We start from the raw sequence: 69,029 nt of genomic DNA on the forward strand, positions 1-69,029 counted from the left end.
AAAATATTAAGAAACAGAGAAGTCTGATGCAGAAGGCTATATCTTCTGAAAGTTGTGTTAGGAACTTTCATAAAAAAATACAACTAGGGCCCGTTCACATCTGTGTGATATGCAATAGATGTTTGTATCGAAGGTCTGTAAAAGTTTATAATGACTGCCAAAATCTTCACCTCAAAAAGATAAATACTAACGTAGTCAGTTCTGATGGTAAAAAGTACATATGTATGACATATGCTTTGAAGATAGCAAAAAATTCCTTGTCAGGCAGTTTTCAACAAGTTGGCAGTTGTTGATATCCCTGAAGAATTGTTTCGGTTAAACAAATTAGAAACAGCTTTGATTTGTAAACGACTGCTTTTCAAAAAAGTTGTTATCATGTCAAAAGGTCAGATGCCAATTCATGTAATTCTCTACCTCGTCCTTCTAGTAATTCCGGTTTAATTCTTATCAAGCTAAAGAAGAAGCGTATTTTTAATGGTCATGTTTATTTTGAGGCTGTTTCACCGGAGCGTGTTAAAGAGGCTTTGTTATATTTAAAAATTAACAATAATCTTTACAGTGACATTGAAATAAACTTGGATAATATTTCAATGGAGCTCATGAACCTTGCGTATGAAGACGCCATACCTATTGAAGTTGAAAGTGATTCGAGTGATTCTGTAACCGATACAGTGACTGAAAATACACGTCAAGCAACCTTGCAAGTTTTTGTTTTGCCTTCTGAAATGAATAGTGAGCTATTAGAAATTGCACCAGGTAAGGGGAAAAAAACAAGCATTTTACTTGACAATTTCTGCGAGGAATTACCTTTTCCCAACCTTTTGCCACAGGGTACCTATAGGTACAATGTTGAAAGAGATGTAAAGTTAACCCCAGCATAGTATTTTATTCAACGCGTACTAAATTATAAGCAAATATTTGCAGCCAATTCAGACTATATTTTTCTTGCGCAATTTGTACTGCAGCAATTGAGCTTGTCTAGTCAAATAAATATTGCCATGAAAAAAACATTAATTGATGTAACTGCTGGAACGCTGTCTTCAAACCTTAGTCAAACAGTTCAATCAATGATTGCATCTGACTCAGCATTTATGTTCATGAATACAATCAAAGGAAGTCCAGCATACTGGAAGAAATTTCAACTAGAAGTGCTTGCGATGACCAGATAACTTGGTTGTCCTACATTTTTTCTTACACTTTCTGCTGCTGATCTTCATTGGAATGAACTCATTGCTATCATTACGAAGATACAAAATAGACCCATGTCAGAGGAACAAGTTGAAAAATTATCTTACATGGAACGCTGTAATATTCTCAACAGCAATCCAGTTTTTGTCGCTAGGCACTTCCAATAACGAATGGAAACTTTATTTGCTGAGGTGCTCTTTGGCTGTGATGCTATTGGAAATATAAAGAATTATGCCATTAGAGTTGAATTTCAGTTTCACATACGCACTCTACTATTTGGATATTGAATTCCCCTCAACTAACCAAATCAAATATTACCGAGTTCACATCTTTTATTGATTCTGTAATCAAAGCTCAAATCCCAGATAAAAGCCACGATGAGGATTTACATCATTTAGTGAAAACATATCAAATACACAAGCATAGTAGGTCATGTCAGAAGTATGAAAATAAGACGTGTCGTTATAACTTTGGCCGCTTTTTCACAGAACGAACTATAATTGCGCAGCCCTTAGCAGATGGTATTGTATTGAAGCCGAGAGTGAAGTTATTGCACATTAAAATTCAAGTGAAAATGTTCATTGATGAATACTTAGACTCCAATAAATCCACCTTTTGTGACAGAACCATCTCTGAAATACTCGATTTACTTGATATTGATTCTGACGACCTTTAGGTATTTTATCTGGTCCTGATTATGAAATACACTACCAAAGAAACCCTGATTCATGCTTTGTGAACAATTACAATTCTATCATACTTAAAGCTTGGAGGGCTAACATGGATCTGCAATCAGTTTTCATTTATTATAAGGCTGCTTGTTACATGACAGCATATTTTTCCAAGTCTGAAACAGAGTCATCTCAAGCTCTTAAGCAAGCAGCGAAAGAGGTTAATTTACTAAATTTGAGTGCAACAGAGTCAATGTAAAAAATAGCTTCTGCTTTTGCTACCTCACGTCAAGTATCTATTCAAGAAGCTGTTTACTATAGCCTACCAGAGCTTTGGGTTCGTAGGTGTTTTCCTAAAGTTATGTATATAAATAGTAACATTCCATCCGAACGAATACGAATCTGCAAGTCACCTGAACAAATAGATGAGCTTGGTCCTGACAGCACTGATATATTTAAGCGTAATATTGTTGATAGGTACATGGATAGGCCTGATACTAAATTTAAAAAAGGTGCCTATTCTGTAGTAGATAATATGTGCCTTGCAATATTTGCTTCATATTACTATGTTGATTACAGTATGGAGACTAACGATTCACAACCAGAATTATTAACAGATGATGTAAGTTCTGTTCATCATGAGGTTCATGGCTTTCCGAAGACTCTACCTCTCATGAACTATTCTGACAAAATGAAATGCCGCTCCGTGCAACAAGTTTTAAGATATCACATTCCAAATAAAGACTTGCATCCTGAAAAATATGCTCATTATTTGCTTTTTTTATTTTATCCCTTTCGTGACGGATTTGTTGAAAGTGCAGTCAGACAATGTTATGGACATTATAAGAAGAAACCGTAAAAAATTTAAACCTTATGCTGAACAATTAAATGCTGCGTTTGCTCGGCTTAGTATTATAACAGATCAAAACAGCCACTTTGATGATTCAGAACAGACATCCCAGAGATGGGAAAATGTGCGTTCCAGCGCAGTCGACGACGGCAAGGGAAATTCCCTAAATTCCCAAAATTCGAAATCCCAACTCCGATATAATCCGACAATTCCGGGAAATCCGATAAAATCCAACGCATGCGCAACAGCGACTAACGAGAATAATGCTGACATCAACAAAAATAGAGATTGCGCAATTGAGTAGGGAAATTCCCTTACATCAACAAAAATAGAGATTGCGCAATTGAGTAGGGAAATTCCCTTACTCAAAATACGAGTGCGCTAGAAATTTTGTTGATTGAAATCAAAAATCTATAGGGACTGGCTGCTTAAGTTCGTTTCGGACTGGTTCATGACTCGGGAAATGCAAAGGGATAACATTTATCCCCAATTGCTTGATGCCTTCAGGGGCGAATCTAGGATTTTTTTTCTGGTTATGCAAAATTTGACAGATCTTTTGGCAAAGTAATATCAAGGGTTGTGGTGTTGTACAAGGTAAAGCGGGCGTTTTGTGTTTTTTTTATAAAAGGAGCTAAAAACGTTCCAAAAGTGAGGTTTTTAGTTATTAAAAATCCTTCCTAGATTAGAAACGAAAGTCTCTTTATAGCCCAATAAATAAAAGTAACCTCCGTAGTTTAACACTGGTATCCTCGCTAAAACATGCGGATGGAAAACTCCGTTTGGTAAATTAGACTCGAAACAGGGTTAGCGTTGCCATAGTTCCTTTGAATGACATACCACACTGGTATCATCTAAGCATCTTTTTTACGTTTTACGCATTTAATACGAGTACAAGTAATCGCCAAGTTACAAATTTGGGGAGTTACTTTATTTCAAAATATGCAATAAGTCTAATAGCTAATAATACAACAAAAAATTACATTACAAGACAATTTTAGGAATAGATAGTCAACAGCAGTGCAACGTAGAATTATTGTTTGGAAAATTACAGCCTGTGTTAACAACCTGCAAATGCCCCTGTCAACTATGTTTAAAAGTATTTTAATAATTTGAAATCTTTAAAAAAGTTTTAGTAACTAGGTCAATTCTGAAGATTCTCATATAAAAAGCAACATATATACACATTCTACTCATATGCATAAGTTAACATGACATTTTCATTGGTTTGCAGTCTGTAGCAGAACCTCCTTTAACATGCAATTCTTATTTCGATCTGTATCATTTTACGTGAAAATCATTTCTATCAGTACAAGTTATATTGATATCATATTCATCCATTTGATATATAGATATATATCCATTGTTTACAGTTTTCCAATATTATAAGGATTCATAATGAATCTCCTGTGTTCTTTAATTGATGGTGATTTTCATTGTCAGAAGAATATTCATCATAGCTGACATCAATATATCTATTCCTAAAACAAAATTATATATGTTGTATTGGTCAACAAAAAAGAAGAAATATTATACAACAAACTTGGACTATTCTTAGATTAGGTATTGTTTATTCTTTTGTTTTTAGCAATTTTATCACAATTAAAAGCAGCATGGGAAAGTTAAGGATCTCCTTGTGTTCTTAACAGTTTTTAAAATGAGCAGTGGGATGTTATATATAAAATCTACTGTTTAAAAGTTCGAACAAAGTCAAAGTTCTTAGTGACACTCACAATCGAAAAGTATATGCTAAACATAAATTTGCATTGGGACGAGGTAGAATCCTTTGACGTTCAAGTATATCTCATACTGTAAACATCGATTTTTAGACAACAGAAAGTATTTTGAACTTGTTGTCGTCTACCTGCTTAACAGGAGCACATATCCGAGTGCATATGATTTCAAGGACTGACAACATTCGAATATTACCTAAATAAGCTGTCCCTTAGCTATCTTACAAGAATTATTCCTGTAGTGCAACCGTCTCGCTACTTCATCAAGCGATGGAGCATCCCCATTTTCTCGATACCTGAGCGGCACCTTGTGATCAATGTGCCACTCTTCATGGTCATCCCATGTCATACCCTAAACAAATTGAGCTTCGATGTGAGCTCGCAGCGTGGCCATTTCGCACCCGATATACTCCCGGGAACTGAACTCCTTGTTTCCCTCAGGGCGCTGCGGGTTCGGCCGCGTACAACGGAAGCGAGATGGCCGGCAGGATCATGAATTTTACAGGTGGATCTCAGTTTTCCATGGTCGCAGATACTTCCACCCTTACAGTCTTTGCAGGTGGATCTCACCCTTTCATGCTTGCAGATGCCTCCGCCTCCACCTCCACAGTCCTTACAGTAGGATCTCACCCTTTCATGCTTGCAGATGCCTCCACCTCCACAATCTTTGCATTGGGATCTCTGTCTATCATGTGGGGATATACTTTCACCTCCACAATCTTTGCAGTAGGATCTTTGCCTACCATATTCGCTGCATTTGTTTCGTTCATATGACGCCTTCTTACTATCGATGCATTTAATGCACATTTTCGTCCGTTGTCCATTGTTGATCTTGAAATTGTCCAAAGATAAAAAGCGATTGCAGTTTGAACATTTCTTGCTCTCTTCCATCATTTTTTGGTAAACCTCTGGCTTACCAAAACTAGCTTCGTTGGACTCTTCTAGTATTCCACACTGTGAAATCTGCCATCCAAAATATTCAGCTGCACATCTTGGAGCAAGTACACGTAGCACTTGATATCCCCAGTTCCGTCTGCTTTCTTGGTCTTATGCAAGGTGATCCCATCGCTAAGTCCTTGCAAAGGCCTGCCAGAACCATGTAGGCTGTGATCTGGTGTCGCTCTGAAGTCGACAAATAACGCGTATCTTTCACTGAAGAACTGCCCAATGGTCATTTTGCTATTCACATCCTTGACTTGTTCGAGATGATCTTTCGGCAACACCGCGTGCGAATAAAGTTCATTCGGCTCACCCTCGACAGTGATCGTGATTTTCTCGATCTTGGGGTTGTAGAACTGTTCGTTGGCACCGGCGTAAGCCTTGACTTTCCCCGGATCTACAAAGAGTAGCAAGACACCCTTCAGAGACTTGGCAGGAGTATCGATCTGGAGGTTGTAGGAGGTATCGTTTTTTTCATGGTCACCACGATATCATGACATCATAGCACTGCTAAGCCCCTCATTTGTCACTTTATCAAACTTGAGCGCGATATTGGTAATTTTATAACCAGTATCAGCTGCCTTAGCTGCCGTGCTTCCAGAAGCCGCCGTACCAGCATCTTTGATGACTTGGTCATAGGGTGCGAAGTGCAGTAGGAACTGCAGCCTATCGTGTAAGCCTGCTTGATAGAAGGGCAAGTCTCTAGTGAGTTCAAAAAATTTGCCGATAGGGATGGCAAAAGTATTACCATACGCTGCCACGATCGCCTTTTCTTCATCATTTCCTACATGGTCACTAGCTTTTACTTGCAGAGCTCTGATGGTACCATTGTTGGGATTTATGCCCTCAAGAATCAAGTTGTTGTCGCGCTCAAACTTTGGGATCCACAGGTCCCGATAAACTGCGAGAACATTAAAATCGCTGATGTTCTGGATTTCATTCCCGTTGAGTGTTATACGAAGGTTCTTAACTAGGGCCTTCCGATATTCGAAACGATCGTGCGTTTCGTGTTAGTCCCCGTTAGCTCCAGGTCAAAGAGGAGTTTTAGGGAACTGGGGAAAATTAAATCATTCTGTCCCAAATTGGGTATGTCTATGTACAAGTCTTCCTCTTGGTTGATCGTACTGGGGTTGTGTCAGACCTTGACACGCTGTTTCTTCCCCTTCATTGCCAGCATAGTCTTTAGTTCCTTCGTTCCGTACATTTATTAGTAGGCAATTACGGCTTGAATAAATAAGGAGCCGAAGCTAGATGCGATACCATACGACTGGCTGGTTATTGTCCAGCTTTTTTTCGATGATATAAGACTCACAAGGGAAGATAATGGTGAATTTAGAATTATTGGATCGACGCTGCTGAGGATGCTACGCCCCAAGAATCGCTTGGGGCTTATGGGGTTCGAAGACTATATTACACCTATCGCGCCAACGGCCGGGAGGCTTTTGAACGATGTGGAGCTGATCATGGCAAATGATGACACTATCGAGATTGAACCGCTGCTTGGGAAAGTACTCGACGATACGGAGAGTTTGATGAATACTTCGTTTGGAGGAGGCGAGATCTTCACGGATCGCGAGAGAAGGGGACTCGACCAAGGGATTCGAACGATCCGCGGCCAGCTGAGGATGTTGCAAAGTAAGATACTTGTTAGAGATGAGCAAATCAAAAGTCTCGAGGACAAAAAGAAGACAAACCCTGGTGCAACCAAGGAACAAATAGACATTTGGAACAAAGAGTTAAAGAAACTGCGGGATGAGAAGAAAGCCCTACGAGAGCAACAAAGCCTATTTTCCTCCGAGATTCGGAGCCAGCTGAAGATTATCAAAGAGACTCTAATGAAGATCACTGGGGATGATAAAATCTTGGTCGAAAAGCTCAAGATCTTGTTCAAGGAACAAGGCTTGACTATCGCGAGCATCGTTTCTGCTGTTGGTCTACTGGTTTCCACCATCGTGCTCGCTGTCACTGGAGGAAGTGCAGGCGCCCTAGGAAGTACAGGAGGAAGTGCTGATGACAAGGGGTTTGTGCGGAAGCAGCTTGAAAGACTCGGAAAATTCCTGAAGTACCTAGCAGGCAAAGCAGGTGCAGCTCATCCTGGCATCATTGGCAGCGTGGTCTTGTTCTTATTCAGAGTTGCAGCGAGAGTCGTCGAGTTCGCGGCAAGGCACTTGTACATGGCCATGGCTGCTGCTGTAGGTATTATTGTTGCGTATGTGGGTAACAGGAGGAGTAAGGGAAAGAATTGATGAAGAGTCTAGTATGTTGATAAAACACATTAGACCTATTTCTTCATCCAGATGAAAGCGAGGATTAGCCCTACTCCTACCGTAACCAGCGTGGCTTTGGTATCCTCATGCTGCCCGTGGGCTTCCTTGAGAAGGGGTGCGTCGGACGCATGGCCCGTGATATCACTGCGAGGTGTGGTTTTCTTCGTCTTGATGGTCTGCCTAGGAGGTGTGGTGAAGGCTGCCTCATGCTTGACAGCATGGCCCATGGCTTTGGTGTTCAGATCTAACTCCAGACCTACACCTATGTTAGAGGGCGCGATTAGAACGTTGTTGTTATACCCCACAATCTTTCCAATGCGAAGGTCCATGTTGGAGGGTAGCATGTACACGCTGGACATCACGGCGATTATTACTGGAGTCCGTGCATACTGGAGCACCTTTTGAAACTCGGTGATGTCTTGACATACGTTTTCCTCACGTTGAACCATGGCCTTGAATATCTGCAGGAGGATCTGTCTAGCCGTGAAGTTATCGGCGTTAGAGCCTAGGATTGAGGCATTGGCACTCGCTTGGGATCCTAGTAGAAAGACCACGTAAACGCGAATACTCTCGCTAAGCTTCATCTGGCCCTCCGATGTCAGACCCTGGCTAGCGGGGAAGATAAACTTGGCCCAATCCCCATCAACCTGCGGCCACCATCTACCATTTGTCAACGATGACACCAGGGCTTTGAATTTATACAAAGCGTTGGGGTCCGCGCCATACTCACAACATAATTGCGCATACCCCGAGGTGGAGTAGGGGTTCTCGTACTGGGAAAAGCCTCCTTCGTATGGCATAGGTACCTTCATTCTCGCGAGAATACGTCTCATGTGGTAGTACACCTGGAATTTGAAAATGGATTAAACGAGTGGTACGGAGCCACTCATGTGATTGGCAGAGATCCCCAACGCCGTTGTCGCGCAATGACAAGCAAAATTCACCTGGATGTTCCAATAGTCCAAGCCTTGCCCCTCCCAATTTACACTCACAGGATCGTTCAACAGGTGAACTGTGGGAAGGCCACGGAAATGTGCTGAGTCGTAGACACGTAGAGGTCCTGATGCTCCAAGTTAGTTACACCGAGAGGCCACTCACCTCTGTTGGACTTGTACTTTGCCTTTGGGTTATACGAGTAAATGCTCATCTTTTCTTTAAAGAAACAAGAGACAACTGTATGTCACTGATATCGAAAAGCCTACAATATTTGAGGACTACCTAGGGCAGGACACGAGGATCGCCCTAAAGTCGATCAGCATTCGACCTACATGGTTGAACCTCTACCAAGACTGCGATTTTACCATCCGTAAGGTAGGACCTGATCAGACGGTTACTCAAATTGAAATAATGAATGTGTTGTACAAGATCGAGAATTTAGCGAGTATCGTCAACAGTCAGGCAGAGGACAAGATTAAGCTGTTTGTTCTGAAAAATGGACTCTGCAGGATCCGTGTCAATGACGGGTACACGGTGGTGATTCATCAACAACTGCAAGAGCTCTTGGGTCTACCCTACGATCCCAGTAAAAAATACTATATGAAGGGTGACTACGATTCATTATATAGGACTGACGTATACCAAAGGTTACGATTTGTTTGCCCTCAGTTAGATGAGGATGACTGCTTGCTGGATGGTAAAAAATCCAAGATACTGGCTATGCTTCCCACCAAAGAACTAAGTGCATGGGGAGTCATGTTGACGTGGAGTTTTGACACTCCTACATACCTTCCTTTGAAAGGTTCAACAGACAGACTGGAGTTCATGCTGACGGATGAACATCACCACGATAAGAACGTTTCGTTCGTTGGAATTACTATATATTTCCTCATAGAAAAAATGACTGACATTACAAAGCTTTACCCGAGCTTACCTTCTGCACCTCCGGGGAGGTACGGAGGAGGACAGTTCACAAGCCTACAGGCTCGGCAAAGTTGATGAAGTGGAACAATACCTGCGGGCTGAGATTAAAGAGCGTGACAAGCTCGCTAAAAAGTTCAAAATCCATGATACGTGGGTTAGATACATGGATCACGGGTTACTAGCGGTAAGTGTGATAACTTCCGGCGTTGGTATCGGTAGCATGCTATCTGGGATCGGTGTACCATTAGCCGTTGCAGTTGCTTTGGTACACATCTCTTGGGTTTTGAATTTGTCCGGAATATCCTCGAGCACCCAGGGATCCCTTCGAATTGCCTCGGTGCACATTTCTCGGGTCTTGAAATGATCCGGTACATACTGGAGCTGCCATAGGTACCTCTGAACGACCATGCTGCACATCTCTTGGGTCTTGAAATGATCTGCTCTTGGAGTCTCCAGTAAAGCTACGATGTCGGTCTTTCTAAGTCTTGAGTATACACGCTCCCTAGCATATAATGCTTTTACTGTGTCCCTATCCATTTATTATATAGATTTTTGATTTCAATCAACAAAATTTCTAGTGCAGTCGTATTTTGAGTAAGGGGATTTCCCTACTCAATTGCGCAATCTCTATTTTTGTTGATGGCAGCATTATTCTCGTTAGTCGCTATTGCGCATGCGTTGGATTTTATCGGTTTTCCCGAAATTGTCGGATTATATCGGAATCAGGATTTCGGGAATTTAGGTAATTTCCCTTGTGTCGTCCGTCGTCGTCGACTGCGCTAGAACGCACATTTTCCCATCTCTATTCCCAGAATACAATGATGAACATGAAGATAAATGTGATAAGCAACAGCCAGTGGTTTTCGCTAGTTGCAGTCAAACTTCAATTATTTTGCCAGCAGATCATGAAATTAGCAGTATGATTCATAGTTTAAATAAACAACAACGAGACATTTTTGACATGGTCTATGCTTGGGGTAAGAACTATATTAAATATGCTTATAGTGAAAGTGAGAAAGTAATCAAACCATTAAATATCTTATCTAAGCGGAGGAGCTGACTTTGGAAAAACGTATTTGATCAATACTATATATCTATCTGTTTCTAAGTGCCTCTGTTTTCATAGTAGTGCTCCTGAAAAAAACAAAGTTTTGCAAATTGCTCCTACTGGCATAGCAGCGATCAATATTGATGGAACAACCATTAATACCGCATTAGGGATTCCTTTTCAAGCCACCACTCCAGACATAAAAAAACTTAGTGATCAGTTAAAATGCAAGTTAAGAAAAAAATATTCAGAACTACGTCTTATCATAATCGATGAAATATCCATGGTATGTAATAATAGGCTATACCATATTCACAAGCCTTTGTGTGATATATTTGGTGTAGCACTTGACAAATTATTTGCTGGCGTGTCTGTTGTCGTTGTTGTTGGTTTATATCAATTACCACCCATTCAGCAATCTACTGTTTTCAGTCCGTTCAAGAATGACTTACTCAACTTTTGGCACCCCTGCAAAAAATTTAATTTTTATGAATTGACTGAAACTATGCGTCAGCAAGGCGATGAGCGGTTTGTGAATTTACTGAATAATGAAGGAATGGAACTTTGGCTGAAGATGATCTAGCATTGCTGAAAAAGCGACAGAAAGATGACTGTGAGCTCCCATCAGGCACTGTATTCATTTATGTTTAAAATTCCCTAAAAGATGATTTAAATTCTTCTAAGCTTGCTGAAAAATCACATTCCGAAATTCGAATACTACTATTGATAAAATTCCTACAGGTATTCCACAAAGTAAATTGGATAAATTGCTGAACTTAATCAAAGTCAAACTGGTGGTCTTGCACAATGTTTATTCATAAAAAAAGATGCTAGTGATGTTAACGAATAATATCGACATAGATGATCGTTTGATTAATGGTCAATTAGGTAAAATTTTCTGCGTTAAGTATGATAAAAGTTGTTCTGTTCAGGTTATTTATGTAAAATTTTTAAATCCCACTGCTGGTACGAAAATGAGAAGAACTGATCAATATGGTTACGAAAATGCAGTTGTCCCTATCAAAATGATCGAAGCTAGTGTCCCCCTCAGTAACAATCCATCACCATCCATTATGCGTACACAGTTCCCTTTGATGTTAGCATGGGCCTGTACAGTGCATAAGGTGTAGGGCTCGACTCTTCCTAATGCTGTAATATCATTTGAATTAAAATGGCAACGTCAATTCAACCATGGTCAAATTTATGTTGCCTTGAGCCGAGTAAGAAGTCTCGAGAATCTTTTCATTGCTTGTGAAGTAACTCCAGAAGCTGTCACTTGCAATCAGAATGTGTCTTTGGACTATAATAGACTAAGATCTGAAGCAGCTGTAGCGAATAGATGTTTCCCTCCTGTTTCCATAACTCTAGCTAATATCAGATCATTTACTAAACATGCACCAGATTTAGTGGGGCATTCTATTTTAATGCAATCCAATGTTGTTTGCTTAACAGAAACTCAATTGTTGCCTGATTACAACACTAGTGAATTCCAAGCATTATTTTCTTCACCTATAACCTATCTTTCAATAATCATCAGGAGAAGTACAAGAGTATACCCATTATAAATAATCGTTTCACTTCATTGAAAGCACTTGAACACTATGATGCGTATCTTTTGCAGAAATCAAATTTAAAAATTCTGCCCAATGCAACCCTATAAAAATGCTACTTCTTTACAAAAGTCATGGAGTCTCCACAGACGAATTTGCTGAACTATTATCATATTTAACTCTTTCTAAGTCACCGCATGTCATTCTTGGTGACTTCAATCTCGATTACTTAGATCAACCAGTCAATACTATGATTGAGCAATGTGGCTACATGCAACTTGTACGCGACCCAACTCATATATCTGGTGGTGTCATTGATCATGTCCATGTCATGAAACATTATTTTAGTAATCCTTTTATCAACATTATACCATTATACTATTCTGACCACGATGCTGTTTTGGTTTCCTTGTTGTGAATTCTTTAATTTAATTTCTTTTTTCTTTACTTCAGAATTTCAAACATTCACCTGACTATTTCATGGATTCTGAAATATTTAACTGTAAAAAACTTTGTATTATCATTAAACAGTTGGGACATGCACACCATGTGCAGAGTCACACTCACAGACAAAATGGATCATGGAGCCTGTTCATGTACTTAACAGATTGTTTAACAACCATGTTCTCAAAGCTCCTCACATTGTACTATTCTGATGCTACTGTGCATCTTATATATTAATTCCCTTGCGTGAGTAAAACTGTGAGTCCACGACACGGAAATCACGGGTCACTTTCTTATGACGTGGCTGTACGCTAAAATTTAACTAAAAAGATTAGAAATGTACTTCATAGAAATCGCACATAAGCTGTAAATATATAACCCGCTGCTAATAACGATATAAATATATATACCTTTATGCCAAAAAACTCTATGTTAGCATATATATATAGGTATCGCTACATATGAAACGGTATTAGATATTCACAAAGCATACGGACTGTTAAATGAAGTTCCCAGCATAAAACAGAAGTTGTGTTTACGAAAAAGATGGCTGTTCTTTTTGAGTATTCTCTGCTCTTTCATTCAAAATAAATCTTTAAAAAACATTTAAAGAAGAGCATGGTTTTATAAATTAATCATAGCAAGGTTCTGTAAGGTTATTTCATGTTTTATTTTCAGTTTTGATTATATTATTGTTGCCAGACATGTTTTATAGCTAGCATCATAAAAAGCCAAATATATATATATATATATATATATATATATATTCCAATGTGGAGAGCAATTGTGAGTGCATATCATATTAACAGGATACCATTACAAAGTTGCAGGATAGTTGCGAAATCCCTTTGCCTCGGCAGCCCAGGGACTCGAACCCGGGATCGTCGCATCAGATGCACCGCGGGCTCTTATCCACTGAGCCACGTCGTCGGCAAAAGGATTCGTGAGAATCCAGACAACTTTGGTATTTCGGCTAACAAGCCTTCGTCAGCGGATACCAGAGCCAGTATTGAGCACTGCAGGAACTCTGGGGCAGCTCGAGCTATATATATTCCAATGTGGAGAGCAATTGTGAGTGCATATCATATTAACAGGATACCATTACAAAGTTGCAGGATAGTTGCGAAATCCCTTTGCCTCGGCAGCCCAGGGACTCGAACCCGGGATCGTCGCATCAGATGCACCGCGGGCTCTTATCCACTGAGCCACGTCGTCGGCAAAAGGATTCGTGAGAATCCAGACAACTTTGGTATTTCGGCTAACAAGCCTTCGTCAGCGGATACCAGAGCCAGTATTGAGCACTGCAGGAACTCTGGGGCAGCTCGAGCTATATATATTCCAATGTGGAGAGCAATTGTGAGTGCATATCATATTAACAGGATACCATTACAAAGTTGCAGGATAGTTGCGAAATCCCTTTGCCTCGGCAGCCCAGGGACTCGAACCCGGGATCGTCGCATCAGATGCACCGCGGGCTCTTATCCACTGAGCCACGTCGTCGGCAAAAGGATTCGTGAGAATCCAGACAACTTTGGTATTTCGGCTAACAAGCCTTCGTCAGCGGATACCAGAGCCAGTATTGAGCACTGCAGGAACTCTGGGGCAGCTCGAGCTATATATATTCCAATGTGGAGAGCAATTGTGAGTGCATATCATATTAACAGGATACCATTACAAAGTTGCAGGATAGTTGCGAAATCCCTTTGCCTCGGCAGCCCAGGGACTCGAACCCGGGATCGTCGCATCAGATGCACCGCGGGCTCTTATCCACTGAGCCACGTCGTCGGCAAAAGGATTCGTGAGAATCCAGACAACTTTGGTATTTCGGCTAACAAGCCTTCGTCAGCGGATACCAGAGCCAGTATTGAGCACTGCAGGAACTCTGGGGCAGCTCGAGCTATATATATTCCAATGTGGAGAGCAATTGTGAGTGCATATCCTGTTAATATGATATGCACTCACAATTGCTCTCCACATTGGAATATATATAGCTCGAGCTGCCCCAGAGTTCCTGCAGTGCTCAATACTGGCTCTGGTATCCGCTGACGAAGGCTTGTTAGCCGAAATACCAAAGTTGTCTGGATTCTCACGAATCCTTTTGCCGACGACGTGGCTCAGTGGATAAGAGCCCGCGGTGCATCTGATGCGACGATCCCGGGTTCGAGTCCCTGGGCTGCCGAGGCAAAGGGATTTCGCAACTATCCTGCAACTTTGTAATGGTATCCTGTTAATATGATATGCACTCACAATTGCTCTCCACATTGGAATATATATAGCTCGAGCTGCCCCAGAGTTCCTGCAGTGCTCAATACTGGCTCTGGTATCCGCTGACGAAGGCTTGTTAGCCGAAATACCAAAGTTGTCTGGATTCTCACGAATCCTTTTGCCGACGACGTGGCTCAGTGGATAAGAGCCCGCGGTGCATCTGATGCGACGATCCCGGGTTCGAGTCCCTGGGCTGCCGAGGCAAAGGGATTTCGCAACTATCCTGCAACTTTGTAATGGTATCCTGTTAATATGATATGCACTCACAATTGCTCTCCACATTGGAATATATATAGCTCGAGCTGCCCCAGAGTTCCTGCAGTGCTCAATACTGGCTCTGGTATCCGCTGACGAAGGCTTGTTAGCCGAAATACCAAAGTTGTCTGGATTCTCACGAATCCTTTTGCCGACGACGTGGCTCAGTGGATCAGAGCCCGCGGTGCATCTGATGCGACGATCCCGGGTTCGAGTCCCTGGGCTGCCGAGACAAAGGGATTTCGCAACTATCCTGCAACTTTGTAATGGTATCCTGTTAATATATATATATATATATATATATATATATATATATATATATATATATATATATATATATATATATATATATATATATATATATATATATATATATATATATATATATATATATATATATATATATATATATATATATATATATATATATATATATATATATATATATATATATATGTATATGTAGCCATGTTCTTTATACCTAGCTAAGTCTCCAGTTTATATTTAAGTGACTAGCTATTAGCTGCTGTAGCTAGCTAATGCTAGCTTTAAACTAAAGATTCCAAGTATATATATTCCCACAAAACCCAGCAAACGTTATTAACCCTGAAAATTTTAAACATTTTCCTGGTTTTTTTTGGTTTGCGAAGTTCTTTTCCTCCAAATATTCTGAAAATAAAGTTCAGAAATTACTTATTTTTAAAATGTAAATTTAATTTGTTTCAAATTGTGGTTTTGATATTTTCATGTAAGAATTTGTGGGCAAAAACCTTAATCAGCATGCTAAAAGAACTGACTTTTCTAAATTTATAATTACTAAACACAACCATTTTCTTACATTTAGTGTAAACTTTTGTGCGTATGGCTTATATTTAATACACCAAAAGAGCTACTTAGTTGATTTCAATTTTATACTCTTTGAAAGCTATTTTTTTCTTCTTTTTGACATTTTGAATTAACTTATTGTTGCAGAAGGCATATAATATACATGCATCTAAAAAAAATGGAATTTTGCAAATTTCTGTTTTACCACTCAATTTTTACATTTTATAAGTTATTTGGAACAGAATGGTATGAAATAGACCAAAATACCTGATCTTAGTTGTTTTTAATTTACAGGCTGTGTCTGTGAAACTTTAAGGGGAACATTTGGTGGAAGACAATGGTAGGCATATACTGATAGAACTGATTTTTGTTGTGTTAGATGTTATATCTGAACCTTTTTGACATTTTATGTTAATTTTGCGAGGAAGGACCATATATATATACACAGAAGAAGAATTCAATTTTACACCTTGCAAGCTTTGTTTTTCTATATTTTGTATAAATTCTTACTGGGGAGGACTCCGTGCAATATATCGAAATGACTGATCCTTCTCGATTTAAATTTGATGTGTTCTAAATCGCATATAGTTTTGGAAATTTTGTGTAAGATTTAATGGGTAAGGGCTAGATGCAATATGTCAAAAAAACTTTTTTTGTTGAATCAGAAGCACTCCCTACAACCATTCTTTTTTTTACAGTTTGTGAAGCTTTTGTGAGGAAAGAGTGTATGCAATATTATCGAAATAACTGATTTTTGTTGCAAACTGTCTTTCTTAGGCATTTTGGATTAAAATATTGTTTTAGAGGGCATATGCAGTAGATATATGTACCGAAATAATTAAATTTTGCAAACTTTGATTTTGTCGTTACCTCTCATTTTTTACATTTTGATTAAACTTTTGTGGGAGACCGTCGGTATGCAAAGGACCAAAATAAGAGATTTTAGTATTATTTAGAATTTGTATTTTGTGTTGCAAAATTGGTGCAAAAATTGACATAAAATGAACTTATATACAGATTGATTGCTGTTGTTTAACATGACTCATTATGACTTATATATATATTTTATGAAAATTTGTGACAGAATACTATGTGAGATTTGAAATTTTGTTTATTTTATTGATGGTAAAACAGCATGCAAATTGCTAAAAGGACTTTATTAATTATAGGTTTAAACACCGTTTTTTTGTTGGCATTTTGTCTAAAGTTTGGTGAGGAAGGACCGTATGCAATATATCAAATAATGTTTTATTGCATTATAATTTATCCTTGCAAATCCCTTTTTAACACCTTAGATAAAAATTTCTACTTAGGCAAAATTTATTGTCTATTTTTCACATTTTGTGTCAACCTTTGGCAGGGTTTGCAATAAACTAACTGATTTTAACATATACAATGAGAGAGATTTGTGTTTGACATTGATCAGCTTTTTTGTATATATGTGGCGTTTTGAGTGATTTAAATTTTATGGGTGAGATGTATGTTGAAATGCTTTTAAAAACTTCTTTCCGAATAATTTTCGCTTTTTTCAGATGGTCAGAACAGTAATTTTAGTAGATTTAGATTTTAAATGTCACATATATACTGCAGTTGTTGGACACCTTTAATTTTTTTGGTCATTTATATAATAATGCAGATGTAAGATGCGCACTGCTGTATTGTTTGTTTTTTGATGGACATATATCTGCTACATAAATTAATTGGAATACAGTGGATTCTTCCACGGGAAACAGCTAGTTTTTATTATAACTCAATCTCTTTTTAGGTCACCGATTGTTTTCATTTTGTTTATAATTTATTTTTTTCTGCTTTTTTAGCTTCGCGTTATGTCTACTAACAAAAGTTACACTCCCAGGAAAGAAAATGGTAAGTGCATTTTCTTCAAAATTTCAATGTAAACAAATTTTATTAATTCAATTGTATCAAACCACTCCTTCTTTTACAGCTCCTCCTGAAGATTTGGTAGGGTACATTTCGAATATTTCACCTATTAAATGCTCTAGAGACAAGAAAAGAAAGTATTTCGATTTTATGTTGGCGACTGAAAATTGTGAACAGAGGACAGTTTGTTTTTCTCCAGAAAAACATAAATTTGTTAATGAAATTTCTTCACATAATTCTGGTTGTGAACTTCGATCGTGGAAAGAAGTTTACAAAACGAAGTGTTGATAACTGATTACACATCTGTCAAAAAGAAAAAGCTTGAATTTGACCCTTCAAAGCACCAATGAATGAGTATCCATTGTTTGACATTGTTAATTATAAAGGGATTGTCACGAAAGTTGGAGTTATGGAGCACGTGGAGAAAGATGGCAAAAACCTCTCCTTTATAAAAGTGGTTTTGCAGGACCAAACGGATAGCAACCAAGTGACATTGTTTGGTGGACCTCATAACGTCAAACTTGAAAAGTGTTATGTCATAACAAAATTACGCATTTTAAAATACATGTCAACCAGAACAAGTAAGTTTTCCACTGTTACGGAAAATACCGATGACACCATTGAGCTTCAGCATGAGGATTTCAACGATTACAACTTGACGTCCTTTGCAACAATTGTTAGCGTGGATATGAAATCATTGTCAGTGAAACTGTGCTGTAGTCCTTGCAAAAGGGACGAACTTACCATTGAAGATGAGTTCGCCATTTGCAATTCTTGTCAACACATGTTCTGTGCAGATGGTTGCATCAGAGTATCAAACGTAGCCTTTACAGTAGTAGTGACCATATCAAACGCAACATGAACGCATCATACGACACATTGAAGAAGTAATTTGCCATACCGTTGACGAAAAAAGTGGCATTTGCCCAAAGCATGCTGCGTGCTAAAGTCAAAATAACGTGTGATGCATCAGATCTTCGTGTCGAAAATATCTCACTTGATGACAGAAACGAAAGAAGTGAATCTGAATTAGTTGGAAGTGACAAAACCAAGAAGAATAATGCTTCACCTGCAGCTGATGATATCAGCCAAACCGAAGAAGATGCCCTCTTGATAGACAGTTGAATCTGGTTGTTCCTTTTTGTACCTTTCGTTAGCATTTTGTTCTATTTTTAAACGATTTATAGCGCTGAAGTTTTTTATGCCCAGATTTTAGTGACATCAACTCGCGCATCGATTTTTAAGTTGTTGCCTTTTGGTAATTTTGTAATTATTTTTGGACATTTGTTCGACTTTGTGTGACTTTCGATTTTGTTCCATTTCTTAACTTCCGAACCTTTAAAATTTTTGCTATGGTTGCATATATCGATTTCATTTATTGCACGCAGGTTACTGTATCTCAGGATTTTCGTAATTTTCCAAAGCAGAACGACCCGTACACGCTGTTTTTGTAAGTTTTGTATTCAGTTCATATATAGCGTACGAGTGTTTTTGTTTCCTTTTGTAATTCCTTTTTCTTCGAAAAAAAAACGAAACATAGTTTTCTATTCTTATGTGTTCCACAGTTCTTAAACCGCCCGGTTTTCTTGTTTCCTCTATACTCACCTTAAATAGAGCAGACTAAGTTGCGTAGTAGAAAAAATAATTGATGAATCTGGCCAGGAACGACAAAACAACACAACCGTTTATTATCCATTATTGTTCAAAAAATCAACACAGTTACAGAAAAACAACACACTGAACAATTGTACAGAATACATGTTTAGTTTTCCTAAAGTGGCACAAGACCTTAAAATCATAAAGAGGAATTGCAATATCACCTTTGACCAATCTTACCTCTGCGCGCACAAAATTACATCAGAATTCATTAAAATTAAATTGCCAACAGGTATTATTAAAATTCAGTGACAATTTGTAACAACTCCATATAATGGACTGTTTGTAAAAAACACTAAATTATACTGCGTCGGTCTAAGGTTAAATTAGCTACAAAAATATTAAATAAAAATTACTCAGAGTTATAACTATCAAAAAGTGTTTTTTACAACCTTTAAAAAATAATTGTCAATTCACAATTATTGTAAATTGACGAAACTACAATCAGAAACGGCATTATAACACAACTGCTCAAGATAACTCCAGATAAAATGCTTATGACTTCTCACAACAAAATTAAAAGAACACGAAGTACACTGAACTCACAAAACAAGCTATAAAAGTATAAAAAAAGTTTTCCTTAATAACATGTTACTTTCGCGTAAAACCATCGAATAACATCGTTCAATAGTCAAGTTGAGATTTTGTTCATATTTAATTCACTCCTATCAGTACTTCAGAAATATATGATTTTACAAACAGTTTTTTATTTGTTACCGGCAAATGTTGGGTTAGTGAATTTCTGGTTGGACGGCTTGTAGATTGGATTTTCACCCTATAGGAAATAAAATTACATTCAACTAACAGTGTAGATTGTCTGTGCAAATAAAAAAAAGAGTATATTATATTTGAAAAAAAACAGAACGCGTAGATATCCTTTAAAAACAAATAACAGAACTCACAGTCTGCCAGTTAGACTTCATTCTGTCTTTTTCGAATTTGTGGTATTCATAATTATCCTAACATTGATATAAACAAAGTAAAAATCAAGGAACAAATTATATTAATCATATATTATAATTTATATTAAAAAAAAACTAAAAATAGAACTTACATAGGCTGTGATTAGTAGTTTCCATAACAACAACAAAATGAGACCAAGTAGCACAATTCCGCCAATTATTCCCAATACAATAGCAAGGATGTTAATTTCTTTCTTTACAACAACGATGCAACCTTACGTAAAAAATAGTAACACTTAGGGGCAATTAAGATGGCAGTAACCCTTTTTTAGCCGTTAAACAGATGGATTTTTCAGTCGGTGTTATCTATACGAATTTCCTGATTACCTGAAAATATTGGCCTTCAGGCACATAGAAGCAGTTTTGTTTATTTTTTTTTAATTTGCTGAGTCAGCAGATATACTCGTTCTTAAAAGGTAAAAAAAGTAGCTTTTACGAGCTCCAACTTTTTACAACCTCAGGATTTTTCATTAATTTTATTTTAAAATAAAACTTGGGTTGGTCGAATCAAGTGTGTGCAGGAAAACGTTTAAAAAAAAAAAAAAGAAGGACGATTTTCTCACAAAAGCCTTTTGTCTGATTTGACAGTAGCCGCTATTGATAATCATAATTAACGTTTATTACGCGCTGCCCAGAGTTTGTTGCCTATGTCAAAGCGGCTAGCGCTTACTTAACAGCTAAACAAGCCAGCCTCGATGTCAAAATATCCCCTGTGGACGAAGTTGGCTTTTTTCATTTATTAAAAGGTATTGGCAGGTTTATTGCATAATTGCTAATCTCCAAACGGGGGAGAGAGAGAGACTTTAAAGATAGTTTAAGATGAACGGAAATAAATAATTTTAAAGCGTAAAAAGGGAAATTCTGAAAACAAAACATACAGACAATACTTTCTCCATAAGAAAGCAACAAACTGTTTGAACAAAGAAGCCCCATCAAAAAGTATGGCAAAAGCGAGGCGAAGCTGTCTTTGAAAACAACATCAAGAGGTAGCTGGGTGTTGCAAAGAAGCTTGGTTTGAGTAATAAAACGTATAATTCATATAAAAGAGAACAGAAACTTTGATAGATTTATCGTAGTCGGAATTTTGTTAATATTTATAAAAAGCATTGCGATGGGAATGGAGCTACATATGTTTTCCCGCATTGATTAATTTTTTGTTGATAACATGATATCCAGCAAGCACGTGGTCGATATTGCCGTGCGTTTATGATCGTGTGTATCGTGGAATGAATTGCAATGGCGGCTTTGTATGCGGAGAGAAACTAGGGTGAGTTTTTCATTCCAGTCAAACATGTTCTGATCTTCAGTTTCCAATAAATTTTTGAGGATAATGTTTTTTTTATCTATATCTTTCAGTTTTTACAATAAAATAGGGACCTCAAAAAAAATTGCCAACAAGGTGATTACATGCCTTTTAAGCTGATGATTTACAAAGCTCGTGTCAAAATTTTGAAGAGAAACGTAAATGATATCAAAAGTTAGAGCTCTCGGAGTGAGGCTCCATGGAGATGGGGTTTATTTTTACTTTATGCTCTCTAATGTTATTAACATTTCTCTTTAATAATTAGGACATTTCTTTTTGTTTAATTTTAAAAGCGCACTAAAGCTATATTCGGCAGAATTAAATAAAATTAATAATTCACGACAAATTAACTTAAAGAGGAATTGTCGAAGCTGAATATTTTTGGTGAAAGATCATAGTATTAAAATAATAGTATTATAGCTGTAAAATCGTGAATAACCTTTCGTAACTAATTTTGTTAAAATTATTTTCCGATTTTTGAAATCTATTGTTGAAAGGGTAACTGCCACCTTAACATAATGTAAATACACAGAAAATAACATACACCGTGTCAAAAAATACTTACAAGTAAAGAAATTCGGCTCAAAGTTTAAGATTAACAATTCAATGAATGTAAAGAAAGATATCACAACAATAATATTATAGTTTGTAACAGAAACACCTTACGTTTTTCCCGTTGGACTAAAACCGTTTCGTTGCCAGAAATTAGATCTTGTTGAAAACTGAAGATAACATAACACTCGTTGTCATCTTTAAATGCGCATTGCTCCTTAGTCGAATTTATCCATTTCCAGTTTATATGGCTGCAATCTAATTTATCACAAAACTCCTTGTTCGGTTCTCCGAATGCCAAACAACGCACGCAGTCTTTGCTGTCAGAACATTTACCGGGACATGACTAAAAACGTGCAACTTAAATATTAGAAATGAAAAGGGATTAAATATTAAAAATTTTAATCAGAAAATATTTTGAAGCGTACCACACATTTTTCGCATAACTCTCCCTTGTAGCCAGTATCACATTCGCAACGGTCGCAAGCACACTTTCCATTTTTATTACACACAGTCTAAATTGAAAGAAAGTGCATTGTACAGTTTTCTCACACATAGGCTAATGCTTAGAATTTTTTTATTCACCGCTCAATTTTTTTGACGCTGTTATCATTTTTTTCTAACTTTTCTAACTTTTCTATTTTTTCTCGACTCCTGTCATACATAGTTTTCTGATTTCCCCCGATGTTTTTCAAAAGGTGTCAAAATAAAAAATTAGAAAACATTTAAACTTACAAGACACCAAAAAAAACAAAAAAAAACTTGATGATGCATAACAAGTCAGTTTCCTGACTCTTTAGAAAGCCTGCCTAATAAAAGGATATTTTCAGCTAACTACATTTTTTTCAACCGTGTACAAGTTTAACGAAACTATGCCAACGATATACAGATTAAAACAATGTACATATTTATTTATTTACATTTTCATAAGGAACAATTTTTACATTTATTCTACTAAAACCTTCTAGCTTCTTTCCGAAATGCTATGCATATAAAAAAGGAATTTATATTTACCTTATGTAAAATATATTAAGGTTACTGTAAAGGAAAAAACTCACTTGATGAGTGGTCTCAAAAAAACCGTTATAATTTATCAAAACTTTTATATTTTTTTTTGTTTTTGTTTTTTTGTTTCTGAATGCTTGATGAAAGACTTTTGATGGTGCTATTTTCGTGAGATGGTAATTTTCCAAAAAGAAAATATGAAATAAACACACCAATTTTTTTTCACCGTACGTTTTAAAATGGCTTCTTTTTCCGAACGCGTGGTCGCAGATTTCTCGTTTTCGCACCATTATATTCAGCATAAATTAAATTCAAAAAGGTTCCCGGGTTGTTTTTTTTAATAACGTCGTTATGAAATTATTTGTAATTATATATAATCATTCAAAAAAATGCATATTTCTTTCTTTCTGTCGTCATAATTCGCTAATCAGTAATTTATATAAAAAATACGGGAACCTTTTGTGCATAATTTATTCAGCTTTTCATTACCGAAAATTTTAATGAGCCAATAGGAAGCTCTCGGAAAAAGAGACCACAAACGTAAAGGCATGCATGCGAAAACTTACTAACGAGATATTTGTTTTTAAAGATTTTCGTAGGTGTTATAAAAATGTGTGAACTGAGTATGCAGAAAGATGATAGAAGTGTGAACTTTGCACGCGCTCAGAATCATTAATAGACAGAAGTCAGGGTTACAAGAGACAGCTCATATGCACATTCCTTAACTTTGATTTTTTTTTAATTCGATAGTGAAAGTAAACTATCTAAAAAAATATTATTATGCATATTTTTATACGGGAGTTCCATATTATGCATAATGTTTACAAAAAATATGCCAACTCATTTTGCACATATTTTTTCAAAGGTGTGAAGGATATAACAGCTCTAAAAAGGCTTTTTCCAGAAAAAGGGATGTTCCAAACATTTTCATAGACTATAAAATATGTCATTGGAAAGAGAATTTTTTTTATATGTCATGAATTTTTTGCAAAAAACCTAAAAAAAAATTGTTTCCTTTACAGTAACCTTAAACCGACAATTCTTAAAGAACTTCTTAAAAGAGTAATGCCGGACGTAGTTGAGTTTAAGTCGCCAAAAGAAACTTGCTCACATTTGTAGCCAAATCACTAATACAGTTGACTCGTCCAGCAGTACAATCAACAGCGCCACAGTTTTCTCCCAAAAAGGCTTCTTTACAAATACATCTTCCACATTCGCAAACCCCTCTACCGGGGCCTAAAAAAAATATAAATAAATAAAAATGTAAATATAACAAGCAAGCAAGCAAGCAAGCAAGCAGGCAGGCGAACTTATTTGCTATCAATAACGTTAAAATACCTCCACAAACTTTTCCCTCGTATCTTGGACAACCAAAATTATTGCACTCACAGTATCTGCCTGTAATAAATTCACCCTCTATCTAAAATTAAACACATGATATCGGATAACTGGTTTATTTAAAAAATAAGCAATAAAAATACACAAATAAATTAAAAAACTAATAAAAGAACTATCTCCCCGTTATTTTACCTCTCTACGGTTACATTCACACTTGCCACAAATACAAGAACCAAATCCACTACAGATTAGCCCTTCAGATTCAGTATCATTTCGCTTGCATAATGATTGATCAGCCTGATCTTTACTATTACATTGACATTTTTTACCAAATCGTCCTTCATTACAATAACAAATACCACACTTGTAAGCACCAGTTCCGTTGCATTTTGCGGAATTTTCTTCAATTTCCGTTGTTTTTGTTTCGCAATCGCAATCACAAATCATTTTAATTGTAACCTCCACATCACCGAAAACTGGAATAGTGATCTTGAAACTAAACACAAATTACATTTTAAACATTATCATTACAACTTACAGAAATAGCGGTATGGTAATTATGGGCCATAAATAGTACATTCTTCCCATAAAAGTTAGTGAAAGTTTAATTCAAAACTTAATTGTAAGCAACAATGGCTGAGACATTAGGAAGGTAAATCATATCTCACATCAAGACGGATTCCTTAAAGTTTATCTAGTAGAAATATATACTTATTGAGAGCAAAAAATAGTTGCGTGTATCACCAGCGACACTTCTTGTTTATCATTACTAAACATAAATAATATTGACGCAGACCAAACAAACTGAAATTTTTTCGATAGAAATAATATTGTTGACTAGGCTGACATGGAGCTATAGCATGTGGATAAAACCACGAATTTCCCTATCTTTTATAACCTGCCTAGCTACGCTTGTGTTTCTTCTGTCATGCATATTTCATGTGTGAATCGGCGGGTTCGTTCGTCGCACTATTTCGGACATTGCAATTTTGTGTATCTAGCACGAGAAGCGAGTTGGAAAACACTGTAATTATTACCAATAATTATCACACTTTGAAGGTATATCATAAATGCAAATTTTTTTTATTGTATTTATTTTATTGTACATGAATATTTCAACAAACTACTCTAATATCCCCGGAACGCACCGGAATTCCCAGGAATATCCTGGGTTTGAGTGCATTCTTTAAGTGTTTTTCTTCCCTTCGTTGGGAGATTGTAACCACTTAGATTGGCTCTCTAATCTATGTTGTCCATGTTTAAAAGAAATTGGTCCCTACTCCTCCCCCGACAACTTAGGCTGCTACGGGACTAAAAAACATTCCTAATCCAGTAGGATAATATTCTTGTGTATTACCTTCTATCATCAGTTTTCCAATCTTTTGGACAGGTAACAGCTGTTACACCAACTTCAAATTCAACATCTGTATTCACCTTCATATCAGTGCACTCGTTATTCTTATTACTATTTGGGCATCCTGGTTGAACTTTAAAATTGACAATGACACCTTTAGGTAACTTATCAGTGCCCAAACGTGCCGTAGTTGAGATGGACTATGAAAAAATATTACAAAATAGGATAATACAAGGACTGAATACCTCATTCGTACTAATATGTAAATTTTCACCCATTCGCACAAAATAATAGTACGCATAAGTTACACAAAACGTGTGAAAACTATTATGCATTAAAATATCATCTTTTTTTAGAAAAAAAGAAAAGCAAATCCGAGTGTAAAACCTGAATTACTATTTTCTACTTGTTTGTGGGGAATTTGAACTTGGACAAATATAATAAAATAATAGACGCGAAATACGTTCATAATGCTATTGCACGTAAAATTAATATGCACGAAATATTTTTTTTGCTGTGCACAAATTAGTACGAATAAAGTAATCCCGATTTTAAAGAAATTTTTTGAAATATTCGGTTTGTCTTTTAGCACTGACCTTGTACTTGTCTCGAATCAAATCTACAATATTTGAGGAATCTCTTTCCAACACACCAATGGCAGCTAAAAGATCTTTCCATTCATCAGAAAGTTTCTAAAATGTTGTGTTCTATTTAATTCTCCCGTTCTGTTTATTTTCGTCAGTCAACATACATAAATAAAAAAGTGAGAAAGAACACAATGCTCCACCTGATAAACACCATAGGCATCCTTTGTCACGGCAAATATGGGGACGATTTTGTTCTCTTTCAATTTGGATTTCAATAATGATATAGAAGGATAATCCTGAAAAAATAACCTAGAACATAGCATATAAAACAAATTAAAGAGATAAAAAACAGCTTTGCGTTCACTTTACCTGCTCATTTGATTTTGTGTATCTCTTTTCAACGGAACCAATATCTTGCAAATGACACGCACCATCGTTGGGAACAGTTATACCACCAAGCTAAAAATACACTAATATTTTAGGTTTTTATCACACCTTTGTCTTATTTGCAGTAAATGTAAATATGTGAAAAAACCCCAGGGTAATTGACGCGAGCAAATTGTAAACTAACAAGGCTTAATGGCAGCAAAGTATACAATAACCAGATTCATTTGGATTTATAAGCATGTGGCGACACAACGTGTTATGACAAATACCCAATTAAGTAACCAGGCTACTCAAATTAAATGAGAAGAGATTCTACGGTAAAAGTTCTGGCATTAAAAACTTAACAGACTTACGAGATTTTCATACAATGCACTAATCTTTTCTTTGTTTGCGTGAAATTAAAAGGAATGTTAAGGGGGGAATTCGTTGTTTTCAAAAAAAAGCCTACTAATAGTTTCTTTTGATAACTAGTACATTTTCTCCTAATTATTCTGTTTTATGAAGCTTTCCAGAAAAGCCTGAAACAAGTAACATTTGGAAACTTAAATGAAAAATTCAAGTTATGTGACCTCATGGAGGTTGGAAACAATTTTAGTTGACGACAATTCAGTTCCAATAGTTACATAAAATTCCAACAAGGGGTATTTAATATGACTATTCGTTAGCCCGTGAAAATTTTTGTTACTATAATTATAGACGCAGTCGTTTTCGATTACAAAAATTTTTAAAATGGCTAAGACATCAACTATCATAATATGCGAGTCGCTTAACATTAAAACTTACTTTTCCATCGCCTGCAATATGAGGACTAGCATCAGTGACGAAAACAACAATTCTTCTAGACTTTGTAACGTCAGCCCAACCTAATTTCTAGAAGTTTGAAATACATAAAAATCGTATTACTAATAAATAAAAATATGTAGAAAAAAGTTTTTGGAGATTAAAGATAATCAATTTTTATAGCAGTCAAAAACGAAGGTGCTGGATGATGTCAATATTATATTTGTCCTATTTTGTTTGTTTTCTTCTTTTTTAAGAAATCAATTTTCATTGTTTGGAAAAAGAAAGGGCGGAGAAAAAGTTTATCGGTCACTATAAACTCCCAGATGTTAAAAGCATTGCAATTAAAAAACCACATTTAAAAGCAGAGCTTTTGACACATTTTAATGTCAACTACTCTTGGCAAGCTTCTCTTTACTTTGCTGTGTCAATATTTTTTATCACTCAATGGCTGCAGTTTCAGCATTTCCAAAAAAAGGAAAAAAGCTGTTCATACAAGTTTTCGCTTATTAGGGCAAGTAAACTTTGACCCTGTTGTCAGATATTTATCACAATGGCATACTTCGCAAGAAGAATAAGAGAACTTGAATACAAGGAAACCAACATACTGATGAACAAACTGCAACTTGCATCAAAGCATCAAAACCACCCTCAGGAGTATCAAGGTTTCCTGATATTTTTTGTCGTGAAACCGCTGCCTAAAATATATAAATTTTTCGAGGACAAATGATAGTTCAGTCTCACAAAATAATTAGATACAGAATTAATATCAACTGACATATATTGGAATAAAAAATAAGAGAGAGAAAGCATTGAATTACATAATTATGTTACCTCGAATTTCTTTGCATCCTTATCAAAGTCGAAGTTGTGTTTGTAACCAAAAGTAGGCATGCAAGGCTCTTTGCTCTCTGTTAAACAAGGCTGATTTCTAGGATGGATATAAAAAGACGTTTTAGTGACATGGTTTTAAAAAGAGCTTATGAAAAAATCTATCATTTAAATCCACTTACAACTTCTCAATCTGGACAAACGGCGACACTGTTTTGTCTACAAATGTCCCAAAACCAAGAGAGTAATTAGCAGTGATAGTTTTTATTTCTTCCGCTAAAATAGAATTAAAAACAGTTACATAAAACCTTAATCATACTAAAGTTCAAATATGTCCGTGTTCTTTGTCTGTTTTGGGCATCACATTTTTTAAAACATACACTATCACTTACTTTCGTATCAAGGTTATTTTATTATTAAGATAATGTAAAAGAAAGATTTTAGGGAGAGCACTGAACTTTGTATTAGATCACTTTGAGTTGATGTAAGAGGTTTTTTGGGTTTGAGAAGTATAACAGGAATCAATAGAGCGAATCTGGTCTGACACATACAACAAGATCACCGCTTAACCTGGACATAATATTTGTGTCAATGGCCGTTCTCCATATTTCTTAAATAGGTTAAACAGTATCTCTTGGTCAGAACTGAAAGGTTTACTTTTACATGGCTGTTGGCTAAGTAAAAATGTCTAAAATGTGCTAACTGTACTTTTAACAATTTCTACATTGTGGAACATTCCACTCCACTACGCAAAAAAGACCCTGAAAAAAACCCAGGCAAATCAGGCAGGTACCATCAAATAACCTAACATCCTAAGCCTTAGTCTGCTGTGAGTATTGACAAGTGTGGAGTGTGTGTAAGTGATATTTGATATTCTGCTATTTTCCATCAAATTGTTTCCAGGGTTGTCTAGAGAGCTGCATTTTGCCGAAATTGAAGCGACTCCTTGCCAAAAAATGAAAATCATAAAAACTACAGAAAAAATGAAAACTTGAGATATAGTGACAAAAAACAATACTCTGGGTAGCTGACCATTTCGGGCTGCAGATAAACACACGTTATTTCAAAAGGTGTGACCAGAGCACCAGTGTATCAAAATATGAAAATGGCAAACTGATATAATGATATCAATATTTTATGTTATATGACAAGGATTTTTGTTAATTATTTACTTAGTCCCCAAAAAGATAAAAAGGTTTATAGAAGTCCAAAAAAATTTAAGCTGCCATTTGCCTAATATTTTGGACAAAACTACTGTAACTGCAAGAGCTAGCTACAAGTTGGAATGGAGACAAAAGGTGATGATGATGTGACGATCTTAATCAGTATACGAATCAATTTAACTACACAATTTCCACCTACAATCTCTGCCAAATGTGTTGGGACATTTTTTAAAATTTCTTTGAAGACAGAAGTTGCTGCTATGACTCTCCAACATTGTAAGAGGAGGGGGGGGGGGGGGGGGGGGGGGGATTTTTAGAGACAATCTTCCCAAAAGTGTTGAGACACTTTTTAAAATTCCAATTATTCACACACTTTATGTGTTCATCAAAAGGGGTTTTCAATTTTTATTTGAGATTTTCTGCCATGTTTCGGTTCGAGGTTAAACTTCTTTGGTCTTTACCATTTACAAAATAGTGGCTGCAACGCCACTTATGTCGGTAAAACTATACAAAATTTGAGGATAAGGTCCTTCGAACATTTTGGTGTATTTATAGCAGTTAATGAGCACTTACTCATGACGTCACACTACGCTGACGACAACAATCCTAAAACTATGACTTTGTTAAATGTAAGTTCTTTTTCACTTTCACTTTCTGATTGTGCTTGTGCAATTCGAAAATGTACTGTCTAGGAGTCTGTTAAAGTGCTGTGAAAATGTGATGGGTTCTGAACAAGTAATAATATCAGTTCGATTAGCTGCTGTTTATTGTGTTTGTATCACAAAACTGTTCTAAATTTCTTCTCACAGGTTCTGTACCAGAACATTCATCGCATTAAGTAATTATGCACATTTTGTTTATAGCATTGACTTTTATTTTGTTTCTGTTATTTTGCATAAAAGTATATAATATTTGTGTCAATACACATTATTTTGTGGCAGACGGGAAAAAAATTTAAGTGAGAGAAATTTTTTTATAGATTTCTAAAGCCTAAAACCTACTAAGATAACTACTATAATAACAAATAAATAACTACTGTATTTCACAACTAAGTATCTATATTCTAGTTCCCAGCAACATTTTTAACAGAATTTTCATGGCTGTATGGGGTGAAGATAAGTAGGTTTGGATGCACTTACCAGTAAACATCAAATATGAGATCCTTGACTCAAGATAGCCAAGAATATTTATGTACTATAGTAGTAACAGCATTTTCTATTTGATCTTTAACTTTTTCTTGTTAATTATTTTGTGTATATTGACCCATGACCATCGTAATAATTAGAAATATATTCCATTGTTTTTTTTAATTTAGTCATCCGTTTGGCAAATGTGAATACTCGATTATAAGTAATTCAGCACTTACCAAAGATGTGAGCAAAACTGGTGTTTTAACAGACTGATTTATCTTTCGGGTCTGCTGTGTTGTCGTTTTACGTTTTTAGGTGAAAATTTACAGATTTTTAAAACATTAGTCTTTGTTCATGACTTTTTTGTCGTACTAGCTGTAACATTTAAAGTTGTTATAGTTTTTATAGCACAAATTAAGCCAGTTGGTCTGGTCTTCAAAATCAACAATCATCTTGAACTTTTATTAGGCAGCCATGTCACAACGTAAATCGCCTCTCCTTTAACAAATTCTGGAAATTTTAGATTGGAATAAGAAACGCTTGTTTAGATATGTAGTGGTAACCACTGGCCACAGAAAAACGACCATAAATTGCCATCATAAGTTTCGCTATGAAATGAACTGTGTTTTTGTTAAATTTGATAATTTTTGACATGAAAAATTGAAAAATGAATTCAACTGGTGTCAAAATGGTCAGGTACAGATTTTCAGAAATTTTGTCCACAGATGATAGCAAATTAGAAATGTTTTTGTCTTCACCTAAAAAGGCATCGGACCTTAGTATATCTACATCTCTTGAGCCGTTAGTAGTTAGAAATTTGGTAGAGATAATTTTTTAAATATTTTTACATTACACATCTAAAATCAGCCAATTTGAAGATGGAAGACATGCCTGGTTGATTTGGCATGTATTGACCAAAAAAATTAAATTTTTCGTGACTGAAAATTAGCAAAGAATTGCCTATTTGCTAAAAATGCTAAAAGGAGACACAAATATTTGTCAACCTAATGTATGTAATGTATGATATCTTTCACAGCGGCTGTACAATCATTTCAGGGTGATCACTAATAAAATGAGAACAAAAGTAAGGATATTAAGGAGAATTAAGGAGAAATCTTGACATTTTTAAGGATATTTTGCTGCGAAGGAGAATAAAAAAAATATATAAATAAAAAATAAGGAGAATTAAGGAGAAAACCAATTTTAGTTCCCTATCTTTAATGTTACATACTATGTTCTATAATAAGAAAATTATACATATTATACAAATATACATAGAAATTATGCCCTAAAAGATTGAAAATATAGGATTTCAGGTAATGGAGAAATATGTATTATTTCACTGGTGAGATACATGAACACATTTCCAAAAAAGTTACGACCAGAAAAATTAAGAAATAAGGAGAAATTAAGGAGAATAGCTAAAATTACATTTTTTAAGTATATTTAAGTACCTTTAAGGAGATTTTCTTTTTCTAAGGTTATTTAAGGAATTTAAGGCGTGGTGAACCTGCATTTAAAACGACATTTTCTTAATCTGTCAACAAAAACTACAAGGGACCAAACTGCATCGCCCCACTGGTCTTGTTAAATTTGAAAAAAAATATCGAACACACTGTTACAAAAAGAAAATTTGATACCTACCTATCTTTGTACCAAGTGTTTTTAATTTAGTCAAATCATCATCCATAGATCTAGACATGTCCATAAGATAATACAGTTGCACAGGAAAGTCTTTTGCAGGTCGAACAGTCAGTTTAAAAGTTTGGGTTTGATCTGTAAAAATAGGAAGAAGTAATTATGAAAAATATAAAACACAACCAATATAATTAGGATGTTGCTGGAAATATGGAACATAACAAAATTCATAATTACTAATGAACTAATTCAAGAACATTTTATTTTTCTTATTAACATCAACATTAATTTGAAATGATTTTACCTTTTCGGAGTCTAAGTTGAACCTTTTGTGGTCGGACTTGAACAATTGAATCAAATTTATTATTCACAGTAAACTAGGAACAAAACAATAAAATATTGCCTAAAAATCAAAATGTAAAATGTAATTTCAACAAAATAGCTTTAAAATAATCAATCCACAAAGAAAATTTTTTACCATTTTTAACTCAACTTTGCAAAAACCTAACCAAATGGAATACATCACAAAATTGCATTCGATATAGATCCAGTCAAACGTTTAATTTTTAACAGTGTTTAAATTAGGCAGAGAAAATACTCTAAACAACATAAATATGTAGGTGTTGGAGTATGCAGTTTGTTAAAGAAATTGTTGATGTGCAAGACAACAAAAGATTTGAATTAACATATTATTTAAATTAAGGGATATCAGATTATGGATGACAGGATTTCCCCTCCCAAATGTGAGATAAAGTAACTTTTGTAGAAATTTTTGTTTGGTTTATTAATGCTTACTTTTTTTAATCACAATTTAAAGATAAAAGCAGGAGCCTAAAACATGCAGCTTTAACAGTTGTCACAAAAAGACATAGATTGCAGGCAGATGTCACCAGTTTTTCTAAATTTATTCACATTTTATTCAAATAGAAATCTCCCTAGTCCTGTTTTTACTCATTTTATCGTTATTCTTCATTTGTATGTAAGATGCTGGCGTGTACTGGTGTTGATGGGTGGAATAAATCAGTGATGAATTAAACCCTTAGATTGTGACGTCATAGATTACGACCTTGACTAACTTTTCATAATGTAGCAATTGGTCTGTGGTTGTGAACAATATGCTTCGACAATTATGTCGGATAAAATAAAACGATAAATCTGACGATTTGGAAAAAGTATTTAGTACGTCACAGCAGATCTGAATCTAGGAATTTTTTAACTCTGTCAACAGATCCAAATGTTAGATAAAGGGTTATGTATGTACATTATTTCTAGGGATTTAACTGCTAAAAATCAAACAGGATTTGAACATTTATTTTTTTATCAGTGAGTTTCTAGTTCTAAACATAATCCTAATAGCAGTTATTAGATCTTTACCATATGGATTTTATAGAAAATAAAAAGAGTGGTAGATTTGAATAATAGCCAATATCTAAGACTTTCGAGGCATGGGTATCATAGCTACGCATTACAGTAAAAAAGAGTAAAAAGGACGACTCCAACTTAATTAGTTAAGTTCTAGTCTTTGTTCTACGAGCGAAGTCGATAGTAACTTATGGTTGGTCGGTCACCGAAATAAAAATAATTTTATCGAGAATGTATAGTCGGAACAACAACAAAAAATAAAAAAAAATAGCAACGGAGGAGGGCGTTACGACGACCATTTTTTTTCTATGTATTTTCGCATAACGCACAGAGTATATATAATTTGCGAAGGAAAAATAATAATTTGTCTCACTAAAAAACATGTAACTAGTTCTTAAGGTAAAAAGATAAAAATACTTGCATGCTCAAAAACTTATGTTATGCAGCAAGAATTATTCTTGCTCTATTTTGAAAGTTGTGCAGAATTTACTTGTATTGTTGTGAAAGTTATACAGCTAGTAATACTTGCGCTGTTTCAAAATTTATACAGCAAGTTATTCTTCTTCCACTTAAATTAATAAAACAAACTTTTAATGTTTTTTGCACGTTTTATAAGAAAATCTAAATTTAAGTTTACATTCTTTTTACGGACTATGGTTTAGTTGATAATATTTAAAGTCTTTTGCAGCGTTAAAATCATTTATTTAAGATTCATAATGGAGGAGGGTGTTACGACAATTGTATTCTACCTTGTTTTTATTATTTTTCCTAAACGGTATCGACTGAAAGTCCTGCTGCATCATATTTTAGCTAGCGTAATTTTAAACATATATAATAACCATAACGAAAGAGGGTGTTACGACAATAATAATCTGTCTTGTTTTTCATTTGTATTATAATTATTTTAGCGAAGGTAGCTAGTTTTTTTTATAAACCACATAAAAATTTAAACTTCTGTTTAAACCACGTAACTATTTTTGTGATAAGAAAATTAGCGCATCGCGCTACATTGATATTCAACCAACAAAAATATCATTATTATCTTTTATGCTCATTATATTTTCATGGGATGGGATGAGAAATTGTTTGTGTTTTTTCATTTTTTTCGTTAAAACTTTTTTGCTTGATATTATTTTTTTGTTTTTGTTAAAATTAGGGTCGGTTAGGCCATAGAACAACTAATTAAGTTGGAATCGCGTTATAAAAAAACAAACTGGCAAGGGTGGTATCTACTCCTCAGAACATGTAGGTTTACTTTATGAAAGAAGTCGATGGAAAAAAGAAGTTTTTGATCCAACAGGGTTTGGATGCGGCATATGGGCTCTTTCCCCCGCCAACTAAGCAATTGACTGCATAGGATGGTCTTAAGAAAACGTAGAAATAGATGTATAGCTGTAAAAAAAATGGAATAATTTAATACATAATTTAAAATATATCTAATCCACTCTGCTAACACTTTTGTTTTTACGAATCAATATATTCCACATATAAAAGGTTTGAATTAAAGAAAATTAAAATGATTAAAAAAAAAATATTTTTTTTTTCTAAAAAAAAATTTTTTTCTTCTTTATGTTATTTGTATTGTTTCCCTTCAATTTACCATGTGTACTGTATACCTGTTGCCAATCAGATTGAGGAATTTATTTTATTCTCTAGTTATTTTTTGTACAAAAAATAAGAACTTATTTACTAACTGGGGGAGCAATTGAAAACTCAGCTGTTATCTCAATTTTATCATGCGATCGATCTCACATTTATTGATAGACCTGCTGTTTGTAAAAAAAACTGGAATTTAAACAATTTCTTAAGAGGGGATTTGGCAATGTCAAATAAAAAACAAAAACAAAAAAACGAGAAGGCATAGAAATAATTGATAAAAAAGCCAGTAATATATCAACATACCTTTACACTCCCATCCTCTATAACAATCTTTTTACATCCACTAGTTTGTAATGTAGGCTTAGCATTGCACCTAGGCCTACGGGCATTAGTGCCATCAGTGAAATCCTACAAACAAATATGTAATTTTTAATTAATCTTGTTCTCTAAGCAACTTAGGAATTTGCTCAGATGTCAAGTTGCTTATTTTTACTCAATATCCAAATCTGAAGTTGCTCAGTGGTTGCCAATTTTATTAAAATAGTTTTTGCAATTAAAGTAAGAAGGGAAAATAAATACAGTGAAGTGTGCACCCAAGAAGTTATTGTAGCTTCTTTTTTGTGGACTTGTTTATTTCCCTGTGTTAAAAGCGCATCTCTCTTGATTTTCGCAACAAATTTTTTGTGTTGCTTGTGCTTATATTTTCACAGAACTAAAGTTTCTTAATAATATTATAAAGCTAGTTCAGTTGCAGAAATGTGATTGAAGTATACAATAAAAGGCAATTTTCGCAGTAAACGCCTTTAATGTCATTGTTACAATTTTACTGATTTTCTTACAGCGTACCGTATTAAGTGAAAGATCATCCCTGCTTAATGAAATACCCTTCCAATAAACAAACCCCTCTTTCATGGAAAATATTTAATAACTGTCTCTTTTAAAGTTTGAAATAATATCACCAAGTTAGTTTATAGTACTATTTTAAATTTGAAGACGAACTTAAAGGGAACCCAAGGTATAAAATGATGTTAGACTTAGAGCTAAAAAAGTTGGTTAACAATTTTTTTAAAAAACTCTTTTTACTCTCAAGATATTCACATTTAAAGAATTTCAGATTTGTCATATTTAAGTAATAGCAAAATGTGCATCCAAACTTCATTAATGCATAGATAATATATAGGTGAATTGATTAACATAAATTATTTTGCTAAAGTGACATTCGTTTGCTCGTCCCAAGCTTTCAATTTATCGGTAAGCTTGTATAAGCCCTGAATATTTACTCACAAAATTTGATTGCAAACTGACATGCAGATCCCAAGTTATAGGGTCGTCAGGAAAAAACATTTTATGTTAATCAATTCACTTTTATAATATCTATGCATTGATAAAGTTTGAATCACATCCCGTAACAGGTCTAAAATTACTGATGACAGAAAATGTCAAAATTTTCTATTACTTAATTATGACATCATAATTTATGCAGCATAATTAAATCTGAAATTGTTTAAATATAAATATCTTAAGAACGAAAAGTGCTTTTTAAAAAAATTCAAATATACTCTATAATGTAATTCCAACATCATTTTATACTTTACTTCTGCTTCTGCTTGGTCTCATGAGGAGAGTTATTCAGCAAAATGGTAAGTGATAGGGAATGTTTTTTCTACGACAGGGTAACTGTTTGTTATCTGTGTTTTCATTACAGCAGTTAGAGGAAGTTATTTTTGGAAAAAACAATATAAACACCTGAAGTGCTTTATCGCCTAAAGGAGACCCAAGGTATAAAATAATGTTGCGCATAAATAGTTAGTTAACAAGTCTTTCTAAATTTATTAAAAATCTCTTTTCATTCTCTTGATATTCACATTTAAAAAATTTCAAATTTAACTATGCTGCATAAATTATAATGTTACATTTAAGTAACAGCAAATTTTGACATTTTCTGTCATCAGTAATTTTAGACCTGTTAAAAGATGTGCATTGAAACTTTATAAATGGATAGAAATTATAAAGTTGAATTGATTAACATAATTTTTTGGGCAAAATGGCAGTCGTTTGCTCGTCCCAGTCTTAATTTTTTGCTCACAATTCCATAATTTGGGATCTGCATGTTAGCTTGCAATCAACATCAATTTATACCTTGGGTTCCCTTTAAACATGTGTTTTATTTAAAGCGAAGTTGCAGTTCAATTTCAGAACTTTCACGAGTCTGTTGATGCTAAGGTTTACAATAGGCTTTATCCTGTATCTTTATTTAAACAACTATTATATGTGGCGTAAAATATACAGATGGCTTGAAATCTGATGCACTGCCACTTGCATGGGTTATGGTCACACAAGTCCACTTAGAATTGCATTTTTTCTTGTACATAGAAAATCATGTAGTTAAAAAATGAATATATACATAAATTTGCTAATTTTTTTAAATTAAAGAAATCACAATAGTTATTCTAACAAATCAAGTATATTTATATGTCAAAATTTATAATTTTAGATCTTTTAAAATTGATAGAGTTTCGTTAGGGTAAACTTAAAGTAATCTTGTGACTAACCACAAAGATGGCAAAACAGACACTGGTCATATTGTAACTGATGATTAAAAAAAATTAAAATTAAAGATATTATGTTACGATATATTACAATGTTAGATGTCCAGATTCCAGTACTCTAGATGAAGATACATAAAAATGTGAAAATCGAACTTCTCTTTATTTTTTAATTCTTCATCCACATCAACAGGAATGTTTCAGCAAAATTGTTAAAAAAGAGCAAACTCTGGGAGTACTAACAATATTGCTTATATTAACGCTACTCCATGAGAAACAGGTAAAGTATCGGTAAGAGTTTTTAGATTCATTGGTAATTTCAAAATATTTACTGGTAATCATTTAAGGATATTACCAGTACAATGTCTTACTACCGAATTTAATGATATTATAGGTTGCTACCATTTTCCCCAAAACAAGTTACTATCAAAAATAATAATAACAAAGAAGAAGTTCGTTTATACAAATTGCACTGTTAGCATTATGTAAAATAAATTTGTAACATATTATAGCGTCTTATTGAAAGCTTGAAGCAGTAGTTCCGCGCTGTAATTAAACACTGGCTTATAAAAAACTCATGTAATGTAACAAAAATTTCTACTATGTAGGTAATTTTTTTATGCCATAGTTTACATCTTTCTCTATTGCAAAAAAAACAAGATGCAGGAGCTGCATAAACTATCTCACATGTCAATGTCAATTACACATCACTGCAACAATATAATTTTAATTTATTAGCGGAGTCATTTCATAAAACCTAAAAATTGATTTACGGTTGATTGTGGCATTAAGGATATGATGCATGGCTATGATACGTACTGATTTTTTATATTTATCTATTAGATACATGCATGTGAAATTCTTAGATCCTATACCTCTTAGAGCCTTTAGCCATTTCTCGAAGATCCACCTAAAAATTCTTATGAAATCCTCATAATGGGGAAATTCATTAGTATTATTCTAAAAACTTGAATGTCACAGCACAACTTTATTTCGTTAAGAGGAATCATTTCCCCCCAAAAAATTTAAAAACCTCTGTATTTCGCATCAATAAATCATTTTGTGTTAATTCGCCAGCTGTTAAATGGTCAAATTAAATATTTTTACTCAAGGTGTAATGGCTCAGTTGGCTAACGCGTCGTAACGTGAGCCCAAAGGTTGTCGGTTCGAATCCACTTGAGGGCAGTTTTTCTAAAAAAAAATTTGCGTAAAAAAGCTCGTTAGTTGGTTAGTCAGTTAGGAGCCTTAAACCTTTAAAAAAGCTTTGTGATAAATCTCAAACATTGCCATAACTTATTAAGAAATGATAAACATCACAGTATTTTTTGAGAAATGAAAAATTTCTTACAAAGTTTTAACATCGCCCTATTTAATTAAGGAACGATTTATTAAAATAATTTCTTTGCAAAGCTTTAATTTATTATGAATAATAGATTGAAATGCTTCCTTACAAAGCTTTTAACTTGCTATATTTTATTAAGAAGCAATGAAAAAGTTTCCTATAAAGTTTTTACATCATATTTTATTATGAAACATCCTTTAACAACTAGTCAGTGACCCGTAAGAAAATTCCAAGGCTACTTGCGGTACCATTTTGCTTGACACACAGACAGGCAGACATATACGCAGACTTGGAGAGAAGTAAAATCTCTGGCGTGCGGGCCATCTTTTTGGCAAGTGCAACAGACCATAAAGTGAAGTTAGGCGTGCGTAGTACACACCTTAAACACTCAGCTAGCATGTGTTTTTTTTCTATCCTTCAAAAACTGTAAGGAAGTGGGACGAAACCCACATGGGGTATAATTTTTTTTTGTATAAATTTTGTTAAAATGTAGCTTAATTTTCTGAATGAATTTTGAAGTTTTAATTGAGCCACTTGGATAAACCATATTTTGTTTTATATGTTTTAAGTTTTCTTTAGTGATGGCATTTTTGCTATTTAATTAGCTTATTTAAATGTACAGCCTTACTTTGTTTTTTAACAGCGCCTGACAAATTTATTACTTGTGGTAAGTGTGATCATGAATATGAAACTTCATGATGGCACATGGCAGATAAAAACAAAACGAAATAGATGCCAAATCAAGGATGATTAAAAGAGACATAATATTTGAATTATATCGTTATTTTGCATGTTTCGATATTTAATTTTTGAAGTTATAATAGGGGAGATATAGCTACAGAAACGTGCTTGTTTTGTTTCATATGATTAAAGGCTTTTGCAGTCTCCAGTGTTTGGGGTTCACTGGTTAAACTCGTCCCCACCTTTTAGGATCACGCCAAAATACTTTTTAGTTTGCGATCATACGCACGCCAAAAACATAATGGTGTGTGCAGAGGAGTGCGTCATTCCTATTCAAGCCTGTATAGGAATATACAGGCTTGATATATATATATATATATATAAGCCTGAGTGTGGCATACAATTATGGCGTAATGGCGTAATAAATTATGGCGTAATGAACAGTTCCTATGCTGCTGGAAAGAATATCTACAGCTTAGAAATTAAATAATATGGCATAACAAATAACACATACATCGAATGTAATCCAACAATTTTTTCAGCATGAAATTGGAGTATTTTACTAAAAATAGGAATATCCCAAATTGAAAACGTCACATATTTTTATTCAAAATTAATAATAACAAAGATTGTTTCGTTACATTAAAGCATGATTAGGGACCATCTCCACGATCGTTTCACGTTTTATACGAATTGAAACGATTATGATCGTTTCGAGATCATATCATCATTTGTTTAGAGATGGTGAGAAGGTGAAACGATTGAATTTTATTTTAACCTGTAAGCTTAAAAATGAAACGAAGTGGAAGAGAATGGGATATGAATGGGAAAGGATTCCGAAACTATTTTGAAACCAATGCAGAAAAAACTTTTGAAACGAATTTCCAAACAAATTCTGAAGCGAAACGTGATAAATTATTGCTTGAAACTATTTGAAGACATTCCTTTCTCACTTTGACAGCCATTGCAAAAATATGCACAAGACCTTCATTGAATAGGGTGGTAAAACTACGTAGTTTCGAAACCAACTATGACTATATTTGATCCTGTTTTGATAGTTTTGATAGTTAGATAAAAAACTACGACGACTTTCATAGTTTTCAAGCAAATTACGTCAACATTTTAACTATCTACGATCCCTTTTTGATGGGCTTTAAAACAATCTATGGCAATGTGTCCGCTTCTTAGAATGGCGTTTTGATACTTTTTAAACAACTTACAACTTACGATCGTGTTTGGATTATTTTTAAAGAATCTAAGGTGATGTTTTCCCTTCCTACGTTCGCGTTTTCATCATTTTGAAACGATCTACCGCGATATTTTGGCTTCTTACAATCATGTTTTGATAATTTTTAAACGATCTATGGCGATGTTTTCACTTTTTATGATCTCGTTCATCACCGTAGATCGTTTAAGCACCATCAAAACATGATCGTAGGAAGCAAAAACATCGCCGTAGTTCGTTCAAAAACCATCATAAAAAGCGAAAACATCACCGTGGATTGTGCAAAAACCATCATAACGAGATCGTAGGAATTTAAACCATCACAGCATATCATTTAGAAAATTATCAAAACACGTTCGTAGGAACGGAAAACATCGCCGTAGATCGATGTATATAGTTATTTTAAATAACTTGATATACATAAATTTCTTTGGAAATCAGTGCGTGTGATAAACATATTAACGGTAATGGTATTAAATTTGAAGCGATTTTAAAAACGATTTTAACTGAACCGTATTGATTTTGATATTGTAAGACGATTAGGAAATGAGTACGAAAGGATTGCAAAACGATTTTCGTCACAACGAAATGATTTTAAACTGTTTTGAAGGAAATTAAAACGAATTTGAAACAATTTTGTTAGCAAAAAATCTTTTAAATGAATTAAAACGAATGTGAAACAATTTTTTTGGCAAAAATTTTTTTTGAATTCATTTCAAATTCGTATAGAGATTTGAAACGGTCGTGGAGACGATCCCTTATACAGAACTTAAGCAACAAATCTTCTTCTACACTCATCACAAAGCTTAACATAAACATAATAGTACATAGGTTAAAAAACTGTATTTTGATCTAAAGAGATCATAGCAAGTGTGTTTAAAAGTTTTTAACACAAATTTCAATATGTTTAGTCTTTGGATCAATGTTTTCACCTAAGACAAAAACTTTTTTTAAATTTGTATCAATTTTTTAAAGAAAGGTTGTATTCACTTTAAAAAATTAAAAACGATGCAGATTGTATATTCTTTTAAGGCGTGAGTATACAAAAAAGGTTTGATATTTTAAAATGCTAATAATTCACCAAAACTTTATTTTGATATATTAATGTATATATTTTTAGAAAGCCTGTATGATTACCTATATAATGGTATAAAAATTATATACGATCTCTTTAACAAAACTACTAATTTCTCAAGTTTGCTGTTTGCTTTTTCGTGATCACAAGACATTGATTTAAAAACGCTTTTTTAACTTTTTCATAATGTTTTTGACTTTTGGAGTTATTTAGTATTAAATTTTTTTCCATAATTTTTAACCTCTAATTGTCAGAAAACTCATCATAACTCGCATTCTGCTCATTCTCAAGAAATAAAAAAAAAAGCTTTTTTAGATCAAACATTCCTCTCCACGCTAAGCGTGCTCCCCACCCCACATCCTTTATAGTTTTGTAAAAGAGATTTAAAACGTTAGTGATACTCTCTTAAAAATTTAACACTGTGAAAAAGAACTTTTAAGTTTCTTACAGAAATCTTATACTTCTGCATAATAATTGATCACTATGGTAACGACTATTTGTTAACAGGTTTTTTTCACATCTTCTGTTTATGCTGCACGTGTTCGCTCACATTCGCAATTATACACAGTTGAGTATGGGTAAAACAAAAACAAACTCTAGAAACAAAAATCACGAAAAACCTGAACTTGAAAGGAAAAAAAGAATTTTTTTTATTTATTTTTTATTAAAATTATTTTGTTAACTTTTCTAGCTATGATGGCACACTCTTTGTTAGCAACCTAGAAGACTCTATTTCTTCGAGGAAAAAAAGAGGAAAAGGAAATAAACAAATTCCTTATTTTCATTATTGTTTATGGGCAAGATTGATGTATATGTACAGAAAAAAGATAGGTCCGTGTGAGGCCCAGTATGCTTACCTTAAAACAGTGTTGGACTTCATTCGAGAAGTTGTTCCTGGTGATATAATGGGAGAAATACGGGAAGACGCATATGAAGTTACAATGAAAGAATTTTGTGACAGTTTAAACATACCTTTTGTAGAAGAATAAAAACATGTATTTACAAAATATATACAAAATATGTAAAACAAAAGACTTTATAAAAATTATTTTTGTTGTATCAGGTGAAACCCCTGTGGCCTATATTGTGCACCTTCGTTCTTTTGGAAGGCGTCATCTCGCTTTATTTCTCTGTGTTTCCTTTTTTTCCTTCTCAGTTTGCTTTCTACACGAACTGCACTATCTCCGCTTTCCACTCGTTCTTTATCCATTTGATGCCACTGACTGATTGAGGATGTGTGAGGTTGGTTGTTGCTAATCCCAAAAGATTGGATAAGGTATATTTCAATCCGGAATTATATGAGCAAACACTCAAACTCAAACAGATATTCCAAAGAACACTATTAAAACACTCATTTGCGTTCTGCTAACATACATTTTTACACCCTTCTAAAAAAGTAACGTCAGCCAATCTCCTAAAAATAGGTGTCACACATTCCACTAAAGCTTGGGAGAAAGGAGATTTAATTGGTTTATAAGTGTTTGTCCCATTAGCTATGTCACGTTGATAGCTGCACCAGCTGCTCTCTCCCGTAGGGCAATTTTCGTGTTGTGGGTGTTCCAGAGTGCTTGCATAATGTTTTAAAATTGCCCAAGTTTCAGTGGACATTTTTTCGGCGTTCCCTTTATTATTACAATAGTTCATCCATAAAAATTCTGCATCGCGTCGATTCTAGCTAATGTAAGGCAACCTTTTCCACCAATACCTTTACCGTTGCTAACTTTTTTCCTTTCATGTCTTTCACAAGCTTTCATAAATTAGTCCCCATTCTCTTTGTAACAAGGTTGACACACTCCTCCTTGGCAACAAAACATGTAGCGCCGTAAGGTCGTTCTTTGTCCACGTTGGAATATGCGCTACTGTCTCCATCTCCAATATATGGATTGTAGCGGATGTTGTGCTTTTCAATTGAGCGTTTATGAAGATCTAATATACCATCAGATTCCATTTTCTAAAATATGTAAAAGAAATTGTTAATTTATTATGAATAACAATTTTTTTATAAGAACAATTTTATAAGAACAATGAGGCTATAAAAAAACGATAATACGGGAACAGATTCAATTTACCTGTGGGCTTGCGAAGTGGTTTTTAAAGCAATTCGATTCGTGTTCTACAAAAATCGATAGTTTCCATGGATCCATTTTCTCTTTTCTCCGTCATTCCCTTGCATTGTTTGCAAATACGTGACTTGAGTGTCACATCCAAAACTTGTGCCGATGTGTCTGCGATTGCGGAAACCACACCACTGCTTGCAGTCCAACCACGGCTGCACCATGTTCCATTGAAGCTGGTTGGGATATCCATTACAGTTTCTGTACAACCATACTCTTCTCTTGCTAAATCTCTGGCTCGTTCAGCAGCCATTTTTAAATTTTCTTTGCGCAGTTCTAATGCCTTTCTGCCCAAAATTTTACATGTTCTACATAGCGATTTTTTCCTATCGGAGATGAAAGTCCTAGAACACTACGTATCTTTGAGAGACCTCTTCGTCCTTTACCAGCTAGGCGACAAGCAAGAACACTTTTTTGATTAACTTCGAATATTTTTCCTGTCTTTTGAGTGGTGAAACAATCTTTGTCGCATGTTTCATTGTTACATTGCAAAATAAGCTTCGTTCCGAGTCCATCTCGAAAGTTTTTGTGCTCCGTTATGGTTACTTGGCCGTGACAGATTTTGCAAACGGAGGATCTTTTTAAACAATCTGTCAATAGATTTAAATCAACGATCCAGTTGCACGGCGGAAAGTTTGTGTATTCGTCATCGCTCTCATCGCTATCGCTGGATGACACAGCGTCTACAATTTTTTTTCGACTAGTGCTAGCTTGGCGATCAGTAGTAGAAACCTTTTGTCTTAATCTTCTTTTAGTTAGCGAGTCTAATATTTTTGTTTTGGACTTTCTTCTTTTTTTTGATGATATAAAAGCTTTATGACGATAGGACATTTTTATTCGCTGTTAATTTTTAAACTGGTTTGGCCGTGTTTTTTACGGTAATTCAACTTAGGAAGACAAAAAAGAAAAAGAAAATATCCTTATGGGAAATAGGAGAAAAACTTCAAAAAAATCTTTTAACTACATACGAAAATCATTTTCCTCTTTGAGTCGGCTATCATTTATAACCTTGAACATAATTGAGTAGTAAAAATTAATACCCAAGATGATTACGTGTGAACAAATATTTGATCTTTATCCCATAACAAAAAAGTAATTTATGAAAAAAAAACCTTTTTGGGTTAATAATCATCTTAAATACATTTTTTTAAAAATATTTTTGCACCATTTTAAAGCCCAGATCTTTTGCTATCTAATCACTGAAAAATTTTTTTTTTTAAAAAAAACCCATTTTTTTCGTATACTCACACTTAGGTGTACAAGCAACTTTAAGATGGTCCCTAAACTAAAAAGAAATCATTTTTTCCCAGGCCACCCTATGGTACGTCTGTCAGAGTGGATAAAGTGTCGAGAGACACTTAAAATGTTTATAAAATATTTGTTAAAACATCAAAATTAAAATTTTAATCCCATATGGATGATGGGAATATTGGAGTTCACACTTACTGAATCAGCACACCAGTAGCATCGACCCCCTGCTTTGAGACAGCTTGAGCAATCAGAAGCTTGTGTACAAGGGTTGTCTAAAGATAATGTGAAACACTGTAAATTGCATATCTTACAGTTAACCTAATATAAGGTGCAGTAGAATTAATGCAGAAATTCTATATAAAAATGGAATAAAAAAATATGCAACATTATATACCAGCTGCTTGTCCATTTATAGTTGTGAAAAAACACATCAACGACAATACCACAAACAAATTAATCCACATTTTTGTTTTTACTGTTTCTAGAGAAAAAATAACAAGTTAGAGATAAATCACTTAAAGGAGTCATCTAGTCAGCCATATGAATTGACAACGGGCATTCAGCAATGTAGCTGTAACTGCCTTTATACTTTGGTCTGACAACAGAAATAAATACTGTTGTGACTTTTTTTTAATCTTTTTTCAGGAATTAATTAACATTAACCCATTAACGTTTTTTGCTGTAATGTTAAGGGACATTCTACAAATTCCTTCTCTTGATACATGGTACCGCCCGAACGCAATGTTACATGTGCACGCTAGTTATCACCTTTACACAAGCTTTCAGTAATGTCAGAACTTTCCTTTTTATTATAAATTCATTGTTGAATACATGAGCTATGAAAAACAATAGGTTTCATGTCCCACACGTGAACTTTAATGAATCCATGTAATTTTCGTGTGGCTCATTGTTTTATATAATTACTGCCGCTGCGAAAGGATTAACACAAGAAAATATTTAAAGTATAATACCCTTCGTGTGTCTATTGTTTCAGCACACAAACATCTTTTATTCACATATGAATTTAATTGCATACCTTATAGTATCTCGATTTTGTAAATGTATAGAAAAATTTTATTGTCCTAATGTTACATCCTTTGTCTATACATGTGACAGTTAACAATTTTACGACGAAACAGAATTATTAAGCTTAATAGGATCGATTTTGACAAGTAAATTCCAAGGTAATATTAAAGTTTTGCGCGATGTATTTTTTTATCACTTAATAGCAAAATACAGGGATGTCTAACTCTCATGCAATCGAGGTTTATTCAGTTTGTAGCAATATAGGGCAATATCTAAGCCTTGTAAAATTGCATTTTGTTTAGCTTTTTAATTTACCAGTAACTTCAACCTTGAAAGTTTCCTTAAAGTTTTTTATATAAAATAGAAATCTGAGGCTCGTGTTCTTATCACAATCAAGACTGGAAGCGGAGAAATGAAGAAATTATCGCGATAAAGAATCATTCTCAGTATGAAAAAAAAAATTCGTAACATTTAATGAGAAGAACATTTCCACTACAGAAATTGAAAGACAAGGAAAAAGTGTCTATGGATCAAGGGTATTTAAAGACGGAAAAGTTGTGACAAAAGAGGCTCTTGATTCTGTCAAAGTTTAATTTATTAAAAGCGTTATTTTCAACATTTATATGGTACTGGAAAATAAAAATAAAAACTGTGTGGTCAGAATCAAGAAAATATGAGCGAATATCTATAGAAAAAAACTTAACGACAGTGACATTGACTTTATAATGTAAATAGTTTGATTCTAATATTCTTTTAGTATTACCAATTTTTTTAGTCTTTACATTTGTAAACTTATCACCTTCTGTATATATTTTATTAAAAACAACTGCAACCTTTTATCATTGATTGAGTTTTCACTTGTCTACCAGTTGTTTATCTAATTAAATATGCAAAACTTTAAAAGCATTTTAAAACAATTAAATTAAGCAACAATGTGCTGAAACACACTTGAGGTAAAAATGATAAAAATAACATGAGGGGAAATATATATTTTTTAGCTCAATGTAATAAAGATGGTAATTTGAAAATCTATATAAAAACTTTTTACACTTTGCTAAAATTAAGAACATTAAAAATGTAAAAGAAATTAAAAACATACTCAGCCTGGATTTTTCCATAGATTCAGAACAAAATAATGTGAGTCTAGAATAACTAACAACAAATTATTTCGGAACCAGTTTTTTTTTCCTTCGTACTAAATATACAGGAATCTTTTTAAGAAATGTGTAGGGCAACGAAAAAAAAAATCAGTAAAAAAAAAACCTTCAATTTTGAAGGAAATATAAAACTTTTTAGCGATTTTATATATAGTTATTGTTATTGAAATTATTTACCCAGGATAGCCTCTTCAGTTCCTATTGGTACTGCTATCAACAAGGGTCCTGCGAAGGGGGTCCTAGAGCATTTAAAGCTCCCATTCAAGCTACGAAAGTCGTGCAAGCACAGCAATCGCTCAACTAGACAAATGCCTAAGATATCAATCCTATTCTCATGCTGAACCCTAAGCAGAAAGGATAGATTCACACTTTTATAGTCTCTGGCATGACTCGGCTGGGGTTTGAACCCAAGTCCTCCCGCACTGGAAGCGAACGCTCTACCACAAGGCTATCAGTTGGTCGGTGGGAAAAAATCATTTGCAGGAAAAAATTAAATTTTTTAGTGCAATGTCAAAAATGCGTACATGGCTACAAAAACTAAACTTTTTATTTTAACATTTTTATTTCATTTGAGAAAGAAAAAATAAAAAAAAACTTTATACACAATGCGAAAAAAAAGTCAATTTGGAGGAAATAAATACAAAACTTCTCGATCATAGTTCATATTTTGTGATTGTTAACACATTTAAACAATAGCATGCACGCCTTGAATTTAAACAAAAGTTTTCACATATACTATTGTTAACGCATGCAATTAAAGACAACAGGACATGTTTAAAAATGGGTGTCAGAAATTGGCCTAAAATTGGACATTTTCATTTTTGTGAGTTTTTTATCTCTGGTTTGTAAGTACTATACAATTTCACCATTACTTTTTGTAATAACTTAAAAAAAATTATTACCCTATCAGGACATATATTTCAAATCTTTTTAGGTCAATTATTCACAAAGATATAGCCAAAATGCCTGTGGACAAAAAAAGGATAAAAAAATCACACCCCTTAAAAAGTCAGTTGGTTTTAAGCCATAATTTTCAAATTGTGGATAAATTATAACATTATGATCCTTAATGCGCGTCTTGGTCATGAATGGCGTGCGATCGCACGCGCACGCCTCCGCACACGCCATGTGAAATTCGGGCGTGCTCTTTATCACACGCTTCGTTCTACTTCGTACACACGCCAAGCAGAACTGAGCTATTTAGAGTAATCCCTTACCCAAACTTTACCCAATACATAATTGTTCTTCCGCGTTAAAATGTATCTCTAAAATGTATTTCTATTAAATACCCACCTTCATTAAAATTGCTGACGTGAGATACATTTCAAATGTTTTGCGTCGGCATTGCGTCGACAATATTTTTTTTGTTTTTTAGCTGGCAAAAAATTTATTCATTACCTTTGTATTGATCTCCTGAAGACGATGACAAATGGAAATGTTATTTACGAACCGAAGGTCAGGGCATTATTAAGTTGAATATCGCAAAAGTCGCCGGTGACATACTTCAAAAATGCTTGTCACAGGCACAGTTTAATGCACAGCAGAACTGTACAGGAAACTCAATTGAGAGTCTTCGCAGAACATTCCTTCTCACAAAACCGAGGGCAGGGCTTACTTATTGCCTGCTGCGTCGTGTGGGAGAGAGAACTTCTGGACTTCTTTTAATACGATATACATTCTTGTCGATCATTATTACGAGTCGAAAGGCACCGCAATTTTTCTGCTGCTTGAATAATTTTAGTTAGTGACATGTTTATTTTATGTTTACTTTCTTTTCTTTCTTTTTCGTGAATTGAATTAATAAATTTATTTGATCCATCAGTTTTGAATGAAATAAATCAAAGATCAAATAACCTTTTTGTGTGACGTGAAAAAAACAGGTGAGAAAAATGCAGCATAACATGTTTACTTCAATCAAGCAAAAGACGTTCTAATTGAACCTTCAATCGAACGAACGACGTTCTAAGTATCCACGGGGGAGCGTTCATCTTTATTTAAAAATCGCAGTAAAATTAGGTACATGCGACATTCATTGAAAGATGGCCTCTGCTTCAAAAAAAACAAAAAATATTTCCAGAGAAGTATCTACATTCTTATCTTGGAGAAAAGAAAGTATTATGTGGAGTGATGGAGAGAAAGAAGAAATTTTAAACAGCGCAGTCGATTCATACATGCAGAAGAGGAGGTTTGTCAGCATGGAGACACCTGTTCTAGTAACAGGTATGGATCACGATACACGCAACAGCGACAACGAAGAGAGTAACGAGAGTAGTGATAGTTATGAAACAAACAGCGATGAATAAATAATCTTTAAGTTCGTTAAAAATATATACCAAAACTTTGTATATTTATAGAGACAACAGCACGTGGGTTTCGTTTTTAAAATTGTTTAAATAACACATGCATCCATTAAATCCATGATAAAATGTCTATTCCGCCTGTAAGTGCATATTTGCAGACTTGCTTCATCCGTGCTCCGTCGGCGTTCACCTCCGCATTAGTTAAGAACCGCATGGCTGGATTTCTTGGTAAGACCTGGTTACCAACGACGAAGGGGCCAGGCAAAAGAGATTTATGTCTACGTAGTTCTTTTAACTAAGTCAGGAGTCGGTGAATTAGCTAGGATGGGGAGGTTGGCTATGAATAGACTTGCTTATGGATTAAAAGGGCCAGGATTATTCAATAATTCTTAGATCTAAAAGTAATCTGTTAATGGAGGTACTCGGTTCTTCCCGTACCTCACGTAATTTAGGTACACGATAGGGCGTAGGAACGCGATCGAGTACCTCAAAATGAGAAGCCTGCATTTACTACTTGGTTGTTTGGGGTTTTGTTGCTGAAATAAATAAGTCAACAAACGAAAAAACTCCGCGCTGCCGCTCTCCTGAATGTAATAATTGCACGCCAAAATCATAGGCTAGGTGTGCGATACTGATCGCACGCCTGTATTAGTGTAGGCGTACGTACAACCGCACGCGGGTGCAAATATTCATGACCAAGACTGAATGCGCTAAAAAAATTCTAAAAAATCATAAAATGATAAAAATATCACACTTCTTTTCTCAGAATTTGTTACTTTTTGCCTCTTCACTGTCTAATATGCCAAAACATATGGGAAACTTTAAAGAAATACTGAAGTTGAATAATAATTCCATAATAAACAAATTAGATTCAGAAATTTCATTCATGAGCAAAAATTGATAAAAAAACTCACAATTTCAACTGATATAAAATATTTCTTAAAATAAGCTATTTTATAATTAAAAAACAAATAAGGATGATTACTAGTTAAAATGGAACCCACTTTTGTTCAAAATAGGTTTAAAAAATATAATTGCTCAAGGTGACTGAATTTTAGTGAGAAGACAGCACTCAAGGGAAGAAAAAGGGTTAAATTGTCACAAGCATGAGAAATTAATAAAAAAATTACCGAAAAATGTTAAGATTTACCCTTCTTCTGGTTTTGAAGACTAAAATCAATTTTAACTGAAAAACATTACATTTGCTGTACCTGATATAAGTATTTAAACCATAAAGTTTTTGTATGGATTTATAATGGACTTATCAGTATAAATCTTACGTTTTTTGATATATGTGATAATTTATCATTATTTTGTCACAAGTATGTGAAATAACTGCCCTGAAAAGAATTTTATGTTACTGATATGATATGCACTATTATTTTGGAAATAATTTACTAACTGGTTCCAAGAAACGAGGTAAAAAAGTCACGATTCTGGTAACAATTGATTTATATTTTCTGAAATTTTCAAAATGATTAAACAAAAATCGATAAATTTATCACAAAAAAAAAAAAAAAAAAAATGGGCATTTTTGTAATGTCCAATAGACTGCCACCCATTTTTGAACATGTCCAACAATAGAAACATGCAAAATACATGTGATAACAATAGACACATGAAGTTTCTTTATGTAAACATGCCCTCATTACGGAACATCGTGAAACGCATGTTCATGTAACATTACATTCAGGCGGTACTGTAAAAAACTGGCATGAATTAAATTGATTTTTTTTAAAAAATCCAACATATTTTAGACTGTTTCAATTGGTCTCTTAATTTTGATAGCATGATGAATTTTTAGAAGTGAATATAAGCTTTTGTTTTTGCTGTTTTTTTTTGCTATTTTATAAAAGTCATATGACACTTACGAAAAAAATATCAACCAAAACCAGTGCTTAAATCAAATATTTTATTTCCAGCATTACCTAGTGGTCACTGTGATCACAGAGAATTCAAAAATGGCCAGTCAAGTCTATTTTTTCGTCAATCAAGAAATCAGCATAATAAAATGGGAGTCGGGAATTTGGAAGAACTTATGGGACAATTCCATACCAAAAAAATGCACACAAATTATAAATAAATTATAAATAAATATAAAACAAAATATAAATAAATTATAAATTGTGTCCAACATCCACTTACAAAGGTTATAATTTGCCGTGATTTTTATTATAGTGTCAAAATTATTATTTTTAATTCTCTAGTTAATTTGAGAAGTAATATTTGCAAATGTCTTTAGCGTTAAAGTTTATTTTTGTTCATGAAATCTGATAATTTTGTGATATGGCTACCCTCAAACTAAACCTTTTTTAAAGTTTGTTTGATAACAGCAACATTTTACCAAGGATCTGTTATAAATAAAAGTAAAAATACTTTATAAAAATATTTCTTTATAAAAAAAGAAGGAATGTTTAATTTAACCACTGGCAATTAGGTCTTCACTATCGTTTCAAAAATAATTGTTTTAATTCATATATATTTTTTTGAAACAATTTTGAAACAATTTTTTTAAAAAGAATTTACAAAAATTTTTTTTCAAATTTGTTTCAATTCGTTTCAAAATAATTTTAAATCGCTACATTGAATTTAAAATCGTTTCGTAATTATTTCCAAATCGCATGGTTTGAACCGTTAGCGTATTTCACTTGTACATATTTAATGAAGTTTCGACTGAAAATACGTAAGCAAGTTTCGTAACATTTGCTACTGAAAAGCCGTTTTTATTATAAGTAATTGCTATTAAAAGCTTATTTATCAAGCGCAGCTCATTATAAATGATTGCGTAAAATATTTACATGTTAATTTATCATAAGGCATGTTTAGACAAAATTATGAAGTCAAAATGTTTTTTAAGAGTTTTCAGTTTCAATATCCAGTCTATATCGGGAATATTTTAGTGCATGTGCTTCCATTCGCACGTGTAGTTGAATATAAACGTGCTATGATGAGCAATTCATCAATTTAGTGTTGTATACAGTGAGAGTGAATTTTTACTAATGTTAAGTTATTTATCATGTGCATGATACTCAACAAATTTGCTTACGTTCTGGAGAGAGAAGTTTGAGGAATATATCATCCTGGACTTCAGGCTCGTGTTTTAAGTCTCAGTATGAAAACCTATACGATTACAAAAGTAGCGCGATAAACAATTTATTTTCAAAGAAATATATACCCCTGTTTTAAAATACTCAATGTAATGGTATTATGAACTACTGCTTCCCTTATGTATTGAATAAAACAGGGGGTTTATCTTTTTTTCGTATTCAAAGATATCTCAATCTATTTTAGATTAGGATAGTGGCCAAACATGACCAAAGTAACTTCTGTGTATAACTTTTCAGTTGAACTTAGTGAGTGCAACAGAAACAACAAAATAAGAAATGATTTCAATCTGTATGTGTGAAGAAATACATGACTTAAATATAGATGGAAGGTGTTAATCTCTTGATCGTAATGGTGTAATATATACCTGGTTTCTACTACCATTTTTTTTTTGGAAATAAACATTTTAATTGATCTCATATTATTCTTTGTGATAATAAAGCCTTTGTGGTGAATTTTTATATCACATTTTCTCTGGTGAAAGATGAAAACTGGCATACATTTTTTTTAATTCCTTATCCTAAAAGAAACCAGGTCTGCACATGGGAATGCACACAGTATTCGAGGGGTGGTTTATTTCATTCGAAACTGTGGATCGATTAATTTCCTGAATTCAACTCACTAAAATAAAATAAGAAAGAAAACATTGTGAAAAATTGTGTATTGTATTAAAAAGAAGTCCGGCTCCCACAAGACACAGCAGGCCATATGTCAGCCCTGCTCTCGGTTTTGTGCGGAAAGATGTTCTGCGAAGATTATCAATTAAGTCGCCTAGACAGTTCTGGTTCATGTGTCCGTGACAAGCATTTTCGAAGCATTACTGAGTTCATCTTGAAACATAGAAAGCCAGTTCACAGTGAACTAATAACTTAACGAAGTGTACCATCGGAAAGGTAGGTCAATATGACTTGTACTCCATTTCCATTTGTCATCTTAGGAGATCAATAGATCGAATTTATGACAGGTCTAGCCCCAATACAAGGTGAAAAATCATACTAAATAACGATTTGCACATGTGATATATCACTCGTCTAAACAATTTTGCATGCGTGCCTGCACATGCATGTGTGATCGCATGTGTCTCCCCACATTGACTGAATATCAGCAAATAGTTGAATTATTATTAACTTCTTTCTTATCAATAAGAAACAGCATTTTACAAAAAGACTCATGTTTGAAACAAACATATTTTTTTGTGAAAACAACTTTAATCAGAAAATTGTATTTTACTGGAGTTGTAATGATCACAAAAACTGGTTAAGGCGTGAGTATACAAAAAAGGTGTGATGCCTTAAAATGCTATTAATGCACCAAAACCTTTTTTGAAACATCATGTATGTATTTTTAGAAAGCTTGTATGATTTCCTATATAACGGTAAAAAACTATTAAGAAAAAAAATAAAGTTCGAAGGTTTAATAGACACAATTAAAAAACACCCCCTCTCCTACAAATGAGATCACATTTACAAAACTACTAGGTTCTCATGTTTGCTGTTTTTTTTTTTAGGATCACAAAACATTAATCTAAAAACAATTTTTAAATTTTTCTTAACATTTTTTACTTTTGGAGATATTTAGTATTACATTTTTATCCACAATTTTTTAACTCTGATCCTTGGAAAACTGATCATAACTCGCCTTCTACTTGAACTCACAAAATAAAAAAAATCATTTTTAGATCAAACATTCCTTTCCACACTAGAGGTGCTCTCCACCCCAGAGCCTTTATAGTTTTGGAAAAGAGATTTAAAACGTAAGAAGTACTCTCTTAAAAAATGAATGCTGTGAAAAAGAGGTGTAAAGTTTTTTACAGGATTCTATACTTCTGCATAAATAATTGGTCACTATGGTAACGACTATTGGCTAACAGGTTTTTTTAACATCTTTTTATGCGGCAGGTGTTTGCTCACATTCGCAATCACACACAGTCGAGTATGGGTAAAACAAAAACAAATTGTAGAAATAAAAATCAAAAAAACCTGATGACTTTGAAAAGTATATTCTTATAGGAAATGTTGTAGAAAAACTTCAAAAAGAATCTTTCAACTACATACAAAAATCGTTTTTCTCTTGGAGCCGCTATTATTATAACCTTGAGTAGTAAAAGTTAATACCCAAGATGATTATGTGTTAACAAATAGTTAATCTTATCACATGTAAAAAACTGATTTATGACAATTTTCTTTTATTATTTATTATTACTCTAAAATACTCTAAAATACATTTTTTTAAAAATATGTTTGCACTATTAAAAAAGATCAGATTTTTTCCTATCCAATCACTTTAAAAAATGTTTTTTAAAAAAACCCATTTTTTTTGTATACTCACGCCTTAAGAACCTCTGAATTTTTTTTACCACACGCTATAAAATTAAACTTTTAATTTTTGCAACATTATTTTGGTTATTGGAAAAGTTAAAACTGAGAGAGTCCCTAGCTCAGACGCTCAGTTCTTGTGTTTGGAGTTCACAAGTTTAAATGTCCCCCACTTGTTCTCCAACATGAAAAATAATAAGGCAGGAAAAAGTAAAGCTCACAGGTCACAAAAAAATACAAATTCTTGTTGAAAAACAAGTAGCTACTAATGAACAAGCCAATGGTAATTGATCTACGGTGATCCCAGGCCACATTTAGATGGTGGTTTATTTTGTTACAGAGTGCCAAAATATTTGCGAACTGACTTTATTTTTCTAATTCGAACCCTGAATCCTTTCCAAATCCTAATTCGTTTCAATACTTCAATAAATTTTTTTCGTCGCTTTAATATAACACATTTATCACACGTCATTGATTTCTAAAGAAATATATGTATCAAATTATGTAAATCTTCGTCACAAAAATAACAAAAAGAGATTGTCGAAAGCAGAAAGATCACTGTAGATCATTTAAAAATCATGAATATAAGATCGTTGAAAGCAAAAACATTGCCATAGATCACTTAAAAACAGCCACAATGTCTGAGGCAACAGAGTTAAGTTTTTAGTATATATAATTTTGCAAGTCTAAAGACTAAAAGTAATTAAATAAATGAAATTGTATATGTGCTGTTCTTTCCTAAATATTATTGTTTTTAACAGAATGACTGGGTTGAAATAGGGTTTTACTTCAATTAAACTATGGTGGGATACAGATGACGAGGAAGGTTTGCACTTCTAACTGTGACTAAGTTCCTAGTTAATAGTTATAAGTAGATCAAGCATATTGCCACAGTTGTGTTAGGCTTATGAATGAAAATATGATATATTTCTTTATCTTTGTTTAACTTAAAAGAAATCACAAGTGTTACGCAATTATATTTTCAAATTCAAGTCACCATAAAGACACAATCTAGGAAATTGTCACGAAAGTTACAAGAGTATAACCTTAAAGGAGAACTAACAATCTATAACAACTTGTGCTTAAAATGTTCTTATTGTGTGAATATGAACAATGTAAGTTTTTTTTATATTTGTGATTTTTAGTTCTTGAGATATTTAAGGTCAAAGTAGTTCTACTGTCAACCCCCTTCCACAGGGATGTAAACAAACACCTTCCGAATGAACGAAGCAAGGGAATGCTAAACAGGAAAAACTGTTGTCTCCTGTGATTGTCTGAAAGTAATTTTAATAAATAAATATCTTTTGCAGAATATAATGTTTCACTGTCATAAAAATATAGTTTTGGACACAAGTTTATCACTTGAAAAATATATTAGTATTATGTTTATTCAAATTTATGATGAAATTGTTCTTGTTTTATTTTTTGTTTAGCTTGTCTTTTTTATCACTCGAACCTCCCTGGGAAGACACTCTGGGAAGACGAAGAAGTGACTGAATCTTCATCCATTATCTTAAATCCTGTTAAGTTATGCACGCTGTGTGACGTCACAAATCAACAAAATATGTACAAACCAAGTTGGCTTACGTTCAATAATGGCAGCAACCGTTAATGTAATTATTGATTTTGGGGGACAAAATCAATCAAATTAATCAAAATAATATATTTGTCAGTTTTCATGATGTTTTTTTGTTAGTTCTCCTTTAAGGGGATCAATTTTCACAAGGCCTTTTGCGAGGCCAAAAATTGCATTTCATAAAGATTTCATTTCATAAGAGTAAAACAATGCAATTATTTTTTTTCTCTCCACTGAAACAAATTGGATTTTTGGATTTTTTATCAACAAAGGGTATTTAAAATGTTTTAATATTATACTTATTAGGTATATACAACTGCAATGTCAGCCTGAGTTTTGAATATAAAATAATTCATCATCATCATCATGATCATCATCATCATCAACATCCCGATAAGATGTGTGCTAAATCTTTGGGGTTTGTGGAAGAAACATGGTCTTGTGTGCTGCGTATCGCTGCAGCAATAAAGTCAGCGTGAAAAAGATAGAAGTTTCTTCTGCTTTCTTAAAGATAAATAAATTAGGGAAAGCATGGTGTCAAGCAATGGGCAGAGTTAATCCTCCGAAATATGGGTGGCTTTGTTCTGACCATTTTTTGGAAGAATGTTTCGGCTTGAGCTGGGCTATGAAAAGCACAAGCGAGTGTTATTAAGATAGATTGCCAAAACGAAGATTACTAAGATCAATAGCAGATCAATATTTTTCCAAAAGGGGAAACCAAAGCAGAGAATAACATCAAAGAAAAGAGCAGAAAAAAGATCACAGGAAGAGGTTTTTAACCAAGCCCATTAAAAGGGAGGAGTTTGGATATCTAGGATGTCATTGTTTATGCGCCATATGGAAAGAAAGCTAGTGCAAAAAAAAAATAGAAAAAATCAATGCGACAAAAAAATTGTGCCAACAGGTCGACCTGACAGGGATTAAATCATTAAGATTGAGAACTCCTTAAAATACAAAAGAATAAAATTCACTCATCACTGTGATTAGTCTCACTTTTGTATGCTGACAGTTTATATAAAAATTTTACACAAGCATGGTAATGGTGAATGTGAGTAAAATCATTTTCTTTTGCAGTTAGTAAATTCATAACTTTTAGTTTTTGTTTTTCATCTTGAATTCCTTTTATACACATTTCAAAATATAGAATACTGATGAAGATATTGAAAGGCCTCTAGTGCTGATAATAATTTTATTGACAAAGTTTAATATTTATTACTGTAATACGAAGTTTTAAAATATTTTAATCATTGAATAAATAATAAATCAAAAGCTGTTTATAATTTATATGCTAGTCGATAAGGCCCGTGGAGAAATCCACTTACACAGAAGGACAATAAAAATATAGGTTGTTTTAGATTTTTTGCTGACATCAGCAATGCAGATACAAAAAAAATTTGGCAGAGTTTAGTTTATTAGATGCCTGTAATGTGTAGAGGTTAAAACGCTGATCAAAATAATGTATAGGATTTAATTTTTTGGACAAAGGCTTAGGATATAAGGGTTTAAAAAATTTTGCTGATCTTGAAACACTGATCAAGAAAATGTGTAGGGTCATGTATCTTTGACAAACGGTTGCAAAGATATTGGGGTTTGAATGATTTTTGATGACGTCATCAACCCGTTCAATCTAAAACAGATGAGGGGACCCAGGTTTGGGATCTTACCCAAAATGGTCCCAGGTGGTCCCTAGTTACTCATGCGTTGACAAATCATTGACGTCACCACCTTGTTTCCAAGTTATTTGGACTCAAAATTTTAAGTGCACTTGAGAGAGAGTGAGAGAGAGAAGAGAGAGAGTCTTAGCAGCAAGCCAGTATAGCGACCAGGCAGGACCGCGGTAGCGTACGCTACCGCGGTCCTGTGGTAGTGGTTAAATCTTTATTACTTTGTGCAGGAGAACTGGGTTCCATTCCCTCCAAAACAATTCAATATGGGCAAGTGAATAATACTTGCCATTGTGTAATTGGTTAACCAATGCCATATAAGGGAAATTGGGACACACTGTGTGGGCTGTTGAATGTTGCAGGGAGTTAGTTGTGTGGCTCAAAACGAGCCTTAAAAAATCTAAGACCCCCATCTAACCTAATGGCCCCATTCTGGAAATAATAGACAGGGTATATCCCTTCATATTTGTGAGGCTAGCTACGTAAAATATTCACATCTTATCATCAGTGGTACTAAAACAAGAAATTACAATTCCAAAGAAAAGAATTGATTTTTGTGCTAGATGAAATAAAGCATTTTATAAAAACTATGTATTGCTTTGGTTTTGCCTTATTTCAGGGAGTTATTTTAAGGCAAGTAGGGCGTGCTAATACAATCACATCCAACAGCCCTCTAGCTAGCACTATGCTGCATTCAGTACTTAGCTAGCTAATTATCTGATTACAAACTTTAAAACACTCAATTCAGTAAATTTACATTAAATTAATACAAAAAATTAACTGAAAAATCTTACACTAATTACCAAAAAACTTGATACACATTACTTTCAACCGAACGTATTAAATGATCAACCATCTTTCCACTCATTTCAACTTTCCGCGCCCATCTTAACATTTAACCCCCTGTTACAATCCAGAAACACAGTCTAGGCTTCCAAAGTTACAGCTTACTCCAATAATGATATGGGCTAATGACTGTCGCATTCCCTTATTCCTAACATTTTCTTTTGAATGCTTTCAGTTTAGCAGGTAAATGTTATTGATCTTCAAGAAGAGTTCGTAATAAAAAGTGGATGGATCATAAAACGGGGGGAATTCGGGCTTGTAACTGAAGCGAGGCTACATGAATTACGAACTTAAGTTACGTCACTGTTGACAGATATGTGTCATTATGCATCTCCCATTTCTTTTGCCTTATATGGAATTCTCGTTAGAATTACAGCTTATTGACTGAACTATGATATAATTAAGTATCTCTTTCGACTCATTTCCGATTAGAAGTTCACCAGAAGTCACCGGAAGCATTTCAGTTATTCTGCATCTACATAATTCGACGCTGATTTCTATGTTGCGATTTTAACGCGCAGGTCACATTCATTAGGCATGCGCAAAGAGAATAAATTACCGCTGACTTCGCGCAAGCCAGTCTACAGGATCGAAGCCAGCACGAATTTTATCTCTTTAATAATAGCCGTATTTTGTCTGTGTTCACTTAGCTTTTCTTAAGAAAAGCTATCTGAACAGACAAAATACTAATAATTAATAAAAAAGCTAATAATTATTCCTATACTTTTGAAGTTTTTATTCAGCTTGGTATATTGCTATTTATTTTTTTGTTGAAGTTGTGTCTACCGAGCCAGCTACCTCCTTTTAGCTACGTCCGTCTGTCTGTTCGTGCGTCAAAAGCGACTTGTGTTAACCAGGCACGAAATACTGGCCCGTTAGCGCAGGGACTCTAAAATTGATGAAACCTAGAGAACAGTGAAGAAACTGGGAAGTCACTACTATGTAGGGAGGCATGATGAGTAGGTTTGTGTTTTTGACGGTCAAACCCTTATTAAAAAACGCCCCCTCGATACCCCATGTGACGTCACAGATTTCATCATGCCTCAAATGAATAAAACAAATCACGTGATCTTTTTTCAACGCACGCGCAAAACCTTCAACGAGCGATAGCCTTCGGTCTGGCAAAATCCCACGGTATTTTGAGTAGTGGGGGGAATTCCCTACTCAAAGTTCTGTCCACTTCAGATAAAAATCCGAAAATAAACAGAAATAAGTTGGTTTCAAAATATTCCTGATCGGTTTGTTACTCAGGAAATGTGCAATTGGGTGGTTGAAGAGGAACCCCTGGTATTCAAAGATGTTCCTGATCGGTTTGTTACCCAGGAAATGTGCACCAGGGCCGTTGAATGAGCGCCCGGGCTACTCGGGTATGTCCCAGACCATCTCAAGACACGGGAAATCTGCACGGGAGCCGTTGAACAGGAACCCGTGCTACTCATGAATGTCCCAGACCATCTCAGGAAACAGTAAATGTGCACTACGGTGGTTGAACGGATGCCCTGGCTACTCATGAATGTCCCAGACCATCTCAAGACTCAGGAAATGTGCACTAGAGTGGTTGAACAGAGGCCCTGGCAATTCGAAGATGTTCCGGACTGGTTTGTTACCCAGGACATGTGTAGTAGTACGAGCATTGAGCCTCAAATGCTCAATGCCTATCACCAGAGGAAAGCAGAGAAGGCTAGAATTAAGGATGAACTAGCCCCGATAGCCTGACATCCCGACAGAGTTATAGACTGGTGCTTTTCAGAAGATGAAGAAAAGGATCTTGAGTTATTGTGGAGTGGAGCAAGGATACAAAGAGATTGAAGGTCATGTTCGTGCTTAAATAAACGATGAAGGAACAATGCAATGACTGCGAACGCGTGCTTGATGCGTATGACAGGTGTGGCTGCAGGCGTAGGCTCCTGATAATGGCTAAAATGCTGTGCTGGTACTGCTATCAAGAGTATATCACCTATAATGGAGGCAGTTGCGCATGCGCTAAAGCTTCAACGACATCCCACGGTATTTGAGTAGTGGGGGAAATTCCTAAAAAAAATCGAACCTGGCTGGGGTTTTGTTTCTACAATAAAGAGATGTTGTTGAAATTCGGAGACAAAACTGTTAAATCAAAGGAATTTTACACTAGCGCAACACCACTAAACATCGAAGAAGTGAAAATTGAAAACCTTGTGCTGAGTGATCCCATTCCAGAAAACAAAGATAAAGATGAGCGATTCGTGATTGGCTATCAGAACCAAGACGGCAACTTAGACCCGTTATTGATAAAGACCCCTGAAAAAATCTACTCTAAGGGTGCCTCATGCTACAATGAGGGTTCTCCGTTAACGATGTCATTTGATCTTGGTGACTATCCTGAGTGGTTAGAAAAATATGAGGAGATCTTGAACAAGGTGGAGTCCTTGGAGAGGCATTGCTTCACCAGAAAGATCGTTACCCCAAGCTTCAGAAGTGGAATGATGGGGTTAGAACCGATTTCCATTTCAAAAACATACCACAGGAAAGCTGTGAGTGTACAGCTATCATTAAAATAGGGAGCATTTATAGGCAAGGGTGTAAATATTACGTACAGACCTACTTGGAAGAGTGTATACACAAAAAGGTTGAAAGGTATGGCGCTCGCCACCTTAGTGACGAGAGCTTCACTGAATTGTAGTGGATGTAAAGGTTTGTATGGTTGAAGCCAGCCATACAAACAAACATGAACGCACTTCGAAAAGAAGCAAAATCACTGCACATTCCTCGTTACTCTACGATGAATAAGGACGCTCTTGTTGAGGCAATTCGCAAAGCTAAGTACAAGGATGTTTCAACACAAACAGACGGACCTTACTGCGAGCCTTGTGCTAAAATTGCATGGGAGAAAAATCTTAAACAATATTTGAGGGATCTCGCTAAAAAACAGCGACGTGTCGTACATGATGGCGACTTGCTCATAGATTAAGATACGGGAGAAATGATCGGTTGCAAGATCGATTATGAGTATCAATATACGAGCAGGTAAGGCGCGAAGCTGTAGTTTTGTAGTTTATAAAACTCAGATTGAATAGGCAGGCGGGGAATTGTGCCAGCAACTCTGCGCGTTCATTCTCGTTGATAGAATTCACAGCTTTTTTTCGTTCGTTGTCGGATCTGCTCCTTGAGCACCATGTAGCGTTGTTTTTCTGTCATGATCCACGTAAACTCATCGTCTGAAATTGTACCATCTTGGATCGCTCTGGAGATCTTTTCGTAGACAGTGTCTAGCTTTGATTCAGCTAGGAGTTTGATGTACTCATGTTTGTGCACCTTATACTGTATCCGTTTGGAAGCATTCTTCAAGCCTACTTGCCCCATGCCTACTGCGAGCGCAGATGCTTCAATAACAATTGCTATGGGGCTTCGAATCCGGTTGCAAGCGTGGTAATACCTGCTGCGGAGGTGATGAAAGTAACAGCAATCATGCCATGATCAGCATAGCGAAGCCCCATCCCCAAAGCTTGAACTTTCTGTAGAGTTTTTCTCTCTCTTTGATCTCTTCTCGGAAGAAGATCTCAATTTCTTTTTTAGTCTGTAGACCTGACTTTCGTGTATACTATCGTGCTCAGGCGCACTTGGCGGCAAAGTTGGGTAAATCTTCATTGTATTAGCCTTTTATTCTATGAGTAAATGCATCGTAATTCCGACGAACGAAACATTTTTTTCATGATGATGCTCGTCTGTCAGCATGAACTCCGGTCTGTCTGTTGAGCCTTTTAAAGGAAGGTAGATTGAAGTGTCAAAACTCCATGTAAGCATGTCTCCCCATGCGTTTAACTCTTTGGTGGGAAGCAAAGCAAGAATTTTTGATTTCTTCCCATCCAGTAGGCAATCATCCTCATCTAACTGAGGGCAGCCGATGGTATACGTCAGTCCTATAGACTGCATCGTAGTCACCACTCGTGTAGTACTTCTTACTAGGGTCATAGGGTAGGCCCAAAAGCTGTGTACCCGTTATTAACACGGAGCCTGCGGAGTCCATTTTTCAAGACAAACAGTTGGATCTTACCCTGTGCTTGACTGTTGACAATGGTAGCTAAATCTTCGATTCTATACAAGCCGTTCATGATTTCAATTGGAAGTTCCTCTTGATTAGACCCCACCTGTGCTAGCGGGCTAGTAATTCGTGCGTGGTTAACACAAGTCGCTTTTGACGCACGAACAGACAGAAGACAGGTATTATTATAGAGACTAGTCGTTGCCCCTGGAAAAATCCACGAGTTCACCCGTCCTTTATAATAACCCGCCGCAACAAAGCGGATAAAAATATATCGGATTTGATATTCGTGTTTCCGTAACATCATTTTCTAACTCAGCGGAGGGTCCGCGCAGAGACAGACAGACGGAATACGACTATTATTAAAGAGAAGTGTCCTTTACTTTCACAGGTATTGCATATTTTGCCGCATGCTGGGCATGATCTACGAGGATGACATCCAGCACAGAATTTGCATTTCATGATTTCTTTGCTTTTTTGATGATGGATCATCTGCTTGATATCAGAATTAGCAGTTGATGACGATGGAGTTGAGTCAGGTTTGTTGTGAGAATAGACTTAGTTTGCAACTTTGATACCTTACTAGCTCTGCAGTTGGATAGTACTTTTTCGAATGTGATGTCGTTTTCGCAGAGTAGGCGTTCTTTAATTTTTTGTTTTTAAACCGATAATGATCATGTTGTGATGAGAGAATCCCGGAGTTGATTGAGTTCACAGTCTTCGCTCAATTTACATAATCTAGTGCAGTATTCGTCAAATTTCTCAAAGTCTTCCTGACGAACAGTGAAGAGTGTAAATCTCAAAAAAGTTAATTTTTTTCTCGGTTTAAAGTGATCATCAAATTTCTGGAGAATAATGTTCAATTTCATCTCATCTCCTTTATGGAATTCAAAGGTATCGTAAATTTCTTTGCTTTGTTTACCTATGCAGAGAAGAAGGATTAATGATTTGACAATATCTGGCTTATCGGCAGATTCGGTGGCTTGGAGGAAGATTTGAAATGCCTGCTTCCATGATTTCCAGAGCTTGGCAAGGTTTTTTGAATGTCCAAGTTTAGTGCCTTTGGAGCCTTGAGACAATCCATTGTCATTAAAATACTGTGAGTATTGTGAAATATTGCGAGTGAAGGTTCTTGTGTAACAAATTCAATATTCTGACACCATGTTATATGCAGATATGAGTGGATGTAAAGAGAGTGAACAGGTAGAGCTTTTCAGCTTGAGTCAGCCATCTTTGATAAAAATAACAAGAGTAAAAACTATGTAGGGTTATAAAGCTATGTACAGGTGGATAAACAATCCTAGCTTACCTGCTGTAGGCAGGGCTTATAGATGGCTACTCTATCTCAATAAAAAACATAATATAACAAAATGTTTCTTAAATTTTCCTTTATTTGACCCTGAAAAATCTTTGATTTACAAGGCATGTATACCTTTCTTCATATCGGACTCGAGAAGGAATTACAGACGTCTTGTAAACCTGTTTCCCAAGTATTAAAAGGCGCATTTCTATAATCTCCACCCAATGTGATTGAGTGTATTTTCTTATAAAACAGTCAAACACAGCAGAAATCATTAAATGCGATATTCCCGAAGAAACCTTTTTAGGAATCACGTGAGCACACTACACAACAATCATTGAACGCACAACAATCATTGAACGCAATAATGACTCCTTTCAAGGAGTCAAGCAAAGAATGAAACCCTAAAGGAGTCAAATGAGCACCTCAAAAGGGAATCATTGCGAGTTGACTCCTTCTTGCGTCTCAATTTGACTCCCTAAGTGAGTCTTTGTGAAATGATTGCATTTAAGGTTTCATTTGACTCTTCTAAATTTATCAGTGCAATGTCATCAAAATTCAAATGACAGGACTTTTTAATTGTTTCTTTGAATAAATAAAAAAGCTTTGTACTTTTAGTAGGGACTATGCTGACGTCAGCAAAAATTTTAAACCTTTATATCTTCTTAACCTTTCGTTAATAACACATGATACTACACATTCTTCTCATCAGCGTTTCAAGTTCTAAACATTACAGGAAACGATAAACAAATTTTGCCAATTTTTTTTGCGCTGCTAACGTCAGCAAAACACCTAAACAACCTATTTTTTTCCATTACTCTTCTGTCTAAGTGGATATTTCCACGGGCTTTATCGACTAGTCTCTTATAATAATACGGAGAGTGTGTCCGTCTGTCTGTGACAAGCAAAGTTGACGTGTTAAATTTCCTTTGATGTCGCCGAAAAAGTTATGTCTCAAATGTTAAATTTATGACCTTACGGTGCGACGTCAATAACACTACTTCAGCGTCAGTATCCTAATTTAAATTAATGAAGCCATTACAGTGCACTGAAAACTTTAAGGCCAAATAACTTGGAAACAAGGTGGTGATGTCAGTGTGTTTTCACCGCGTGGGTTACTAGGGATAACCTGGGACCAATTTGGGTAAGTTTACCAATCCTAGGTCCTCAAATCTGTTTCGGAATTGACGGGTTGATGACGTCATCAAAAACCTTAAAACCATAGTATCTCTGCAACCGTTTATTAAAAGTACATGATCCTACACAGTTTTTTGATCAGTGTTTTAAGAGCTATAAGATGAAGGCAACAGGTATACAAATTTATTAAAAAAATTTAAAGGTTTCGACGGGGCATTGCTGACGTCATCAAAGTTCAAATGACGCTTCTTTTTTTATTTTTATCCTGCCTCAGTGGATTTTTCCAAGAGTTTTATGGACTAGTAACATATCTGTCAAAGATGAACAGGCCCTGAGGATCGGGGTTGCAAGAACCCGGGCTACATTATAAAGCGTAAAAGATACCCTTTGCTAAACTACCAACCCGGACAAAATAACTATGGCAGTTATCACTAAAGGCCGGTTTCCATACAACTGCATTTTGCGCCCAGTCGTAAAAATCGCCGTGACTTTTGATCTACGCATGCGCATTATCAGACTAATGCCGCTGACCTCGCGCTTTTGCATGCGCTGGGGCGATTTAAAAAAAGTTGAACAGGCTCTACTTTTTGCGAGATACATTTTGCGTTTCAGCTTAACAGCCAATCAAAAGGTAGCAATCTACATGAATTACGAAAGAATTTTTAATTAGATCATTTCAATATGGCTAGCAACATCTCGTTTCTGTGTTAAATTTTTGTTAAAGCCAAATGAATGTAGAGAATCAGAATACATATCAATCAAGTGAAGTAGATGAAAAACAAAATAACATCAATGAGTCTGTGGAGGCACAAAGAAACAACATTGTAAACAAACTTAAAAAGACTACTTGTGATCTGACGACATTAAATCCATAAGGAAAACGTTGTATAGTCCTTTGATTCTTCTTTCTATGGAAAGTCGTCTCATCCACATGTTTTTCTTACGTATTTTACAACGTTGTTTATTTCAACGCCAAAAGAATATTGCTAGGACTACTCTCAAATTTTGCAGCAACAAATATCGTCTGTTTACATCAGCCATGTTTTGCAAAAAACACGTGAGCAAAAATCGCTAAATGGAAATGGTTCGGTGTATGTGATAAAAGTCGCGGCGCATTTTACGACTGGGCGCAAAATGTAGCTGTATGGAAACCGACCTTAATGCGCCCTCCGAATTGCTGAACGATCTAAAAAAATATGAATTTAGAACGGGATCGAAATTTGGAATGGAAAATGGTGGATGTTTGATGTAACTGCATGATAACAAGAACAGGAATTTAAAAGGGAATTGAATGAAAGCTTGTGGATAAGCTTATTGCCCAGGCAACAGCTGTTTCGTAGCAGACAAAATAATTCGATATACCCTCTCAGTTAAAACAGAACGAAATAAGATTTTTATATTCTGTAAAAAGAATATTCATCTCAGATAAATTGTCTATATTATTAGCAAAAAAAATTTGGACACCTGTCCGAAATTTGTAAATTTGGGCCAAAGTGTCTAAAAACGTTTAAAAATTATCATTTATATGAAAGTCCCCCACAATATTTCTGGAGTGAAGTTAAGAAAACACCTTTTTTATGTCAGATTAGGTAAAATATCTGGAATAAAAACTCAATTTTATTGCTTCTGCGATGTTAATGTTCAGTGTGTCTTTCAGTTGTTAATTCATCATTTTTAACCAAGTTGTTTTCGGTCTTCTTTTGGTTTGTCGTAAGGTTGCGTGGCTTATCATTTATCATTTAAGTTTATCATGCAAGAAGAAAATAAATCAAGTTGTGCATAAATAGTTTATTTATTATACACATTAAAGTATATACAAAACAATCATTTTTATTTTTTTGTAAACTGTATCAAAAAGCCACCAATCTTGTGATGAAGCTAAAACAACTAGCTAGCTGTAGATGAGCTGCAAATGTTTATAAAGTTCTGTATGTGCGCGCGCATCCTGACAAGCAATAAAAGAAGGACCACATAGCCAAATTGAATCTTTATTCTAATTTATGGATTTTTAGGAATATAAGGTTGAAAATGAATTAGATTTGTTTTATCTTAACTATTATTTTCTCTGTTTAAGAGCAGACATTAACAATTTTAGAGTCAGTTTTTTTTACATTAATATTTTTAATCGTCGCGGTCTGTTGTTTATATTTTTTGCCCTGGCACATACCTGTGCATGTCTATTGTTCTCGATACAAAATCAAAACATTACGTCAAGCCGCAATTCATCTATAAACATCTTTGATGTCAACATTTTAATCTTCAGAAAGCCCACCAAAGTCTTAACTAAACATAAAGAAGTATTACGTTACTTAGCTAGCTACAGAACACGATGCAAACTGCTAAACTATAGAACCAAAATATGGCTACTCTTTACAGGAAAACATAAAACAGGGAAAACAAGAACACAAAGGATAACAATTTGCCAAGCTAGGAGTTTGGCAGTCTATAAAACAGTTTCTCAAAATCAAGGGCGCTCTAGAGATAGGAATATGCCGATGTTAGGACAAAATCCCTTAGCACTTTACCATTTTACGTCAGAAGAATAGATCATATCCGTTAAATCAACGATAGAAGAATTTCTGTCCCCAACCCCCCAATCCCCGCCGTGTCCCCCCCACCCCCCAATCCCCGCCGTGTCCCCCCATTACAGTGATAGGATTCAACTGTGTCTATAATGGCTTCTTGCGTACGTAGTAATACCATCTACTATTATTCTTTTGTCATCATCTGCATCTAGAGCGAGTTTGTTTGTTTTTACCGTGTGAATATCATGCATAATCGATTGGAAGGTAATCTGTTCTCTGTAAATATTCACACCATCGAACAAGCATCTCTTATAATCATCAAACCCTATGGTCTTCTTCACCACACATTTCTTGACTCCTTTGCACTTCTTGTCTTCTTTTCCATCTAGCTGTTTATAAGCATAAT

At 34.7% G+C, this 69,029-nt stretch overlaps 1 protein-coding gene across 4 annotated transcripts; it reads right to left on the reverse strand.

Moving 5' to 3' along the window:
* Positions 1-19,457: 19,457 nt before the first annotated feature.
* Positions 19,458-59,639, reverse strand: LOC130622403 (integrin beta-1-A-like). 4 transcript variants are annotated; one of them, XM_057437861.1, is made up of 22 exons: positions 59,592-59,639; positions 46,049-46,135; positions 45,850-45,926; positions 35,724-35,828; positions 32,764-32,836; positions 32,466-32,597; positions 28,711-28,804; positions 28,532-28,628; positions 28,306-28,395; positions 27,701-27,787; positions 26,900-26,989; positions 26,731-26,826; positions 26,540-26,635; positions 25,947-26,143; positions 24,782-25,085; positions 24,590-24,671; positions 24,363-24,487; positions 22,675-22,761; positions 22,361-22,592; positions 20,484-20,605; positions 20,332-20,388; positions 19,458-20,204 (listed from the first exon to the last, which is right to left on the reverse strand). In XM_057437861.1, exons 2-22 carry the CDS (start codon positions 46,116-46,118, stop codon positions 20,136-20,138), a joined length of 2,382 nt encoding a protein of 793 aa, XP_057293844.1. In that variant the 5' UTR covers positions 46,119-46,135; positions 59,592-59,639; the 3' UTR covers positions 19,458-20,135. The 4 variants fall into 4 exon arrangements, with proteins under 4 accessions (XP_057293844.1, XP_057293843.1, XP_057293845.1 ...); XM_057437860.1 differs by having other exon boundaries at positions 59,601-59,634; XM_057437862.1 differs by having other exon boundaries at positions 46,049-46,129; positions 59,592-59,631.
* Positions 59,640-69,029: the final 9,390 nt, after the last annotated feature.

The sequence above is a fragment of the Hydractinia symbiolongicarpus genome, chromosome 12 (assembly GCF_029227915.1).
Source record: "Hydractinia symbiolongicarpus strain clone_291-10 chromosome 12, HSymV2.1, whole genome shotgun sequence".
Classification (NCBI taxonomy): domain Eukaryota; kingdom Metazoa; phylum Cnidaria; class Hydrozoa; order Anthoathecata; family Hydractiniidae; genus Hydractinia; species Hydractinia symbiolongicarpus.

Excerpts from the sequence above, each read along its gene's own strand:
- LOC130622403 (XM_057437860.1), bottom strand. Across the intron at positions 32,598-32,763 it reads TCAACTTAGACTCCGAAAAG|ATCAAACCCAAACTTTTAAA; the intron begins GTAAAATCATTT and ends CTATTTTTACAG. Across the intron at positions 22,593-22,674 it reads AGTTATGCGAAAAATGTGTG|TCATGTCCCGGTAAATGTTC; the intron begins GTACGCTTCAAA and ends GCACGTTTTTAG.